We start from the raw sequence: 60,948 nt of genomic DNA, 5'->3' as shown, positions 1-60,948 counted from the left end.
AGGGGAACTATAACGGTTGCTAGGGAACACCATAAGACCACACAATCCAATTCTGCTTGAGGAGGAGGAGGAGGAAGAGGAGGAAGAGGAGGAGGAGGAGGAGAGACAGACAGCTCCTGCCAACACACAAAACTAATAGTGCAGTGGTATGAACTATATATAAATATATCGTGCTCCTTCATGTAAACACTGCCTGGCAGACTTCTCTTTACCTCGGCACTTTGACCTTTATGCTCGCGGAAACCGCCAACAGGAAAGTCATCGCGAGAGAGTGTTAATCTCATGCTCACCTTATCGGTCCGTCTTGACTGCAATTGTCAAAGACACCAAGTCTTCCCAACAGCCTGACTGGAGGCCTAAAAAATATTTTGTTGGACGGCAGATTTTCCCAGATAAAAATAAGCCTCCGTGTTCAAAACTTTCAGATCTTCAAATATGCGCGGCAAAGTTTTAAATCACGCAAAATGAATTAGAGCTACTTGGGGATCAAAACGCGAATTAAAAGCGGGCATTTTTGTCGCTACATTTTTTTTTTGGGGGGGGGGGGGGGAGAAATTTGATTCAAAGCCAGAAAATTATGATGAAAGGGCAGCTTGACTGACACTCTGCCAGCGAGCCTGAGGCGTAGATTGCAACGTTTTCAGGGTGAAAATATGTTTTGTTGTTCTTACCACAGTGGATTTTACAAAGCTCCCGCAGCTCATCGCGGCAATTTTTTTTTGTCTTTATGGAGTCAGTTCACTGGAATGACTCTCATCTTCTTATTAATTCCTAGTTACAGTTTTACGTACGCAGGTTTTGGGGTATCCGCCTCTGGAAAAAAAATATATATTTCACCCAATTTTGGCAGAATGGTTACGTTTTTCATCATAGGAGGACACTTGGGATTCTTTAGTGACATTTCTATTGTGCGGTTTGTGTTAATTGGAGATGAAGCAGCAGGATCTAAAAGCAGACATAAATAACTAAAAGCAATTAATATGACATACATTCCTGTTGCCTATATCACCTTTACTTCTAGTTCTATTAAATTAAAAGAGGCAAGAGGTCAAAAGAGAGCATTTTATATCAAGGTTTTGACAACCACATTTTATTATTTCATGACATTTTATCATCTGTTTTTTGCATGCCACTATGTAATGAAGAAGGGAGGAATCAGGGCAGTTTGGATTCTCACAAATGTACTGTGTTCAATTTGTAAAGTGTACAACAACAATTACCACGGCCGAGGAATTCAGGCTTGATTTAGTTTAAAAGTGAAAGCTTTATATCAAATAAAGGGCCACAAGTCACTGCTCTAGGTAGAACAGACATGCTTTGTACCAGAAAGATTACAATAATCACAGTGTAATACTTAAATAGAAGTATTGGAACAGATTTTAGAGTGGCCGTGTGTATTTCTTTTGTTATATTCTTAAATTAAACTCTAGCAAGAGCACTCTAAAGAATTCATAATTACTTCAAATATTATTTACATTTTTCCCAACAGAAGCGAAGACTTCTATCTTACAAAGTGCATGAGGTTTTCTTCTTTCTTGTGTACAGTGTTACAAAGAGTCCGTCATGTTTATGTTCTCACTGTGCAACCATGTATTAATTACAACTTAATGTATTCAAGTTTCTGAAAATGGAAACAAACACTACTCATTTCTTTACAAAATCACCACAGTTCATATCATGTTGGCATTTACTCTTCACATAGTTAGTATAGTATTGGACAACCAGTCTTTGTGCGTCCCAGATGGTTAGAAATCTTATATTTTCTGTCTATGATTACCCAAGTAAAGGCTTTTCCTTTCCTTTTTCAATTCTTCTTTAAGTATATTCTTCTTTATGTTCTTCTATATTCTTCTGTATTAGTCTGTCTCCATCATGGACACATCCTGTAGGAATGTGCTATATCATATAGTTCATGATAATATTGGAATAAAAAAAATTATGTTGTGATAACGGCAACATTCAGATTTGTTAAGCATACATTATACTGTCACGTAGCATAACAGTGCAGTATAGTTAAATGCGTGTTCCACATGTGATTTTAGGCAAATAAACCAAACAAACAATTTAGTTTTCTTATTTTGAATAACCCATCGGTAGGTGATGTGTTAGTTTTAACTGAATATTTGAAGGCACACTTCTTTTTTTTGACATAAAACTATAACAAGTGTCAAAATTAGATGTTTTTGAAATGATTAATGCAATCTTTGAGTATTTTGTCATACTGTCACAAATATTCTTATTGAAGAAACACCCGAAAATATTATGGTATTATTTTAGGTCCATATTGCCCACCCCAGACATCCTGTCCCATCAAATATGTTATTTCTCCCTATTATCAATAGTATTGTCTTAATATTGATGAATAATTATCTTTCAGTGTAAGTAAGACGATATTCAAACCACATAAACATAAACTAGATGCTTCAAAATGTGGCTAGTTTGCAACACTTACTCTATCAGGTTATTATTTTTGTTATTTTGTTTTGATGCTCTGTGTTTTCTTACCTTAAAAACTTTAGTGGTCACACTGCTGCTGGACTTAAAACTACAGCTTGGAGACAAAGGGGAGGCCCTGGTACATGTCGGCCTTCAGCTTGGCCCATTCGGCCAGTCTCTGGATGGTGCTCTTCTCCTGGCACAGCACGCTGGCCGCCTTCCTCAGCTTTGCCTCGTTGCACTCCAGATAGCGCTCCCCCTCACTCTTGAGGAAGTTCAGCTTGTCCGTGCGGCTCTCGTTCAACGGGATGTCCTCGCTCATGTAGGGGTTGAAGCGGAAGTAGGTGTCCGGGGGCAGCAAGGCGTCCAGCATGGTGTGCACCTCTGAAAGAAGGATTGTCTCTTAAAAGTGTGTCTGTTCTACGGTGCGTCACACTGCCTCTGACCACACGCCTCTAACCTACAGTTATTAAATGTGTGTGGGATGTCCAACACTTACATTTGGGGTCATCTTACCCTCGGTATCTGTGGCACTGCTGATGACGTGGGAGAGTTTGGTCTTGAGGCTGGTGAAGGTCGTGCTGTTTTTGCCCACCGTCTCGTGCCGCCCGGTGCCCAGAGACAACACACACTGCAGAGGCGTGTTCGGCCACAGACACTTACACTCGTGGATGGCCAAAGCTGTGGGGTTGTTGATGAGGAGTCCTCCATCCTAAAAAAGAAAAACAAGACACCTTCAGGCGTCGCTTCAGTCAATTACATTTACAACATTTTTAGACATGAGATGAATGCACAGAGAGGGGACTTTGCGTCCACTGCATGTGGCTGTGGTTTAAATATATCTGTTGTGACAGCCATTTGGGGACAAATGAGGTGACGTGGACAGGCTGTCCCAGAGTTACACAGCTTTGGGCCAGAGGAAGAGAAGCTCGTGGGCCGGCGGTGCGCCCCACTGGCAAACAGCCTTGTTTGTTCACAAGTAAACAAGCAGGAAAAGCTGTGTTTTTAGCAGACATGACCCATATAATGAGGCTGACAGCTGCATGACCCTGAATTCAGCTTGACCGATAAATCATACATTTCAGTATTCTCATCGTCACAAATTTAATTCAGAAGCTTATAATTAATGATTCGCTTTTTTAATTCGGCATGTGGCGTCCTTTCACCTAATAATCTTACCAGGTTCATGAAAGAGTTGCTGACCTAAATGATGCCGACAATGAGAGAAAGAGGACAGTCGGGCTCAATGGTTGCCTGGACCGATTTAGTGCTCGCGCTTTTTTCCTCTGTCTTTCCCCTTAAGTCAAGTTCTGGACCTCATCCAAGCACTGACGTGCTTCTGGCTGGGATTGATAAGAGATGCAGAGTGAGGCACACCATCTTGCACAGCAGAGCAGGGGTAAAGGTTATTTCCACACCTCGACAGGTGGTGGGTCAGCAGAAAAAGTAGCCAAGCAACCAATGCAGAAGTGTGAGTACTGAGGAGAACTCTGAAAGCATGAGAAAGGTACCAGATATGATATCTAAATCAAACATCTTTTGTATAACAGTTATTTCTTAACCAATTCTAGCTTATCAAAAATAATTAACATTTTGTTCTAAGGTGCTTATTTCATGTGTTAATATGGGTGACTGTTGCTCTCAATTAGTTATCTGTTCTGCCAAGGAATTATTATGAGGCAACTACATCCCTATCACATTTTTAGGGTGGTTATGAGGCCGTTAATCCAAAGATTTAACATATTACTATAGTGAACCAAGTGGCGTCACCGGGCTGATTGTGAACTGCCTTTTGAATCCTTGAGTTCTGACATGTTGCCCGTCGCCATTTTAGGTTTTTTTTGGAGCCAGAATTGATCATGTTTGGACGAGAGGGTGGCGCTGAGAAGGATCTGCCTGAGAAACCGAAGACACGATGTCTGCTCATCTGTACCAGTAACCTGACTGCACCCCAGGTATGCCAATCAAATGAGACACACCATGAAACATACCTGTCTTTGGGGCCTATTATCTAATTATGGAATTATTTTCAGAACACTGATCAGAAGTTAATTTAGCTTATTACGCCGTGATGATTTGTGGAAAAAAAAAGGTATCAGCTTTGTATTTCATGAGGTAGCGCTTTATTAAAAGGGAGTCTATTGGAGACTGAGGTGTTTTGGAGCCAGTGATATTGCACACCAGGAGACTATGCCCATTTGTATGTAGTCTATGAGTTGAACAGAATTTGCTCAATTCTTCGCATCAGATTGATTACACATATGCTTCTTAGCTCAACCTCTCACTTCAAGGTCTCACCTCTCTGAATGACATTCAGTTTGCCTCCAATCTCAACAAAATACTGATCTAATTCAGCATTGAACTGAAGGGTGACATCATAACACTTGCTTTCCACAAGGACAACCTGCAGCTGAGGGGGAAATATATATAAATTTGACCTCTGTCCTGAGTCTGTGAATATAACTCTCTCTGCAGTGTTCATGTGTGGGTATATATGTATTTTTGATTCCCTCAAATGACAGAATTCTCCTGAGAAATACCGCTGCTTGAGCCGAAAACTAGAGTAGAAGTGAGACCAGTGGGTGGCAACGGTAGCTCAAACTGTTGATGGAACACGATACAGCTGCAAGAGGAATGTGGAGAACACACACACACACACACACACACACACACACACACACACACACACACACACACACACACACACACACACACACACACACACACACACACACACACACACACACACAAAGTCTTTCCATCTCCATATTTCCATCCCTGCTGTCATCACAGAGTCCATGGGAAACAGAAACTTTCTGCAGAGGTGAGTGGGGACAAAACAAACCAAAGAATATTATACATGCAAAGGCAAAAAAGATTGTTGTTGTAGTTTTTCCCATATCATATCATCTTGTCTGGTTGACACATGTATGGCAAACACAGCTTTTGAGGACTAGAGGTTTCAGTTAGTTCCTGTGATAAAATAATGTCAGAAAAAGCTTTTCAAGCAAAAAAAAAAAACTAGAAGGTCGTTTGTTTTAATTCTAACTTCATAGAAGGATCAAGGCTTTGGTCAGTAAATATGCAAAGTGGAATTAGAGATTAGGATCAGTTACTGACCAAAACATGAGAGAAGGCTGTCTACCAGGGTTCTTGGGTTATTAGGTAGCAGGGGACAGAATGAGGCACGCGGCTAATTTAGCTTAAGTAGGTTATTAAAAATGAAGCGAAGCCTCGAGCATAATTGCCATCCATAAAGACCATCTAAAGATATCTGGCCTAATAACCAAACTTCATGAAATAACACGCTAATAAAACTCAAATTGGACATCCCCCAAAAGGCACATAAAAGTGGTATAAAAGACATGAAGGCTACTTAGCTTGTTGTAATCTATCAGATGTTTCAACACAGACTTACAAAACACTGAAAAGACGATTTTCATTCAGTGACCTCCAACTTAAACCCTATCAACGTTTCTTTTGACATAATAATTTATCCTCCTATTCTTGTGTGTCTCTGTGACTCAATAGAGAAAAGTGCTGGCATCCATTACCCAATACACTCTTAAACTGTGTGACAATGAGCGGTGTGAAACTCAACATACGGAGAAAAACTAAGATGCGTTCGATTACCACAGTGTCCAGCTAAGTATCAGACTCGATTTTCAGTCAGTAGTGGCAATATCGTCTTCTTCATATATACTCGTTTGAGATTTTCCACTGCATTTAAAAATGTTATGGGATGTACTAGTGCAATGAAAAAGCACTGGTATTAAAACTTGACTGAGACACTATTATATATTTTCATTCATTTTAGACCACCTGAAACATCCTTTTAGACAGCGGCGGTCGGACAGACAGGCCTTCTTATTGGATATTCTCTTTCATGACGACATGCCGAGTCATAAAAGGATAAAGCCTTTGATGTTTAGGGGCGCAGACCAGGTCTAAAGACTCCCTTTCTCACGACATCTCATTCTATTGACTTTCTCTCAATCGTGCAGACTTTTAACAGCGAGAAGAGAGGATGAGCCAATCAGGGGGATCGTCTCAAGGTTGTGGGTTTGGAAGAGTGACACAAATCTACACACAAATCCTCGATGTTTGCTCACACACTCTCTCACACACTCACACTCTCACACTCACTCACGCTCACGCACACTCACTCACACACACACACACACACACACGGCAAGGATCTCGTGGAAAATGTGGCGCTGTAGCAGAAGCATATTGATTGGTAAGATTTCAAATCAGGCTTTAGTCTGCATAATGTGAATGTTGTTATAATATTGACAACAGTTTTGAAATCCCTCAATGTTTAACAAAATGGCACGAGTCAACACAAGCTTAATTTTTAAGAGAAACATTCATGGGGAAAAATAATAATACTAACACTCCAATACGTCACGCGAAACCAGTTTCTATAGAATAAATTGCTACATCCTGATTTTTTTTTTGGGTCTTACATATTAATTAATATTAATTGTCACTTCCTATTTTCCTTTCTCAAAGCTTCTATATTGAAATTCAATAAAGTCATCTGAGCAGACCTAAACCTCCCAGTTATCTCTTCACTTCTGTGCCGTACCTGATGAAGGTCTTTTCCCAGAACAAATTCCTGAAAGTATCCCGGGGCGGCAGACGAGGCCCTGATAGCCTGCCACATCTTGTGTTTGCAGTCTCCAAGGTAGTGGGATCTCACTCCTGGCATGAGCCTGTAGTTCCTGAACACATAGGCCTTAAGCGGCAAACCTCTGTTCACAATGGTGCTCACTGCTGACACCTAGTGGACACACAGGAAATACACAACAGGTCTATATTTTCAAGCATTTCATCAAACGGATGTTTTTTTCCCAGAGTGGTTTGCTGTACAGAAGGCAAAGGGCAAAAAAAAGCACACCTGAAACGTTAAGATCTGAAAGTGTGTCACTTTGTATATGAACATGCTCAAAAGAGTTATGTCAATCATCTATCATAACATAGTAGAGTTAAACAGACACATGACTTACTTTAGGGCAGTGAGGGTCCCTGGCACTCTCAATCATTCGGCCCTCACCCATCCGCTCTCTGAAGACAACAAGCAAACAAAAACAGATAACAAATAAAGTAGACCACTCCTGCCTCTTTGAAACTGAGGATGGAAGTGAGGTGTGATTGAATACTATGGCTGTAAAAAAAAAGAATAAATAAAAGAGTCTCTCAGACTAACTTGAGGATGTTTTCCCAGATTTCGCTGTCGTAGAAAGCATGGCTCCAGCCCATCTTCACAGTTCCAACGATGACATTCTGACTGAACACATCCGAGCCGAGCTTTCTGTACATCTCCTCGCACTCTTCGAGGGGGATCTGAAAAATCCCCAGCATGAAGGCCAGGATGGCACCTGAGTGAGCAAGGGACAACTGACATTAAAACCGACACAAGATTGAGCCCATCTGACATTAAGTCTCTGGGATCAATGAGGATCAAGCTCAAAAACGAGTGAAAGTAAAACAACGACAGTCATACCCGTGCTGACTCCACAGATGTAGTCGAAGAGCTGATGGACCTGTTTCCCAGTCATTTCCTGCAGTTTGTGGAGAGTCTGCAGGGCCAGCAGTCCTCTGTAACAAAGTCAAAAACTTTACAGATGAAGCCAAACATAATACAGCTTCTTACATTTAGAGCACTAAATACAAAGTCAAACAATGGAGAAAGTACTGTGCGCTATAGTTTGTGTCAGCGCCACTCTTTTCTTTAGACACATTATTGCTGTTCAGCGGTTTCATTTCATATCGCTCAGCAGTGGAGATGTGTTTTGCAGATTAAATTTGTAATATAAAAATGGCACCTTGTCCCCCCTCCATCTATGGCCAGGACCCTAATTCCTCTGCCTTTGACTGGTTCAGTGTAACCAACCAAGGACAGAGCTTCTCTCACAGCAGCCTGAAGGGGAAGGTCTCTGGCCTGGCGCAGTCGTAGCAGGCAGGGAAGCAAACTTTCCTGAAGGTTACAAACACAATTCCCCACTTACAAGAACATTCAAAGACGGTACAACCCACCGGCTGACTTCAAAGCAAACCGCAGGGTATGTGGGAGAAAAAAGAAAAGGTGACAAACCTTGATGGCTACACCTCGTGTTTCGGGGAACTCCAACAGATGAAAGCTGAGCTCCTCCACTCGAGTCGTGAGGAGTTTGACATCGGTGACCCTCTGCAGGCCTTTCACCAGAACCCTGGTCCTGTTGTCCACACTCACTCTGGCTGTTATCTACACAACAAACACCGGCGATGTCAGGCGAACGTACACGACAGTCCAAATATGAGCGCATATATTCTATAAAATTACATGGAAATTAGTATTTCTGAACTGTTACTGTATTCCAAAGGTTACTTCTATATGTTGTGTGATGTATATAATTTCACTCAGATATAGTTTAAACTGCCAAAAAAAAAACATTTTAAATAGACGTAGACAAAAATGTTCAAGCTTTTTAAACCAGCAGTCCAAAATTATTCAGCAAATTTAATGAACACACAATCTTCTTCTTTTTTTCATTTCAGTTTTATGTCAGTTCACGTGTTTTTTTTCTCACATTAAACAAAGTGTTTGTTACAGCTCTAATTAACATCTCACCTTTTCCCGTTGAGTTATCAGCTGTTGCTTGGCTTTCTCCTCCTCACTCTCCTTCTTCTCCCCTGCCTTGTCCTGGGTAGTTTCCTCCACAGCGACTGCTGAAGCCTTGTCATTTTCGGCTGCTATTTTTTTGGAATCACTTCTAAATTTGGGGACCAGAGGCGCAATGTAGCTGCCAACAAACGCCTGAACACTGGGCCGAGGGTAGGCTAGATAGTGGGTGAAGCCTTTTTTAGGGGAGGTGGTAGGCACGGGGGTGGACTGAGCTGCACTTTCAGTTGCAGGGGTTTCAGAGGAGGGAGTCTCTACCACAGGACTGAGCTTCTCTGACTGAGAGGGAGGGACAGGAGAGGCGGTGGCTCCTTCAATACTCTTTGCCTCCGACACCGGGGACAAAACAGGAATGTGGTCGCCAGCTGTCCGAGGAACGGGGCGAAGAACAGCTTCAGAAACACCATCATCTCCTTCGCTGCGCTGCTGCGGCCCTTTCTCTCCATCCTCTCCCTGTGCGCTGGTGCCGAAGTAACTATTGATGTGGTGGGCTAGCGTTTTGGAGGTCTCGTCCATGTTGGTGGACAGAGCTGCTGGGTGGAACAGCTGCATGGTTTGTTTTGCCACAGCAGAGGAAGAGCTTGATGCAGACACATTTGCCACTGAAGCTAAACTAGATTTAGACTTCGTGGCAACAAAAGGCTTCTCTTCAACTTGCTGCTTTGCTGTGATTTGCTTACCTGCGACTTCCTCCGCTGTCTTCCTCTCACCTTCTTGTTCTTCTTGCTCTTCTTCTTGTTCTTCTTTCATTGTGGTCACAGGTGTTGAGGCAGCAGTTGTGTGGTTAGAGGTTAGGGTCTCAGCTTTGACCAGGGCTTTCTCTGCATGGGTGCTGTCAACTGTGGCGCTGCCAGGCTTGAGACGGGAGATCTTGGAGATGAGGTCCGTGCTGCTCACTGCCTTGGTGACACTGTTGAGTGTGCTCCTAAGCCGCGACATGCGTCTGCTGGTTCACTGGGAGCGGCAGCGAAGAAACTAACTGTATCAAGCAAAGCGATGTGGCTTTAAAATTTGCATAAAATAATGCAGCATTTTGGCGGGCCATGTGCCACGAGATACAGTGTTGAAATGTTGCTGCTCTTTCCTGAAAAAAATAAAAATAAATAATTATTGAATGGAAATGATCTCAAGAGCACGAATAACATAAAACAAGACACTTTATTTTTCTTTTCTTTTTTTTTTAACATCCTTGCAGGTAAAAAGTGGGCCAACAGAGGGCTCCATCCGACCTCCTCCCTATCCTGGTAACCCTGGCAACAGCTCAAGCAACAAAACAGATGCTGACAACAGCCTTCCCGAAAGACCCTGAATGTCCTTGTGAGCCGATCTGGGGGGGGCAATATGGAGCAAAACTCACACCATCTGAATTATCCGGCGGAGTGTGTCCGGCTCGTGAAAGTCCTGCTGGAGAGACGCCGTCCCCCGAAGGAGCAGCAGGACGACGACCGTCCCGACGCCGAGGCGCAGAGTGTCCGCTGGGCCGCGCGCAAAGACTTCACGGTGGCGGCGGGGGAAAGGCAGATTAACGCGTACATTCAAACGTGGGGGATCCGGTCCCGCTGGCTTTACAGTCTGGACTTCCTCTACTCCAACGACGAGGAGCACCGGGTCTTCCACCACTACCGGGCTCGGTTCAGCACCCCTTCGCCCGCGAGGCCGATCCAGGGCACGGCCAGCGTCTACTTCGTCGTGGACATTTCGAAAATCAAACCCCAAACTCTGCCGGTGGAAGTCCGTTTCGTGGTGGAGTCGAACAGGCTGGTGCACACACCCGGGAAGGTCAGGTTCACGGAGAAGTGGCTGGCGGACGTGATCGAGAGCAAGACTCTGCTCCGAAACGCGGTGGCTCTTTGAAACTGTTCATGTCGAGCCCACTTCACGCCACCATTAAAAAAAAAAAAGAAAAGAAAAGATAACTCCCTCTCAAGTCTATTTTCTGTGTCTTCTGTGCACGTTTTTAATGGATGACGTAAGCAAGATTTAAATCTAATTCAAAACGACCTAAGCTGTCTGTGTTAGATAACGCGCCTATTTAAAGGAAATTAAAACAAACAAAACACCGGCCAAACATTAGCACGCAGCTTAGCCGCTTTCATCGCTGCTCGCTTTGCTGCAAAGCAAAAGGCAGGTTATTGACTTTTACGCATGCTGACAAACACAAACAAATGGTCCTCTTCTTACCTTTCGAAAGACACCCGAGTTGTTGAAATGTTTCATTCAGTGTAGGGCTGGTGCAATGACTGCACGTACGGGTGCTAGTTAGAAAAAAAAATAAATAAACAGGAAGAGGACAGGAAGTGACGTCGGCGCTGCAGTACTTCATCTTTCTCACTAGATATCAGCAAAGCGGATCTTCGGGATGAGAAGAACAGCATCTTTATTGCGTAACTTCAATTTAAATAATGTATATTAAAAAAAAAAAAAAGTTTTAAATGCAGTGTGTATAATCCTAAACAGTTTAATTACTTCACGTTGAGATATGTTTGATAATGTGTTCTGCAGGTGGTGTGAGTTCACTATTTTCAGCATCATGGAGAGCGACGTTTAACCCACTTGCTTTTGTACACGGGTTTTGAGTAAACACAAAAGAAATACCACAGAATAAAACATATTACGGTTCAATTATCCCAGTGACAATTTTTGAATCTTCTCGGTGACCTTTTACGCTTCAAACAGAAACAGGTAATCAGCCGAATGGAATTTTTTTCAATGCTGTGGAGATGTCAGGTGCAGTTGTAATGAAAGCCATAGAAGTTCTATACATACCATGACAAATACCTAATGCAATGCTCTTTTAAATTTCGATCTCTCTGTTTTCCTTGGCTAACATGCAGACTTGTACACAGCTGTAGATTTTTTTTTTTTTTTTTTAAAGCACTCACATGCTGAGCTTATTGCAGTCATGGCAAAACACAAGCAAAACCCTCATCAAAAAGAGTTGTGATATAAGATCACTGTGTGGGATTCTAATAGTAGGCGAGTGCATGGGGAGCTATAGGCTGTTGCTTTTGTGTGACAATGGCTGCAGACTGAATGATAATAATTTGTCCACCAATTGACAAATCCAGGCAGATGCCCTAAAGGTTCATAAATATGGAGGTGTGATGGGAAAATAATGATCTCATCAGGCTTGTCAAATGTTTGTCTATCTGTTGCACAACATGTTCCCATCGTCTCAGAAAAGATGCACTCATTTATCCGTCGCACAACATGGATCTATAGTCTCAGTTACAACGTCTCTGTACCTTTATCTTGTGACCTACGACCTCACTCGGTACTATCTACAAAATCAGATATACAGAGGAAATGGGGGTGACTGTCAACTGTTTGTCACACTGTATATAAGCTGAACTACGGAGGAGAGACTTCGAGCAATGCTGGACACCTTTCTTTGAGTGTACATGTATGTATTTGCTCCTTCTTGCAAGAATAAATGTCCGATAGGTTTGATTTTGAATACAGCCTATGAGTCATTTTTCTAACAAGGTGCCTTTTCAAAAGGACCATGTTCACATAGTAATGAATTAAACGCACATCTGTGTGGAGCAATTCACCTGAAACTCATTTCTTGTAGGAGGCACATTGGTGGCTTTACCTACACATATATCTCTTAAAAGGTTAGAAGCTTTTTTTCCCCCCTCTGTAACAGTAGGGTGGTATTTTTTGACAATAGCATTTGTGTGAAAAGTAGAATGTACTCAGATCAGAGTGAGATGGAAATAAAAATGGTGTTATTGGGGCCAGTTCTTAAAGACTATCTTTGGCGCCGGAGAACAAGTTGCGGCAGGAGAAAGTGTTTCACGGAGTTCACTCAGCGCTTTCCAGTGACTCAACCGACAGTCTGGTTAACTCAACAGGTAAAAAGATTCTACTTCACCAAGGTTGATATTAATGGTTCAAATTCCACCTCGGCCTGTTGATGTTAGTGAAGTTGAAATGTTTGTAGAAATTGAAAAAGTTTTGCATACACTACACATTACAGGAAGATATTTAATATCACTGCAGATCTCCTTGAAAACATGTATATGTACTATCCACAGAATGTCTACGGCAATTTTGGTCGTACAATGCTGTCTAACTCCTGGTAAGATAGATGGTGCAGTGATTAGCACCGCTGCCTGTCAGCGAGAAGGTTTGGGGATTGATACCCCTTTGTCATGATTTAAAAAAAAGATTTACAATTTTTTTTGTTTTGTTGCTATAGTATGACTTTTTTTTTTTTCATAATTTGGATGACATGCTATATGCTTTTTATTTAAGGTCATGAGAAGGGGGGATTGAACTGGTGACCTTCTTGGTGAGAGGCAACAATGCTAACCACTGCACCACCAATCTCCCCAGGAGACGGTCTGCATTGTGACAAATCTTTGGCTCACTGCAACCTATAACTCCACCATCCACAAACATTTATTCCAATGCCACCAAAATTGCCGTAGACATTCTTTGGATAGTAGATATACATGTTTTCAAGGGGGTCTGCAGTGATATTAAATATCTTATATGTCTGTAGTGTGTAGTGTATGCAAAACTTTTTCAATTTCTCCAAACGTTTCAACTTCACTAAAAGTTGAATCACCATCAACAGGCCGTGGTGGAATCTGAACCATTAATATCAACCTTGGTGAAGTAGAATCTTTTACCTGTTGAGTTAACCAGACTGTCGGTTGAGTCACTGGAAAGCTCTGAGTGAACTCCGTGAAACACTTTCTCCGCCGCGACTTGTTCTTCAGCGCTGAAAATAGTCCAGCGGTCTACGAACGCCGCTTCAGAGCTGGAAACAACATCATGAGGACACGAGTTCGTGCCCTGCTCAAGGTAATCCACACAGTTCACGGAGAGTGAGTCGCCTTCAAGGGTTAGCCACACGGTTCATGGAGGGCGAGTCCCCCTAAGGTTAAGCCACTCAGGTTGTGGGTTTGGGTTGTAAATGCAGTCATACTAATACCAAACCAAAGGTCAATAACAATACAAAATAAAAAAAACTAATACAAAAATTCAAGGGTGTGTCTAAATAATCGTTGCTTGAGTTATCAGGTTTGGTTCACTCAGTGTGAAAAATCTATAATTATTAAAGAATTTTAGCCATCAAGCCATCTGTCAAGTTATTTTTTTCTCACTGCCTTACGGGCTTTGCTCATTTTGACTCAAACAGTCTCAGAGTATTAACATCTCTCCTTTTGATTTGCAGGTGGAATCTAAATGGAGCCTTTCTGAATTCTGAAGTTCATTCCTTCTATTTCTGATGGACCACACACTACAAAAGAATAGTGTTTTCTGGTTTTAAGCAATTAAGATTGTCTGTACTCACCCGGGGACAATATTCTACTGCCACTCACTCACTCACTCACTCACTCACTCACTCACTCACTCATACATTTCTGTCACTGCCTCCTCAGTGTAAATGCCAAACCTTTTATGATAAATCCAAGAGCAATTACTCTCAATCCCGTCCTTAGTGTGTTTTATTTTCACCATTGATTCGGTATATCTTGATTCAGTCATCAAGTCAACAACTTTTGTCAGACGTACAAGATGCAAAAGCTTTATAAACATTGGGCGTTAATCGCTATGAACAGATGCCGTTCCAGCTGTTTGGGGCTGGCACAGAAAGTATACTTTATTTACATATACTTTAAACATTATATTACACTGGTAAATAAATACAGAGAGCACTGAGTATATTGTGGTAAAATACAGACTTTAGAGAATTGCCAGAATATTTCTACAGTTTTAGGTCCACTATAAAATCCAATAAATCCACCTCTGATTCTGAACGCTTTAAGTAAAGCCAAAGTGTAATTTACCACAGAATGTAGATATTTTATCATTATTCAGAGAGCCATATGTTTAGGAAAGAAATACATTTCTATTTCACTATGTATTTTAGGTTATGGGTTTATAAGATTTACTAAATGACACCTGATTAGTGCGTTAAATTAGGTTGTTTTCATTTGGGTACATTCTGGTCGTTCTATATTTATGTATGTGCAATCTCATGAGGCATTATAATGGTATTCAGTCATCACAGTCATCCCCCCGCCCCAAGTCCCTTGCCACCGCTTGTCACAGCCACCGCAGTCACTTGCAACACCTTCAAATGGCGCGCCAGAGGAGGATTCAAAGATCTCTCTCCGCCAGCATTGTAATATTCCAACACCTAGATAATGCACAGAAACATTAATCGAATCCTAGAATATCGGGACCTAAAGGAAACACTAGAAAACAGCGTCTAAATGGATGCCAGCAACAACAGCTCTGCAACAGATGAAGATGGAGACGTGTACCGACGTCTAAGGCTCATCAGAGCTGGAGTTTTGGGATTGGTTTTTGTGCTTGCAACATGTGGTAATCTTTTCTTCTTGGGCATACTTTGGAAGAAGAGAAAAAGGAACACAAAGACTCAGCTGTTCCTCCTGCACCTGTGCTTGGCTGATCTGGTGGTCGCCTTTTTCCAAGTCTTACCGCAGTTTTCCATTGAAATTACGCACAGGTTCCGAGGCACAGACTTCTTGTGCCGGTCCGTAAAATACTTGCAGGTGGTCGGAATGTTTGCCTCCGCGTACATGATAGTAGCTATGACCATAGACCGGTACCACGCTGTGTGCATGCCGATGGTTTCTTTCTTGAAGGGGTCATTTAGGCGATATCTCTCCATAGGCGCAGCGTGGGTGATCTCTCTCGCCTTCAGCTCTCCACAGCTTTTCATCTTCTCTCTCCAGGCGGTCAAAGTGAACCAGTACGACTGCTGGGCAACATTTATTGAACCCTGGGGGAGTAGGATCTACATCAGCTGGATCACCCTGTCAGTGTTTGCCCTGCCTGCCGTAATTTTGCTGTACTGCCAAATAAGAATACGCACAACGATATACTTCAACATGAAGCGGAAAGCTCTGCAGTCTGGACACACAGGCACGAAGGGTGTATCTAACGCAATGCTTAAGACTGTAAAAATGACTTTTGTTATCATCATGGCATACACAGTGTGTTGGAGCCCATTTTTTGTTGTGCAGTTGTGGACCGCGTGGATCCCCAGCAGCGCACCTACTCAAGGTCGGTCTGTTTTGGGGAATCGAGGAATTTTCTGGGGCAATTCATTGTAGGGCAGGTTTTTGATATTCTATAAAACTGGTCATCAACTCAACCTCCATTTCTCTGTCTTTTAGGTCAAGTCTTTTTCATCATCATGCTGCTGGCCAGTCTCAACAGCTGTACCAATCCCTGGATATATCTCTACTATAGCTGAAAAAAAAGTGTCATTAAATCCAGGACGATGGAAACTTTCCCTTTTAGAGTGTGTGTTTGCATCTTTTCAGATGTTTTCTATCCTATTGAGAGGGAGAAGAGAAGGTTACAAGCTGATTTGTAAAACCACTAAAGAGGGCTAAAGTTTGTTGGGTTATTATGATAAACAGTCTCTCTGCATTAGTTTTACCACGGCTGACACATAAAACATGTGCAAAGGAAAAAACACACATTTCAAAAGCTCACAAGCTGAGAGACAGTATATTTATGCCAGCATACAATGCTTGCACAGAGTACAACATGGTCTTTCATACAGAGCTGGATGATAATTAGATGAAAGCTTTTCAAAATAAATCCCCATTAAAAACAATCAAGTGAAAAACCTGTGTTCTCAGTCTGGACACTGTACAGAGAAACAGAACATCTGGCTGTCCATCATCCACTTCTGACTTTGATGTACAAATTTCTTTCGGTTATGATGTTGGCAGCTGCATGCATGAGCTTTTTGCTGCTTGTAAGTAAACAATGAAAAATATTGGTCCTGGTATTCAACATAATAAATACATGATAATTTGCTGTTTGCCACACTAATGAGAGACAGGGGAAACGGCATTTGTTACAGATATGTAAAGCTCCTTTGAGCACAGCAAGATTTGGTTTTAATTTTTGCAAATGCATTTAAAAAACTGATTTATCTATCTAACCTTTTTCTCTTATGTTGCTATTCTTTGGTTCATTTCCATTTTACTGGCTATGAATTACTTTGTAACTTCATTGACGTTGCACATGATTGATAGTATTCCACTTTACTTTCAAATCAAGACTTTCACTCATTTGTTTTTTTTCGGAGAAATCTCGTTGCATTAGTTCCCGAATGCACAGTTGTGATGATGCGTTTTCCCTCCGAGACGCAACAAGATTACAACAATTTTATTTCAATAGTATTTTCGAGAATCCCTTCTTTTAATCCATGCCAGTGCAGCAAAGCCCAGACTCATTCTCAGATGTGGAAATACGTAATTCTGCAGCCTTTTCATCTAATGCAGCAGCCTGGAGTCATTTGAAATTACGCTCCACAAATCCTTGTCATATGTACAATCTAGCATTTTGTATTTAATTCAAAAAACCCATTTGGCTTCTCTCCCATACAGGTGATGTAGTAAACAGAGGTGTATCAAATTAAATATCACTGCAGATCCAAGAAACACCATGAATATACACTTCCTTTTTAGTTTAATCAAACATGCAAAACAATAAGCGATGCTCAATAAAACACCACAGCGGATATGTTTTCTCTTTTGTCACAAACACGAAGGTGCTGGTTTGGATGTTCCTCCTGGTGCCGACAGGTCGTTCAACCTTTTTTTTTTTTTTTTTTTTATCACAGGTGCGGGTTAATAATAAAAAAGGTTGGAGTACAGTGACAATCCACACTGTTCCGTTCTGTGACCAGACGGCCTTTGGCCAATTTTATTCTGGAAAGCTGCTTCAAATAAGATTAGGTATCTTGTGACTAAAATACTATGATAACTAATTCAGGACCCAAGGGTGGAGAGGTGGGAGAGAAATCCTGCAGCCAGTTCATGCTCATCTAATTGTGGGGCATAAAACAATTACCAACAAGCACCCTGGGATGAAAATGCTTAAAAACAATACAGTTACAAGACCATTAATTCTGCTGCAAAGAAAAGCCATCAGGGATTTATTTGAGCAGCGCGCAACATTTTGGACTCGCAGGAGGCTGTTGAGAATGACAGCGTGGCACTGACACTCAAGCACAGTGCAGAAATCAAATAAGATTCCCCCGAACTAAAGTCTGTGTCGTTAAAAATTTTGTAAAGCAGCTTCTCCAATCAAATTAATACTCGAGTTAAAAGGGGACAAATTTTGCCAGTTGTATATCAAATTATTAAACATGTTTCATTAATGAGTCGCGATACTCCAATAAAAAGTCATCATTTAGACTCATTTTGATGAACAACAGCAGCAGGGCGGGGCCCTTACACTTCCACTTGTTAGCCACAACGAGACATTTAAGTACCTTGAATGCTACTCAAAAGGTAAATAAAGAAAATATGAGGACCCAAATAACAGTGACATCATAACACATGACATCATATAGTGGACCAAATAACTCTAACAAAGGCAACTGCCGACAGAGTAGATAATAAAATATGACACGGTTAAAGTACTGCATAATAAAAACAGTAGAATAACCATTTACAAGTTAAGCATTGATCACACAATAGAGCAGAATATCTTGGATATACAGTACTGTGCACACGTTTTAAATAATAGCTTGTATTTACTGCACTTAGTTGGAATTTATTTAATAAACAAACAAAAGAAATGGAAGGGCACTTGAAGATATTATATTATTTTATGCAGATCTGCAACTGCAACCACAATATATGTTTGAATATATTTCCAAAAATATTAGAATAGTTTTGGAAATAACTACTTGATATCAAGAAACGCTTCTAAATGGCCTTTTGTCTATGAAACCACTGTTCTCCATAAAGACTGCTTGATATGTTAAATTTGAGCAAGTGCATGTGTATCCCAGAGGATTTAAAGATGGTGTTTAGTAGGCCTAATGCCCTGTAAGGCAATGTTATTTAAAGTGAAAAACAATTTGTGAATCAGCCACAAAAATGTCATAGTTTTTTTTTCCTGTGTCTGTGCTAAACCATTCCACTAAGTTACGTTGCAATTGGACAGTTATAGACATAACCTCTTCAGCGATGGCAATGAATGAATGAATAAATATTTAGTTTGGCCACCCTTTGAAACAACACCAGTTCACCAGGTACACTTGTGCAGTTTTTCAAGGTTCTTAGCACGAAGGTTGCTCCAAGCATCTTGGAGGACTTGTCGCAGTTCTTCTGTGGATTTCGGTCTTCATTGTCTCTTCATGTAATCCTGATTTGACCAGCACTCTATACGGGCAACACCATCTATTGCAGGAGTCATTTTTTTCTATTTGTCACTGAAGATAATTCTTTATGACTTTGTGTGGGTTCAGATGCAGCATGTAAAAGTGCACAGTACTGTATATCACTGATGCCTAGCAACAAGCCACTGAAAATGCCCCCACTGAACCTTTGAAATATCACAGAGGTCACACAGTGCCACCATGTGGACATAAAATGCTAATTACATATCCATCTGTCCTGTGGAAATATGAGTGTAATTTTGCATACCATAAAATCGGGCGCAATTTGTGCTGCTGTGCTTTATGTAAGGTACGTAAGGAGAATGTGCAACGTATCTGCTAAAGTGACACAATGGTAACAATTAAAATACATGCACAGCCACAGGGTGCAAAATCAGAGCAACACGGATGATATATAATCTTCTAATACCTTCTGCTTCTCTTTAAAAACCACACCATCCCTCTTCAGGAGGGCTATCTCGTTCTCCAGAGCTCGGATTTTAGCCACGGTGCTTTCCTCCCTGCGATCCAGTTCCAGGATCTTCGCATGCAAATTTAAAATCTTACTCCAAAGCTGGTCTTTGTCAGTGCCCGGTCTGCAGTACGAGTGCTCGTAAATAGAAATGTGCTCTCCATCACTGGGTCCCATGTCCTCCAAAAAACAGCCTTCGGGTTGGTCCTTAACCGTTTCCACGGGAACAAAGCTAAAAGCCTGGCCCAGGGCTGCTTGGAGGGCAGCCACGTCCACATTTGCCTCTCCGTTGGAGAAAGGACCAAGTGGCTCGCAGCACAGCACAGTCACGGTGGAGTCAGACTGCTCTTTAAGATGGGGTTCACAAGCAGCAGTCTGCATCCCAGAGAGATTTGAATGCCAAGAGAACCCAGTGTCCGACGCCAGAGGTAGTTCGAAGATCATCTCTGTGTGTTCCGCAACATCACTGTTTGTTGTTCTTGACTGGATCAATTTGCATGTTCTGCTCAAAATGAGTGGCCTCTTACCAAGAGGAAAGTCATAACCTTTGGGTTCAGTGTCGGTGTCTGATGTGCTGGGTTTGGCCGTTGGACTTCTTTTAACAGTGGCCACTTTTTTCTCACCATCCTGAGGTAAAAGGAGAAAGGTGCACATTAAAGTAGATCTTAAAACATTAACACAATTTTGCACAATTCTGGAACGGCAACAAAAAAAAAAAGGGTACAAAAGTAAATATTTTTTTTCATTTACAGAAAATGTCTAGATGAATAGCAAGACAATTTTGTTCCGATACATACATCTTCAAGGGAAGGAAAAACGGTAGGGATGGCTGTATTCTTCAGGTATCGGATGCCCCATCGAATGTCGAAGCAGTCCTCTGTAAAATGTTCGCTGCACAGATATTGATGTCGACTCGGGGTCCACTCCTCCCGCTTCATGTTGTCCACCCATCTCTGAAGCCTGGGCTTGTCTTGCAAGGGAAACCTTTACAGGAGAAGACAAAGAAGAACTGTTAAAAAAAATTAAAAAAAAATCAGAAACGCTTAAAACACTGTTGTACTATCATCGGTACATACTGATTTATTAATTTGCACCTCTAGTTCTTATTGCTCTTTTTGTTTTATGTATAACTATAACTGATCTATCTATCTATCTATCTATCTATCTATCTATCTATCTATCTATCTATCTATCTATCTATCTATCTATCTATCTATCTATCTATCGTTTCAGTCTCCTGTCTTCTTCCTGTCTTTAATAACAACCATCATCTTCGACTAATGATGTTAAAGATAGCAGAAAAAAAAAGTAGCACCTGCTTCTTAACATAAACAGTCACATAAAGCTGACAAAAAAAGAGGAAACATACGGGTAGAAGCTGATTCTCTTGTTGTCTTGTCTTGAGGCAGTCCCCCCGCGGTTTCTGCAAACTTTCACGGCGCAGTACCGCGGCATATCTGCAGTAAAACTACATAAAAAAAATTAAATTAAAAAAAAAATCGCCTGGTAGAGACACGTTTATGGTCACAGTTCTTTTTTTTGAAAACAGAAAACAGCTTGTACGCGAACACTTCCGGTTCGTAGCCCCTCGTACCGGAGATGACGTTTGTTTCATTTTTTTAATTTTTTTTTTTTAAAGATGGTTAACATCCCCATTCACAATCACGAATGGTTGCAAAACTGCGACGAGGCAATACAGAATGCCCTCCTAAACCATTCAACTCTTTTATACAAATAAAAAAAATAAAAAAACATTCAAATTATTACACACGTAACAAAACATTGACGTTTAGGTCTCTCGCCCTCAGCCAACAAGCTAAGGCAAAGCGAAGACGGAAGTAGGATCACATTTCCATTTCGCTCCATCTTTGTTCTTTTGGAAGCTCCACGTGCGCACGGTTTCCACCAATCACAGCAATCGGAGTCACCGCGTTAAGAAATGAACCAATCGCGTTGCGAGTCGTGTTATTACTGCTCAGGAATGCAGCTCGTCGACAACAGTTAGCTTTCGTTTCGCGTCAGCTGGAGGTTGTGGCGTCGGACGGAGGTATCCCCGGGCTGTTTGTCACCTCGTCTCCAGGTAAATCCCGCTTTTTCAGGGCGCATGGAGGTTATTTTATCGTGCTTGTTTTGTTTGTTTAACCACAACAGAACGATCTTTTCAAAGGCAGAGCCGGTTTCAGTTTCACCTTTATTCCAGTAAAACAAAAAAAACAGCGCGTTGTCATTTTTTTTTTTTTTTTGGGAGTCGCTCTCTGGGTTGAAACTAGCAGGGCGCGGGCACTACGTGACGTCTTGTAGTTGTTTACCTAAATCTCGAAACGAGTTGGTAAAGTCCTCTCCGTGTTTCTCGAGTGTGTAAAACGTCGTCCAAAAACAAACCAAAAAAAAAACAAACCCCGCGCTCTTTTCACAGCTGAAAAGGGTGAATAAACCGGCACGATGGCCGCGGCGCAGTCGGTGTTGGTGCTGGCGGTGCATGTCCTGCTCATCGCGGAGTTCATCCTCGCCAAGAGGGACTACTACGACATCCTGGGGGTGCCCCGGGACGCCCCCGAGCGGCAGATCAAGAAGGCCTTCCACAAGCTCGCCCTGAAGTACCATCCCGACCGAAACAAGGGTCCGGACGCTGAGGCCAAGTTCAGAGAAATAGCTGAGGGTAAGTGAGCCAATACGGGGAAATACTTCTGTTTACTTGCTCAATTCACCAAGTAGAAGAGCAGGCAGATGTGTTTTCCCCCCCTATAGATTATAGTCACAGCACGGGTATATTAAGGGAAGCCATTGATAAGATCACAGGTTTGTTTTTTGTTTTTTTAATGTTGGTCTTTAAAAAGAAGGATGTTTTAGCTCTTCCCTGACAGATGTGTCTCAGTTCTGCTGATTGATTGATTGATTGATTGATTGGTGTATATCATGGGAACAGCTGAATGCTATTAAGAACACATTTGCTGACACGCCTTCTTTTCCGCAGCGAAAAGTGCAGCAGAAAGCTGAAGCACACATTTATGTGAAGTGTATTTGTCTCTTCCAGCGTACGAGACGTTATCGGACGATAAGAGGAGGCGAGAGTACGACCAGTTTGGCCACCACTCGACATCAGGGCAGGGCCACAGGCCACGAGGAGGAGGAGGAGGAGGAGGCGACTATAACTTCAAGCAGCACTACCAGTCCTTCAACTTTGATGACATTTTCAAAGACTTTGACCACTTTGGTCAACAGCAGCGACATCAACACCACTTTCACTCCCACTCCCACAATCAAGCCCACCAAAAGAGACACTTCGACAGCCACTTCCAGGCTCACCGGGAGGCCGTGAACGGGCAGAGGAGGCGCTTTCAGCAGGGGGGCTTCGGCGGAGGACTCTTCGATGACATGTTCGAGGACTTGGAGAAGATGTTCTCCTTTAACGCGCACGGCTCCAGGACTGACGGACGATTTCAGGGCGCGGGCAAGCAGCACTGCAGGACAGTGACCCAGCGCAGGGGGAACATGGTGACCACCTTCACTGACTGCTCCTGATAAAACGGGGAGAACGTCGGTGGGCAGCAACTCGGGACACTGCTGGGTTTTCGGTTGTTGTTTTGAAATTGAATCCTAATTTATCACTTGGTGGAGCAGAGGATGTTTTCGTGTGGCTTTTGTAAGTTTCTGTATGTAATTTCCTCTACGAACAAATATCCAAGTTGGCCTGATAAACGGCTGCTTCCAAGCAATAACTCGTACACACTATTGCTCGATAACAGGTCGTTCAGATACCTCCCCATTATGTAGCTTTTCAGGTTCAGTATGTTTACTTGTGTTAAATTTTTTTTTTTTTTATGATGGTACGATCTGTAAGACTCAGGTATGGCCTAAGATTAAAAGATACATTTTTTTTTTTTCATTTGAAAGCTATGCGGTAGTAAGAAATATTAGACGGTGCACTTGTGACATCATTCATTCTTTGGCCATACTGTCATTGTGCTTTCTACAACATGAACCTTGTTCTCATTTTAATCCAGGTAATCTAGTTTCGCACAAAACTTGTTTCTTGAATTTTCATTATTTGGTTAAAGATTTAATTACGTGTGTAAAAAAAACAAAAAAACATGTAATACTCACAAATTCGGATTTATAGCACATGCATGAAATTTTGCAGCATGCGCGGATGCTTCACACTCTGGAGTGTGCGCGCAGATTGACCATTATCAACTGTTACCTCGTTTTAGTTTTCTTCCTACAGAGCTGCATCTACCTTCACTCGGTCAGGGTAGGAAATGAACATCAGTCCCGTGGCAAATACTGGTCAACGAAACCGCAGGCAACAGTTTGCGTAGTCACTCATCTGCTTTGATGGTTACAAAAAACAAACGCCGGGCTCCTCTGCCGGTGAAGCTGAATGGTCTGAAAAAGTTTCCAAAACTGATCATAACGTGCAATATTTATAACCTTTGCTCTTCATGTTGCCTATCTTCCATAGACAGTAGTGTGTATCATTGTCTGCACTTTGCGCACCTGCGTGTGTGTGTGTGTGTGTGTGTGCGTCAGCTGAGAGTGCTCTGACTGTTGAGTGGTTGCATAATATTTTGAGAATGAATAAAACGTTATAAGAGTAAATGTCTGTTTTGTATTGGATTAGGGGAATGGTGAGAAATTGATTGGTCTTAATTCTAAAAAAAAAAGATTTATCGTTTACAGTGTATTCTAATCTCAATACAAATAATTCCATTTAATTTGCTCCCGAAGCAATTTTTTTTTTTTTTTTAGCATAAAGTAAGTTACCAGCATGGTTCTTGTGTGCTAATTTGGTCAGGCTTCGTCTCGCGAACTTTTCGGTATCCAATATTTTAATGACTTCTCGCAGCGAGTTACTGTTCAAACCTTTTTTGTACAACAAAATGAATAATCTGAAGACGGGGTTAGTTGAGGATACAGTCAGAAACCGCCTGAGCGGGAATGGCAGGTGATGGAGATGAAACCAATTTAAAACAATCAAAAAGTTTGAAAATTGTCTATGATGAGCTTTCCCGTGACAAAGAGATCATCTTCTGGTGGGAAATTGAACATAAAAGAGAAGTTTCCTTGTTGTTTTTTTTAAACGTGATCAGGTGAATTAGAGAATAAATGTGACCTGATAAAAGTGTATTCAACAGAAGGCATTTCACGGAAGGGCAAACGCACTCACAAATAAATAAAAACGTGAACTTGCTCTGCTGCTCTAAATTTCAATGTAAAAATGAATTATAGTGCTAAAACTGTGCTTTAATCTGAACCTAATCAGGATATAGACATGAATGTGTTAAAAGTCACCACTGCCAGCAGTAGGCGGGCCCCTCTTCATTAGCACCGCCACCGCTACATCAATAATAAAAGTAGAAATGAAACAAGAGTTCAACCATATTGCTGCATCTATGTTTGGTATTTACTTTTATGAGCTGCAACCAATCATTGGCAACTCGGTTGTCAGAAGGAAAAGCGCATGGCGGAGGGGAGGAATCTGTTGGAATTAAAGCAATCTGGCTGATTGCCCATGAGCTCTAACCCAAAATTGATCAAAAATAAAAGAGACCCAGTGGTATACCGATCCTTTTAACCTCTCCAGCTGACAAGTTACATGACCACGTAGATTGGCAGGCTATTGGTTTGTTTGTATCCTTACTTTGTTGGAACAAGCCACAGAATCACAGCTTCATTGATGTGTACTGTGTGTACTTTTACACTTCAAATGAAACTGGAGGTTTTCAGTATTTCATATGATTGAACATTAACTACTTGAATCTCTTCCTGATTTTTTAACCCTGATTCATCATCGGTATTCTCTGTATCAGGTGAGCTTGACATAGCGCCACGCAGGGAAACCACAGATGCAGGAGTCCATTCTTATCAACGTGGTGCTTTATACAGGAGGCTTTATCAAAACCCCCTTCACACTTAATATCAAACTAATTAACCATTACTGTGGCCAATCGACTCCCATAATCCAAGATGGCCTGTGGTAACCGGTAACTCTTTCTGTCAACTCGTGCAACGACTCATCAGTTCTTAACCTGGACTTGACATGTCAGACCAGCGCATGTTTCTACACATCAATACCTTTTCAAAACTCTTGCATGAGGAGTCAGCTATTTGTTCATAGAAGCAGTGGTGCAAAGTAACAAAAGTGAATTTATTCACTTAATATTTATAATTTTGAAGTACTATACTGAAGTGTATAGTTGAGGTCATGTTTTAGATGTCTACGAGTTGTTAACAGCTCCTCCAAACAGTGACATTTCCCTCTATTCTCTGGTTTCATTCATCTAATATCTCCGCAAACTTTTTTTTAAAAGACTGGAGAAAAAGTCAAAAAACTGAAAAGAGGTTTGATCAGAACTTTGTCTTTTAATCTTTTCCCTCCCTATAATCAACTGGCAATTCCTATGATTTATCTGCTGTCCGTGGATATAAAACAGTTCAAACTAGCTCCACTTGCAGCAGCTACAACAGTAGCATGCTGTCTACAAACGGATGTGTCATTGTTAATAATCGAATAATGTCATATAATAACATATCAGTTAGAGGGAACAGTACTTTTACTTTAACTACGTTTTGCTGTTTAACTTTTAATGGTGTATTTTTACATTGCTGTATCGATACTTAAACTTAGTAAAGGACTTGAAAACGTCCTCCACCACTGTTTACTGTTGGACATCAAAGCTAACTGTACACAGTAAGTAGAGGAAGAACAACATAAAAGGCAACTGTTGTTTTACTTTTTTGATAACAAAAAAAAACATGGACATATTTATGTCCTAAAAATGAGCAAAACTGGAGTGAGGTAAAGTGAGATGAAATCAATTCCAACTACACAACATTATTTAACACTTGCTGTGACTAATGGCAGCTGGCATCAATTGCAAGCGGCTGTCGGTCAATGGAAATCAAGTAATGTTGGGATAATAATATCGAGCAAAGGTGTTTTAATCATGACATATCCAGGTTTAAAACTGAAATAAATACGGAGCATGGTAATCTCTTCAGGCTTGTGTAAATAAAAAAAGCAGGAGAACGAGTCCTCAGATGCTGCTCGGAATGGATGAAGGCATTATTTTACAATCAGCCGACATTTCGTGCCATATTGTCCAAATTATGTGCGTGATCACACCATGTTGTGCTGACCGGGGTCCTGCCCCCGCCAGTGCCTCTCTTATGTCACTAATCAAACCCACACACGCACACATTTTTCTTTCTGCCCAGTGACCCCGCCTATTTCACTGACTGTTACACCAGAAGCTGCCGGCCCCTCCGGCCGGTGGGCGGGGGAGAGGAGTGCAGATCTGCATGCGAAACAGACGCTTGTTGACTGATCCCGCCAGGCCGAGAAAATCAACAGAAGATCAACAAGATGATACCTGCAGTTACACTCAACAGTGGAGCTAAGATGCCCATCGTGGGTCTGGGAACATGGAGGGTAAGGTTGAATATTTGTATGCTTACAGCAGATCTGTTTTGGACTGCCTCTCACCTAATGTTTCAGTTCTCATTACCCCTCAGTGTTTCGTTGGTTTTCACTTAATCTGTATTGTAGTTTCTTTTTTGCACGTAATAAATGTCCACTAAATTGGACACGTTATTTAAGAAGTGCAATTATTGTACAAGTGGATTATTACACTGACTTAGCTCAACGTGAACCGCTCCAAGGCAGTCATTATTTATATTTCACTGCACGTCACCCTCCGATCAGAGTGCAAGTCAAGAGGTGTACTTTCCATTCAGGAGGATTGGCACATATTTTACTGGCTGTATTGACTCATACACGTTTGCTGTGCGCCCCCTCTGCAGGCAGACGATGGGAAGGTCACAGAGGCTGTGAAGGTGGCTATAAGTTCTGGCTACAGGCACATCGATGGTGCTTATGTGTACCAGAATGAAAAAGAAGTTGGGGTGGGAATTCGCGCAATGATTGACCAAGGAGTGGTAAAGCGGGAGGATCTATTCATTGTCAGTAAGGTAAATCAATGAACTCACAAATGTCTGTTAGGACAGAGAATTACAAACATAGACATGTCGAGGAGTTCATTTTTTACTTTCCTCAATTTGACTCAGATTGGTTCCAAGGCAGCTGCTACCTTTGGAGATACTGGTTCTTTTGTTTTTTGTATTCTTTGTCAGTGAGCTAACAAGGCAGTCTTGTCTGCGAAAGCACATGAAACATGTTAGTCGTGCTATTCTTCCAGTTTGCATCCACATTCCTTCATTGTTTATCATGCAAATTACTTTTTTTTTTTTTTTTTTTTTTACATTGGGGGAAATATGTGGCTTGTTTGACTGCGGAGATATTGTGCCAACAGCATGTAGAGCTCTACGACATCCACATAAACACTACACCCTGAAATCACACAGACATTACCTTTGGTAAAAGCCCAGGTTTGCTTTCCCCTAGTTATGGTGCACCTTCCACCTTCCATCTCTGGTGAGGGGAGCATGTGAGAAGACTCTCAGTGATCTGAAACTGGATTTCCTGGATCTTTACCTCATGCATTTCCCCATGGGGATCGAGGTCTGTACGCATCTGTGCTGCACACTCCTGTAGAAAACCATCACCCTGTGTCAAAAACTAAAGAAAAGAAGGTGGTCAAGCTGAACATTTGGCCATTTTTTTTTTTACTTGTCTAAGCAAACTGTACTTGTCCTACAATCCCTACCTATACCTATATGATGATTTAATAAGCATTATTATCAGATACAAATGATTCTGTCCTCCTTCATACTCTGAATTTGACATGCCTGTTTTTGCTACTACAGCCAGGGGATAACATATTTCCTACAGACGAGCACGGCCAGGTGATTCCCGATGGCAGCGACTTCTTGGACACTTGGGAGGTAATTCAAAGGACTCATTGCGCTCACTGACACTCTGATAAACCGACTGACTTGCTAGCATGTAAATCAAATGAAATATTGTGCTAGATTACAAAATTGTGCAAAACAAGGAGCTTTATGAACACCAATGTGTACTTTGTCTAAAAGGCTATGGAAAAGCTGGTGGACGCCGGGTTGGTCAAAGCTATCGGCGTCTCCAACTTCAACAAAGACCAGATGGAAGCCTTACTCAACAAGCCCGGCCTCAAGTACAAGCCTGCCAACAACCAGGTGGACAACAAGACTTTCAGTAAATGGAGCATAATGTACTGTTAAAAAAAAAAAAAAGCACAATAAGAACATTAAATGTACATCATTTGGGCGTTTCTTTAGATCGAGTGCCACCCGTACCTGACCCAAGAGAAGCTCATCAACTACTGCCACTCAAAGGGCATCTCGGTGACAGCTTACGGCCCGCTGGGCTCTCCCGACAGGCCCTGGTGAGAGGACGGACAGCACAAACCATTACACACAGGACTCGCAAAAAAAAAAAAGTGTTGGTTGTGTTTACTTGTCAAGAATATTACCCGTCACTCAGTCTTCTTGGCTTTTATTTTGAAAAGGGCTTCGTCTGACGAACCCTCTCTGCTGGAGGAACCTCAGATTCAGACCATCGCCACAAAGTACAACAAGACTCCGGCACAGGTAGAAGGAAAGCAAACATCTACAACTTTTTTTTAGCTGTTGTTTTTCTTGATATAAAGCGATGAATGAATTTGGATTTATGTTACGCAAAGCTAAGTTTACAAAATGACAAAGAACTTTTTATTTTCATAGCTAAGGAAGCATAATCTGTATATACTGTTTGCAATTTAAAGATTTTACAAAAGAGGCCTCATAGATTGCAGCAGCACGAGTGTACCACAGGAATTGGGGAACAAACAGATGTTGTATTGTAGTAACGGCCCTTGGTCAGCGGGTGCACGCTCGCATAACAGGAAACCTCCCCAAAACATGTGCTATTATTTTGTCTGAAACTATGCAATGCTGCATTTCAGAAGTTAAATGACAAAGGTCAAAGAAAACAGAGTCAAGCAGTCACATGGTGGATTACAAGGCTTGTTAAAAAAACAAAACAACCTCTAGTCATGTGAAATTAAACAGTGCGGTATTGTGTGGTGAGGCAGTGATGTTCAGGATTGACATACTGCTTTGGACTAATGAACCCGTTCCCCACAAGGTTCTCATCAGGTTCCACGTCCAGAGGAATGTGATTGTCACTGCCAAGTCGGCAACACCCCATCGTATCAAGGAAAATTTCCAGGTATTAAAAAGTCTGTTGAACTAATCTAATATATTCAGATCTCAGTTCAGATGCGTGAATAGCCAACACACTTTCATGACATCTGTTTTGTTAGTTGTATTTAGGATCTAGCATTTGGCAAATATATATATATATATATATTTTTTTTTATCTTCCATTACAGCACTAGCAGAATTTGTTTACTAATGATACTTGCTGGGTTTCAATTAGGCTGCTTCTGGAGTTTGTCTCTGGCTATTAATTGTTCTTTCTCATTCAGCTGTTTGACTTTGAGCTGAGTGAAGAAGACATGAAGACCATCCTGAGCTTGAACAAGAACATGAGAGGATTCTCAATGTCATGGTGAGTAAAGATGAAGGGACACAAAGGGAAAAACCCAAGATATAAAGAAATTAGATCATCTTCATCAGATAAACAGTCTTAACCTCAAGCAATGCCTGTTCATCTTTCTTTCTTTTTTTTTTTTTTTTAACCAGGGCCTCAAAACACAAAGACTTCCCCCTGAATACAGAATACTAACTCGCCAGACATGCTGCATTGTTTCTAGTTTGCATCAACGGTGGAGCTTTTTTTATTCAACGTCTTAGTGTTATTAAACTAGTAACTGACTGCAGAATTAAAAAACTTTAAGCCACTCTCTGTTGTGGAACTTTCATATGTCCTGTTTGGAGAGAGAACGGTAGAATTTCACTGAAAATGTGAAAAACAAGGTGGCTCAAGCTTGCAAAGTTGTATTTGACTAAATAATCAGTGCAAATATGATTGGGAATATGACCCCGTTATCCTCATAAACACGAGCACATTAAGTACAGAATTTACCAACCAAAGATACATATAACATTTGTCTTTTAAAAATACCCAGAAACAAGAAAATTAAGAAAGTTGGGGAGGGTTATTTAGTTACTTGCTGGTCCTGTACTTCATGTTTCTGATGAGAAACACTTTTAATGTACATAATTTGCCATAAAAGAAAAACAGAATCATATAGTTTGTGACAATAGAACAGTTGGGTGTATGTGAACTGATATTTGACCTGCCACAGTATCGATATTTTTGTTCAACTTTACCTTCTCAGACTTTTTGACATCTTTCTGCCGACTCAAAGCCGAGATCGTTCAGTTTTTGCGGAATTAATTTATTGCCATACCGGACATAAACAACCCCTCTTTGCCATAGTTGCTTTATACACGTCACAACACAGAATCCGTTATATAATAAATATCTATAATAATTTTTACTTTCAAACACTCTACAGTGTGGTAATCAATCCTGACATGCATGTCCCTAACAAGAATTTATTTTAAATGAGGGGATACAAATCGAACCACATTTAAGAGAGGCTGTGTGTGTGATGTAGGCGACATCATTTCTGTTTTATACTTTCTCCCACAGGATTTTCCTTTAATGCTTTATATTTAAAAAAAAACACAACTAATATGAGAAGTGAAAGTAACAATTTTGTAACATGGTTAAGACACATGACTTCAAAGTGCCACATGTGACTCATCCTCTGGCAAGTCTACCCAACATCTTTAAGTGCTTCACTGAGGTAAGTGCATATAACTTTGCAATTAAAATGTATATCAAGGCACTGCTGCCTTAGTCCAATTTATATAAATAAACCTGTTCAGGGTTACTGTAGTTAAATAAGGAGTGTTGTAAAGGAGCATTCAACAATTTAAGAATCTCAAATGGGGTGTAAATAAATCTGAGGATGGGCAAAACTTTACGGGGAACAAAAAGCCCTTTTTCCTCTTGAGAAATGTCACATGAAAATGTAAATTTGATGCAAAACCCCATTAACGGTCTAAACTCATCTAAAAAGGTGAATAAAAGGTAGAGAAGCAAAGCACACTCGAGCACCCACTGGCAACAAATCGGCACCGGTATTCTCAGAATTCGGCGTTGAAGGGATAGTCCTTGTGCTTTGTGCTCCTACAGGGAGGGAAAAAAGAAACAGAAATTGTAACAAAAGTTTGCCTGACCTACAAAATCATAAATGTTCCAACAAAAACAATGAGAGTCTCACCACTGCATTGGGCAGACTCTCCAGTTCTTGTTGAATCCTAAAATGGTTTTAACTTCCTCCTCGTTCAATTCAAAGTCAAACACCTGCAAACATTGAAACAGTAGTTTTAACGGCCAACCAAAAAGGCACCACAAGTGAAGCGGACTGACAGCTAATCCAACAACAACAACAACAAAAATAAAACAAGCTGATCAGCTAATTACCTCGAAATTCTCCTGAATGCGATGCGGTGTGATCGACTTGGGGATCACAATCACGTTTCTCTGGACGCCGAAGCGGATCAAGACCTGGCGGGGGAGGAGGTCCGGTATTAACATGTGAATGTGATCAGGGGTCATGAGTGGAATAACGGCAAGGGGCAAGCGAATGGCAACCGCAATCATACGTTCCTCTCTTGCGTCTATGTTAACACCCTCAACTACGAGTCAAAATAAATGATCCGTATCGATCTTCAAAAACAAGCATTGAATTCTGTGTGCGCACAGCAACTCTCGAAAACATTCTTTCAGTTCAGTTTCATTTATTATCTCGCTCGAGCGACTGCTGTACCTGAGCAGGACTCTTCTTGTGATTCTCGGCGATGGCTATAATCCTGGGATCCTCCAGAAGTGTGGGGTCGTCTGGTTTGGCCCTGCAAATAAAAAAAAACACATTATCCAGCATCACAGTTATCTGCTGTCAAGTTATTGTTGTCAAATTAGTGGACAAAATAATTACTAGTAGTTCAGAAAAGGGGGCCAACTTTAAAACAATTTGTTTTAACATGTACAGAGGTCAGCAACTAAAAAAAATAAAAAAATAGCTATCATCAGATGTACACGTGATCTTTTTAAAGCCAAGAATAGAGGTTTGATGACAAAGAATAAAATTAATCTGGTTATTACACGGGGTTACTCCCGTGACAATTTATGCCACAAAGACCAAAATAAACACTAATAAAGAGGAACAACAACAACAAAAAAGTAACAAGCTGAAAACAACCAAAGTGATATGACCGGCAGAACAGAACTTAAAAGACTTCAATGGCAACCAAACCAAATCTGGCCCGGTCTGTAACGTTAATGTGACTGCCGTGTCTACTGACCACGGTCTGTCGGGGGAACCCAGGGGGCTGTAAGCTGTCACAGAGATGCCTTTAGAGTGGCAGTAGTTAATCAGCTTCTCCTGGGTCAGGTATGGGTGGCACTCCACCTGGTGGAACAAATAAATAATTGTTGGGAAACATCAGAAAATGTAAGAAATGCAACAAAAAAAAAAAGCAAAAGCAAAATGCAAAAAGCACACTTTGAGATATGCATTATAGTCATTTAAAAGGTCAAAGATTCTTTGTATAATGAGGTTGCATACATACAAAGCTTCACTTTCACTAAATTTAGCATTTGATGTCTTGTTTGAGGACATATCTGAAAAGTGTCTACTACAGTTAAAACACTATTCTAGCCTGTGCTTAGAATAGAGTTATTTGTATGTTTCCATTAACCCTAAGGAGCCTACTGTACTTATTTGGCATCATTTATTATTATTTTTTTTTTTTACATCTGTTCTGTATTCTACGTGTATGATAAAGGAAGAAGAATAGTGCTTTAATCTAATATAAAACAGAACCAGACCAAGCAGGACAGTGATGGTGCACAGTGCTTCTGAAAAAGAACAAAACCGTGAGGTCACCTGAGCCAATTGTTCTTGCCTGAAGGGGAAACTGCTCTGGTCCATTAGGAATTAACAATACATTTATTTCTCAGACCCCTGATAGGAAGAGACAGATAATGACATTACGGCCTCTTGCCCTTTAAGAAGCACAAACTGAAAGCGTATTGGTTTCCCTGCTGCCCTCCGCTTGACTCAAACATGTCACATGTGAACCGACTACATATTTGAGCTACACAATAGATCGCTCTAATATGTTACCAGGAGAAAAGTCGCATGTTCCACAAATGCGTATTGAGCAGTGACGTCACGACAAGATGATTATTTTTTGTCGACCAGCGTACCTGGTTGTTGGCAGGCTTGTATTTGAGGCCTGGCTTGTTGAGAATGGCTTCAATCTGCTCCCTGTTGAAGTTGGAGACACCGATAGCTTTGACCAGGCCGGCGTCGACCAGCTCTTCCAAACCCTGAGAAAGCAAACCAAAAGAAACACATTTAGATTGCAGGTGGCTACGTTTAGGTTTGGAGGACGTTTCTTGTTGTTCACGTCTTCGTACCAAGTCCAATTGTGCCTCCCAGGGAAGTCATAACTCAAGTTCATTTTTCATTCAACAACATAGGTGATCTCTGGTCTACTACCATCATCGTTCAAGCTTCATTCTCTATGAACCCAGCTTATAAAGGCCACTCACTATAGAGGAATTGAGTGCACTTTACATTTTCCTGCAGGCCTCTGAACAACTGGCTTCTCCACATGACTCTCAAACTTCTTGAGGGCTTTGGTGGTTTCATGGTTCGTCATTGTTATGCAACCGAAATCCTCTGCCATCATCAGGTTCTCCTCCACACATCCTGACAGGATCAAAACAAGGGTTCTTGACCAGTTTGACTCGAACATTGTCTGAATAGCTTACCTCCCATGTCTCCAGGAAGTGAGTGCCGTCATTGATCGTCTCTCCATCGCTGTCCAGGGGAAAAAGTTCAGTGCCAGCCTGTCACACGTCAAAACGGATTAATGGCCTCCAGACTTGCGCTACATTTACACCGCAAATTTGAGCTCTCGCTCCTGCATGAAAACTTCATTACAAAAACTGCAGTGCAGCTGGCGCAGTTCTGTTTTGCCACACAGACACAACAACGGTGTTGTCACCTTGAAGCCCATGGGCCAGTGTATTAGATAGAGGTCAAGGTAGTCCAGTTTAAGATCACCGAGCGTCTTCTCACAGGCTTGCCTCACCGTGGCCTTCTCGTGAAAAGTGCACCACAGCTATGAAAGGGAAGAGCACAGAGGTCAGCGAGCACGATCAGTATTCCAGTATTGAAGACGGACGTTGGAAACGGACGGCATCGATTTGAATGTCTTTTTGCGGAAGGAGGAGGAAGAACATGCATGTGCGCCTTATGAGCCCATAACTCACCTTGCTGACAATGAAAAGGTCCTCTCTCTTGATCCACGGCATCTTTGAGCGCGGCCATCACACCCTCGCCCACCTCCGCCTCATTCTGGTAGACAAATGCCCCGTCGATGTGCCTGTAACCCGCTGCAATGGCCGCTTTCACCGCTTCTGCGACCTTACCGGGAGGAGACTAACAGACACGGATGGTTGGCCGATAACAAACTTGCATACTTGTGCAGCAACTCCGAGTCCTCCAGACAAACGGTGGCCACACCATTTTTGGTGTTTATACCAACTGTGAATTGTTAAAAATCGATTACTTGGCATCATCTTGCTTTTGTGCCACTGTCCTTAAAATCAAAGAGGGGTTTCAGTTTAGTTTCAGAGAAGCGAGATCTGAAATCGTGTCCATTGGTCAATGTTAGGTTAGTTTGTCTTAAATAGAGCAAGTCATGTTATATTCTCACTGTTGAGGTAACGTGTCCTCTGGGTCCTTACTACCGAGTTGTTAGGAGGGGGTCACGTAACCCTGGGCCTGGGCCCGAACCCAACCCGGACTGCTGCGTGTCTTTAAGCACGACTAGTCATTAAAACATCACATGCACGTGGTAAAGACTAGAAAACGGCAAGCCAGTCTGATAATAAAAGAGTTTAAGTGCACAAAACCTGAATGCCTCTATTGTAAACAAACGGAGGAAAACGGTGTGACCAAGCTGAGTGACGTCTGATGGAAATCAAAGCAAACTATCGTTTCCTGTAACGAAGCAGCGCAGAAGAAAGACTTTGTGGGATTGCAAGTGAATGGAGGAGAGGCGTGCTCTGCGCAGAGTTCAACCCAAAGCTTCGCACATGACGATCGTGTTTCCAGAAAGGGTTATTTGCCAAAGGTTCGTACCAAGTCCTGACAGGTTGCGGGTCGTACAGGCACAAACATGTAAAGCAACAAGTTCTTCCAACGTAACAAAAAAAAAGAAAAAAAAAAGAAAAGGAAATTGTAACAATTATATGTTGAAATGTCAGGAGATATTTTTGGATGGGAGGTTCGTTTTGACGTCTCCAGTCATGCTTTTTTTTTTTTTTTAGTCGACCCGTCCAGCTGGCTGAACTTTTTTTTTTTTTTACGCGAGAAAAACAACAACAACAACAACAACAAGGTAATAAAACGTACCTTCCACGTCCCCAGTCCCACGACGGGCATTTGGGCGCCGGTGTTGAGTTTCACCGATGTTGCCATTTCTCCAGAGGATCAGCGGAGCCTGGATGTGTCTAAAGCAATCAAATGACAACAGCAAATGCAGGGCTGCGGGGACATGGGATTTTTTTTTTTTTTTCCTTTTTAAGCACCACGATTCCCTGAAGACCCGCCCTCCTGCCCTACTCGTCCTGTGATTGGTGCTTCGACGAGCCACCGTCTTCTTCTGCATTTAAATTGCTGTTGGCAAAGAGCATTATGGTGCATTACTGCCGCCATCTGGAGATGAGTGTGAATTGGGAATATAACAACACATTGAACAAACCTAATAATTAAATAACATCAAATTGGAAATGTTACGTTTACCTAAGATTTTACGGTATCTTTTACATCTTGTAAAGAAGAAAATCAAATGATAACTATACTTCTTCAAGGTGCAGTATCAGTTCCCTTCGCTAAGTATTTTGGACAGCAAAGCATAATATGTTCTAGGAGTTCTTCTCGAAATTACACCTTCCTCCGTTATGCTTTCCTATATTCATATAACAATTTTGCTGTAGCTAATTCCTCCAGTTAGTCTGATGAAAGCTTATTGCAGGGGTGGTAAAAGTTAATTATTTTGATATCAGCATCTTTTTGTCCAAACATTATACAGCCTCCTCCAATGTCCTCCACTCTATCCTGCATATACCATCAAAGCCTTCAATTACAAATGTCAGGTTTCTTGAAAAACACATTAATTTCTGGTTTATTTTTGAGACCTTAAATTGTTTAAATGCTTGACCATTTGTTATTCAACTCATTGCGCTCAAGTGAAGACTAATAATTCGGCCCTTTCTCCAGTGACCCCCGATTTCCCATCGGTCCCAAGCCTTCTGTTGACGTTGCTGCCATCGCCAGTTGATCAATTGTGCTTTTTAATTCATTTTGGGAGAATGGAGGCTGCAGCCTGCCGCACTCCTGCGTCAGTCTGTTTATTTTAGGCAACAGCAGTTATAAAAAGCAGGAAGCAGCATCACTATATCGCATCGTGTTCTATTTGTTAATGTTTTATGTATAAAATCTGAATCCATAAAACTAACAGATGAAATGTAAAGGATAGAGGCATAAAAATCACAACATTCCCCCTGTAAACTGTTTATGAGGAAAAATAAAGTACCATATGCTTGGAACTTACAATAAATGCACTGAACTTGTATCGACTGCTGACATCAAGGAGGCTGACGGTGGATTTAATCATCTGTAACGACCAATGAAAAGAAAAATAACAATGTCAGTTGTATATTTACTCACTTTTTGATATAAAGAGTGCTTTTTGAGAACTTTTACAAACCTTGTCAAAATAAATGTAATACAGCAGAACAAATGAACTAGAAACTGAATAAATTAAAAACCTTTATTGCACAAAATTTCACCAAATTTACTTTAAATGTCTCGCAGTCTATGCGCACTGTGGCATTTATATCGATTGGTGACCCTTAAGCCACTTGCATGGACTCAAATAATTTAGACTGACCTAACCTGAGAACCACCAAATTAAAGGCCGCCTTTTTTAAGGGCCCGAGCACCGATGAAGCCCTATCAAGGTATTATCCAAATGGCTCGCTAGCGCCCCCTAAGTTGTACTTTAACAAACTCATCCTACAGATTTTGTTGGACCAGCTTCAAATTTAGTCTGTGCACTCTTAACATGTTTGGAATTAAAAGTAATCAAAATAACTTGTTTTCGTCGATTGGTGTGCCCGTTGCGTGGCGGCCAAAAAGTTATAGTTTTGGTTATAGTATGACTTGTTTTTTCATAATTTGCACAAAATTATGAAAATCATGATTTTTTTATTTTTTTAAAGTAATGACAAAAGGGGGGCCCAAACCTACTTGCTGAGAGACAACAGTGCTAACCTCTGCACCACCGGTTTTCTTTGCCTCGCTGCAACTTATAACTCCACCGTCCACAAACATTTATTCAAATGCGACCAAAATTGCCGTAGACATTCTTTGGATAGTAGATATACGTGTTTTCAAGGGGGTCTGCAGTGATATTAAATATCTTATATGTCTGTAGTGTGTAGTGTATGCAAAACTTTTTCAATTTCTCCAAACGTTTCAACTTCACTAAAAGTTGAATCACCATCAACAGGCTGTGGTGGAATCTGAACCATTAATATCAACCTTGGTGAAGTAGAATCTTTTTACCTGTTGAGTTAACCAGACTGTCGGTTGAGTCACTGGAAAGCTCCGAGTGAACTCCGTGAAACACTTTCTCCGCCGCGACTTGTTCTTCAGCGCCGAAGATAGTCCAGCGGTCTACGAACGCCGCTTCAGAGCTGGAAACGACATCATGAAGACGCAGGTTCGAGGTAATCTGCATAGTTCACCCTTTAAGGGTAAGCCACACGGTTCATGAAAAGCAAGTCCCCCTAAGGGTTAGCCACACGGTTTTGGGTTTACGTTGTAAATGCAGTCATACTAAAACCAAACCTTAGGTCTACAACAATACAAAAATAAAAAACCTAATATAAAATAAAAATCAATAACAAAAAATATAGGGTATGTTTAAATCTTCTTGGATTTCTGTCCAAACTACCACAAATTTTATCCCCCAAAATCCCATTAATACATTTGATGCTACAGTATGACTTTGCTTTTCATATTTTGGACAACATGCATGACATGTATGACAGTGGTGCAGTGATTAAAGCAGTTGCCTCACAGTAAGAAGTAACGGGTTGATCCCCACTTGAGGCATGCATGTCAGCTCAGAAAAAGGTTATACTCCAAAAAGTGATAAAAAAAAAAAAAAAAAGACAGCATGTGACCCATGTCACTTTTGTATGTAGTATAGCCAGGACGATGCTGCTAAGTCTGATGTTTCACCGTGACACAGAAAGTTGATGTTTAAGTTCATACGATGCTCCAAAAAAAGCAATTTTTTTTAAGAAGAATAAGGAACGAGATTTAGAAAAAAAATTAAAACTGCAAACGGGAATATAGGAGGGCCCGTATATCACTGCTTGCAGTTTTAATTTATTTTTATTTTGGTGGTTCTATCATTGAACCACTAGAGGGCAGCATTACACTTCAAAACATGTGAATGAGTGTCCTCTCGTTCCTCAACTGAGGCTGAAAAGTAGCACAATCATATAATTTCATACATTAGCTTATATGATCAGTAATTACACTAATTGAAACGATTGATCATTTCATTTAAGCCGCCCAAGACACACACGTTTTATTCATTTGCATTTATCAATAGAAAAATTGCTCTTAAAACGTGCCACGACTTAATTGTCTAGCATATGTAGTGCAGGAGATGGTTTGTTCATAGGATGTTTTTTTTGTTGTTGTAATTAGTCTTTATTAAATTAAACACAACTTCCTTGTGGCATAATTCAAAAAAAGGGTTGTGCACCGTTGTGAATGTGCACATACCGACCAGCCTTAAACCCCCACAAGAAACAGCTGAAAGAGGGAACAAATACAAGGTGACTTATTTTGGCAAAATCAGATAAAACCTCACAGACCTTTAACTGAGCCATTCAACATTCTCAGCAGAAGATAAGAGAGGGAGAAGATAGCCACATATATATATATAAATAAAAAAACATACAAAGGGAAAAGTTATGGGAGCCAGCAGCCACCGTGCAGCTCACAATGGCTCTCGCTAAAGTTTGTGTCTCTTCTGATCTTCTCCCAGCTGGACGCCTGCTTTTAGGCCCTCTCTCTCCTCTGATCTAACTTCAGACACCGGAGGGCCTTTTGCCAGCATGCACACTGTCAAAGTAACCCAGGAATCAAACACCGTCGCATACTGTCAGGATCAAAAGACCCACAGGTAAACCAGACGAAGACACAGCCACATACAATCGCCACGTAAAAGTGGGGTTTGATTTCAGAGGCTCTTATTTTGTGTCTGTGAACAGATATCGTTTCACTGTACCAAGTGCATCGATGGGAATGAAAGAAAAGAGAGAAACGGACAGACATCTGAAGATACAACAGAGACCCAGAGTAAAACCAAGTGCCTCTCAAGGAAACTTTTAGACAAAGAGCGTGGACTTAGGCGAGGTACGTTTTTGAGGACTGTGCGTCTCAAAGAATCTGAGAAAGGGGATACATTTTCGTAGACAAGCTGAAAGGACAGAGAGATGCTGGCGGTGTGACAAATAAATACATACAGTAGATCACAATGGACCGCCGTCTCCTTTTCCATTATGTGTGGCCATAACGAATGCTCTGTGCAGCTGGCGGTGTGCGAGCTTTCATTGGCTGGGCATCAGATCAGACACTCCGCCGGCACAGACCTGACCTGTCCCGGGGAGATCAAACACCTCATTTCATTTCATGGCATTTGCTCCGCTCTCCCTGCCTTTTTCTCCCCACCTCTTGTCTCTCCCATTGGCCTTGGGTTTGCTGTCTTTTTCTCTCTTTCTGCCAGAGCACCGTAGGTCATAATCTCCACCCATAAATCTAATGTTGAGTGTCAGCTCTTGCTAAATTCACTCACACACTTGCATTCCGCACATTCTGGCTATTGAACAATAACAAGATCAGGGAGAGAAATCCCTACGTCATGAATGAGTAAATCATGGGCATTTGTCAAGTGCGTTACATGTTCTTAGGCGCATGGGAGATTATTCTGACTGATCTAAACCCTGCAGACATCATGGAAAATGAAAATGAGAATAATCCCACTGATATCTCAATTAGGTAGATAGTCGCAAAAAAATGTTTTACACTAAAACTATTAATCAATTACTCAATTAGTTGATTCAAGGATGACAAAAAAAAACAACGGACAGGTTGCTTTCATAAATTCAAAACAAATAATTGATAATTAAAACAATCATGAGTTGACAAATGTTCCAAATAACAATGTCAGAGTCCACTTTATGAGAACAACTTTCATAGATTCACTCCATAGTTAATTTTGGTAAATATTTTTCTTACAATGAAATGTAAAAATAAATCCAATGTTTTTCTGCAACTAAAGCAGTTAAAGCAGCTTTAATGGAACATTAGTGCTCAAGTTCCATCCTGGCATATTGTGTTAACGCATCTAACTTCAGACAACAGAGAACTTGTGCCACTGCTGCTGGTGTGTGAATTGGTCACATAGCGGTAAAATTGTGTTAAGGCCCTGCTTAAGCGAGAAAGAGAAGCTTTTGCCTCGACCAGAATAGTTCAGACAATTTGTCCAGCTAACGTTACGGAATGTATGTGTGAAAGGGCCTCTTATACTACAGTAACTTAACACGACAGCATGTTTGGCGCTTTTGCTAACTTCCTAGATACTCATTAAATCGCATTTCTGTGGTACAGTACAGTATTTGCTTTCTTCACTTGTCTCGTCTCAGAAATATTTCGAGCTAGTTCTTGTAAATGAAAGGAGGGCTCTTGTATGCTCTTTACATTTTTCGTGCAACCGGTAGAAGTCTTGTTTTGTTTTTTGTCGACATGTGACGGACAAAATGAAAGTATACAGGCACGACCGTAGAGAACTTAAAGGGATAGCTTGCATTTTTTGAAGGGGGGCATGTATGAGGTATTACCTGCGGTAGACGCGGGTGGGCACGTTTCCAGTTAGCAGAAGAAGGCACCTGTTTAGCCACCTAAAAAAAATAAAGAATCAATATTATTTAACGTGGTATGCTATATTCAGAATATTTTCACTGCTTTGCCTGGCTGTCAGACAGCCCTTTAACAAAGGGGAACTGAAACCTGTTATATCGACAAATTTTCTCTTCAAAGCCACAAAAATCCTTTGACAAAAACAGTAATTAAACAGCAAATATACACAAAAACACAAACAAACTAATGGATTGAAGCAGCGGTGGACCAGTAGCTCCCCTGTTCACCGAGGTAAAATTTCTGTTTTTGTCAAATGAATCTGGTTTCTTTGACTAAAGTCATATACATTTGTTAAAGAATTGAGACTTTGCAGGAAGTTTAAAACTCTTACAGGTAGTTGCCTCAAACGTTCTGACAATTTGTGGTTATGACTTCAAGGGGTGGCAGGCTAGTTGGTAGTATGTCAATACTTGGTCAATCCACCACTTTCCTCTTCAAAATATATCAAGTATTGAATTAAAGGTAAGTACATCCCATAAATTAGCTGATATGCGTCACTTTAAATATGTTGGTGTTTATTTTTGGCTTTATTCGAGACACAAACAGCAGCCTCCTGGATTTAAAGTCCTGTGTTTAAACCACCTTCCTGCATATATTGTATAACTCTTTAATACAACGTCACTCAACTTCCCCTCTTTGCTGACATCATATATACTTTAGCCACAAGAGTAAGTGCAGCTTGTTCAGTCTGAATCATAATTTTGGAAGTGATGACAACTGATACCATTTAATGGGCTGAATCAGGTGCACAAAGGTCAAGATTTATTCACTAATAGGTGGATTATGTATTTCACAAATAGGCAATGTGACATCAGAGGTTGTTATTGTTCATTTGCAAGTTTGAATAAATCCATGCTGCAATTAAACTTTGTATGTTCCAAAATTATTTGGTATTTTAGACTACAATAACTTGTGATTTTGAGTGTAAATGTGTCTTTTAGCTAAGTAGATCTCCCTGATTTGGTGTGGATCCAAAACACACACACACACTAATATGTATTTTCACACTTACATAAAGTATATGCCGTGGCCTTGTCTGTGAGCTGGGGTGTCTCCTCCCTGGGCCCTCAGACATGGTTTGGTTTTTGGCTTGATTAACCACTTAGTTCAGTCTCTCAGACACAAGATTGCAGGGAAAAAGCAAGTAATGAAGTGCTTTTGAATTTGCATTCCTGAGAGCTTTCGCAGACGCCTTGATTTCAGTCGGCCTTTGCTGTTTGTTCTTCGTCGAGAGATGTCTGCTATTTTAACGGTAACACGTAACAAGTGTTCATCCAGCCTCCTCCATATTGCTCCCTCATCAACCTAACTGCCGTGAATAAACACAATCAACATGCATCTGAAGGGGAATGTGGAGGCTTTTTCTCTCAAATCGTCCCTGATGGGTTGTTCATCATTGTCATTATGCAGATTACAGTGTGACCGTGAATGCAATATTGGAGCCCTTTCCCTCTGGAATGAAATGTCACCGTTCCATAAAGCTGACCAAAAACACTTGTGTGTTTTGTTCTTGCGATTCGAGCAGCGCTGATCAGTTATGGAAAAACTGTCTCAAGAATATGAAATTAACTGCATTCAGTCTGCACTTGAAAGTCAAGCCTTTATTTTTAGTATCGACCTTGACAACAATATTAAAGTACATCTGCAGGCTGCATTATCAGCTGGAGTTAGTGTTGTAATTTACCAGGTAAGTACCACAGTTTTGTTGAGAATTTCCAGAAAAACCCCCCAAAGTAAGCAAAGTTATATACACCAGACAATACTGTAAGAATGCAAGCTATTGTGTTAACTTTTTACCTTTTTTTTTTTATTTTTTAAAGTATTTGATTTGGTAAGTGTGGTTATGTCACACGATGACTTGCTAGAATCTGTCCCAGATAGGGGGCGGTTGATGTAAACGCTTCCCTTTGCACCCCGCTCCTGAGTACTAGAAAAGAGGAAACACAATTTGGTTTAAATTTGGGGACCTTTCACTAGGTCATGCTTCTGAAGATGATTAATACATCAGAAGGAGGAAGATCTACAAGCACATTTATTTGGATACGCTGAAGCTGGACTTTGAAATAGAAAAGCAGACATACAAAGAAGACCTGCCTTCCATAGATTCCAAACAACAGGTAATGGAGAATTCGAGAATAATTTTTTGCCTACAAAAACTGGAATGAAAATCAATATTATCCTGTAATTTAAGGCATGCTGTAATTATACTTGATCTGTGCTGTATAAAACTTGCTGACATTTGTGATGATGGGGAAGGAATCTTACCTCGATTGTCCACTAACAATATACTATAACAGGAAGTTTGTTACTGGCAGGTAGGAATTTTTTGGGATGCAAACAACACATTTGTGGCTCTTAAATATACAGATATACAGTGAACCCTCGTTTTTCGCGGGGGTTACGTTCCAAATAGAAACCGTGATAGGCGAAATCCGTGAAGTAGTAACCTTTATTTTACAATTGAAATAGATAGAACTGGACATTAAATATATCTACGTTACCTATAGTCGTAATGTGATTTCAATGCACGATGCAAATCCGTGAAGCAGCGAGACTGTGAAAGGTGAACCGCGTTATAGCGAGGGTTCACTGTATTGCTGATATATATGTAGATATAGTACTTAAGTGCATATGCAATTTGTATAGATATGAACTAACCCTATAAGCAAAGTATTTGTAGACATTTTTAAGATATAAGTAACGGGATTTCCAGAATAACTAGTGATGTCAGAATAAGTCTGGGTGGTTTCAAGACAACTTTGATGCTCAAGTTTTTGTTATGTAAACTCAAAGGGACACATAGTTTTGTATAAGATGGTAAATTTCAAAGATAACAGTAAATGTTTACGAACATAACATGTTCCTAGTTATGTTTAAGTAACAGAATTAGGATATATTTTCTAGCTACTGTATAGACCCATACATAAGAAACGAATGCTTTTAATAGTTTTTTTTTATTTTTAAAAACATGATTTCTTAAAAATAATGTTCACAATTAATGTAACTAAATTAAATTGCTGCAGGCATTTTTATGAAATGTATTTAGATGTCAATACACCCGCTACTTTCTGTGCTCATATCATTTTCCAAAATTGCCTTTTGAAAAAGATACATTCCATGCTGCATTAAATCTCATCCTTTGTTTCCGGGCATAACTCATGTTGTGTGTTTGTCTGACTGTAGCTTTGAGATATCAGAATGACACAGCGAGAAAAGTTCCTCATGGGCAACTTCCTCACTTTTAGTCATCTGATATTATTTACAATAGCGCAAAAAAACCTCAGTGCACTTCTCTAATCTTGCATCACGGGAGTGTTGTTTTCAGAGCTGTGTGTGTGCGGCGTTGGCATTGGCATTGGAGGAGGTGTGTGTGTGTGTGTGGGGAGGGGGGGGCGGGGGGGGGGGACAGAATGAGCCATATGGCAAAGAGAGGGAACGTGTGTAAAGGCCTCAGGGGACAATGAGTCACGACCAAGATGACTAGGTAGAATTTTGAACAACATATCTGCCAGGAATCCCTGAAAGCAAAAACACAAGATAAAACAGTGCATCTGGTTACATTTGAGACTTTAAAGGTATATTATTAAAGGTTCAAGTACAGAGACATGTGTTTGTCTTTTTAATCTAAAAATATGAGCTCAGGTTTAAGAATGTGTGTCAGCGGTGTGCAGCCGTGCAGTGTGCAGTAGCAGAGATGCGTGCAGTGCCGCCTTGCTGGTGTTTGTTCAAAGGATGGGGTGCAAATTCGGAGTAGTGTGTAGCATAACGGAAGTGCCAGTGCTCCTTTGACATCAAGGTTGTGCGCCCCCTGCACTCCATGAGTTGCATATTTGATAAATCCCTCTTGTTTGAGTCACGACTTGTCAGCAATGTCATTTGGAAAATTTCCCAAATACCTGAGGCCTTTTTTTTTCTTTTTTTTCCTATTTATAGTTTGCAGGGCAAACTAAATTGCAGTTTCAAGAAGGAAATGAAACGACGGAGAGTGTCATATCTAAGATCAAGCGAGTGTATACAACACCATCTTGTGGAGAATATGGAAATTACAACTTGTATATTTCCACTTTCACAGAAGTGCAGATGTTTGTGTCCTTTAATTGTTAGGATTTCCGATAAATATAATGCTCTGCTTTTAAAACCAACAGGAATCACCAACAATGAGAACTAAACTTATTTTTTGTTGACATTTTGAGCTCCTTAGTATAAGGGTTTAGTTACATGCTGTCAATAACAGATGTATGTAATACGTGTTGGGCCGGAGGGAGTAATGTGCTGGAAGAATGTAAACATTGTCTGCTCTGAGGACTGACTTCAAAGTGAGCCTGTGGTAACCTCCTCTCAGCGGTGGCGCACACCCCTGACCGATGAAAAGCCAAAGTGAATGTTCATCCACGGTCTGCAGCTTCTTCCTGAAACCACTCTTTGATGTCACAAAACGGATCTGATTGACTTGTGAAGTAGACTCATATAGAATCTCTGTGTTTGCCTCGTCTACACGGGGACTGTGTTTGGTAAAGTGCAAGCATGTGCATGTGCAATATTGAAAACATAAAAAGAAAGCATGACAAAAACACTTTTCGTCACGCGAGCAATTTTAGCACATTTATGTGTCGGTTGAGAGTGAAAGACTCCTGGCAGGGACACTTACATTTAATATAAATGTATTAGCATGCAAAGGTATTACTATATGCGATAATAATAGCTGAATTAATACAGATATAATTTCCCGTATCAAGTCCAGGCAATACTTTGTTGAGAAAAGAATATTGGCTTATTCATTATTTGACGTTTTTTTCATGCTCACTTATCAATATCTTGTATTTGTCAAACTTGAATCTACATGATGTTAAAAAGCAGTTGGGTAATATATTGATATTATATTGATATCACGATATCAGACGAGATATCATCTCAAATGTTGAATGTTCACCAACTCAGTGACACAAGGATGACTTGACCAAGTTGACATTTCTTTTGTTCAGATTTAGCCGCTGTTTAACTATAAATGTGTTTGGCTTCCTAATGTGACAGAAATCCCCTCCAGTTTCATATTTAGTAAGAAAATTAAAAATGTTTTTTTAACCCACTGGATTAGACTGTATGAATGAGTATGATTATTATATATCAATATAGGAGGTGTTGAAATTTTTGTCTTAGTCTCCCAGTTGATTTGGCACGGTGTCCTTTGGTTTTGACATGGCTATCACTTAAACCAGTTTGTTTATCACTTAGCGTGTCGAATATATAGAGCTTCTTTATGCTACATTGTTCCATCTTAAAATGCCCCAGAAATGCCTGTCTTCCTCATTTTGTTTTATATGAGATTAGTTGATTTAATATGATTATTGCCTGACAGGGACAATCAGATGGAAAGTTAGTGAGTTTTATGATTTCAAAAAATTTTGAAAAAAGTTCAGCATCCAGTGCAGCTTTTTATGGAATTTAAAAAGAGTTTATCGAAAGTGACATTGTGAAATATACATTTTGAATGCATCTGTGAATTAAATAGGACATTAAGTGATTAGAATTAGACCAAATAGGTGAAGCACACAGGTTTGAAACACAACTCTAAATAGTGACCTCAGCTCTTCAGACAGACTTAATACACTGTGTAATAATGACCTTGCGTGAGGGGTGTGTATTAAGAAGACTTTGGTGTAATCGGTGACAGAGGCTGGATCTGCTGCATGTCTGAGCTCTTCATCATTATCTCGGCTCAATGATTCATGTCTTGGGTTCAGGGAACAAAACTCTCGCGGAGGCCTTGTTCCTGACGCAATGGGACGCCAGAAGGGACAATAAGGGAGAATTAGCGGAGGAAAAAAAGCAAATAAATAGGTTCCTAAATACATGACAGCCCAGCAACAAAGCCCACGGTGGATAAGAGGGAGAGCGGGAGAAGTAGAGAGAGAGAGAGAGAGAGAGAGAGAGAGGCCTTGATGAAAATAAGCAGTGGAGCTCAAAGGGAGGCGAGGGTTGAGCGGATTGGAGGTGATGATGAGTGAAGAGCTGTACAAAGTAGTACATCTATGGGAAAGGTTTTAATGAGGAAGACGTCCGTGTGTGTGTGTGTGTTTTCTCATCTGTAGCACAGATACTCCGAAAATCCTCCGCAATGATACTGAACACTTCCTGTCTCCACGTGGGTGGGTGAGGATTTGTGTGAGGGTGTAACATGGACGGACAGACAGATAAATAGGTGGCGGGAGAGGGTGAAGAGGAAGAAAGCTTCAGGGAACTTCTTTTCGTGGTTATTGGAAGTGGTAATAACTGAAAGGTGGTTAATTATTAAAAACGATATTAACAGCATTTTTCAAAGTATTGCCATTGCCATTAATTGGTGCAAACATCCAAATAAATAAGTTATTTGAGCAATTATTAAAACAATTTTTATTTTAATCATAATAAAAAAGGGTGCCATTAGATAGTACTTTAAGTTTAATCTATTCTTTTGTATAAACATAAAGTGGCTGATGTCTTCTTTTGACAAATCACCTGTCAGGGAGGTTAACTTGCTCTAAGAGCTGCTATAAGGAACACAGTGAAGTGTGACACATTTTTATGAGGCAACAGGAGAGGGATGTTTGTTTATATGTGTGTGGACCTTGCAAGCTGTCAAAAGACACACACTCTAATTATTGTATCATACTGTATGTAGCCCATCTACATACAGAATTGTCACTGATGACAAATACACAGGTGAGCTGACACAGAAGTGACAGAAGTCAGGCCCACTGGCTTGTTGTTTTCCAGCTGCTCCGGGGCTTTGTATATCTTCACAGCAGCAGGAGGCCTTTAGTTCTGCTGTTAGCTCTCAGCTGGAATAAAAGCAAGTGAAACAGTCTCAAACAGGGAGAACGCTTGTTGAACAACCCGAGGATCATCATAATCTCATGAGATTAGGACATCACAGCCACGCTGTTTATGGCGTTACGTGGCCATCCAGCAGGTAATCAATAATGAGCCACGTTAACTCAGGTACGCCAATTAAGGAGATAATGAGAAGACCTGGTACTGTCAGGAACAGCTTCTTGGTAAGTTAAACAAGGTGGAGAACTTCATCCACAAGTTAGCTTACATACATACTGCATATAGTATTATGTTTTTAAATGTGACTTTCTTTGCCATTTTGATTGGCCAATTCTTTACTTAGGAGTCCCAGATGAAGTTAAATAAGATAAATCACAACAACCTATGTTCACTTGAAGGGAGACTATGAAATTGCAACACTGGTCCGTAGTTTTGTGGAAACAGAGAAGTAAGGACAAACAAAACAAGGCAGACATTCACAAACACACTACAAAAAAATATTCCAAATATTGCAATGATCTACAGACTGACTGTTACCCTAAAGGTTATGCTTTCAACTTTCATGACATACATCCCCCAAATTAGAGTAAAAACAGAGTATCAGTCCTTTCTCTAATGGATTCCTTTTCCTTGGTTTTGTATGTGGAATATTGAGGTAACAGGTGAATATGTGGCAGTAGATTAACATAAACTAAATGCTTTACACGGGTAAATGATGAACGACGAGTTTATGGCTAAACGTATAGCTGCAATACAAATCTCTGTTCACTGTTCATACCAAAGCTCACACAGATCTGAAACCCAGGGCGGGATACGTTCTCACAAGTTGACCACAAGCCATATGACATTGTAAATCGTATTATTTCATTCAAATCTTTTATATGAAGATGCATTAAGTACACTTACAAAATCTTGCAGCATTATTCAGTTTAACTTTCAGCCATTTGACCTAGAGACACATTACATGGGTTAGTCATGGATTAGGTGCAACTGGGTGACAAAAGCTTGGTTGAATGGCATTCCCATACCTATAAAACACTCGGTTAATTGTTATTTAAGTAAGATGCCTTGCTCATTGGCTGACAGAGAAGCCCACAAACCACAGACAAAGACTCAAGCTAAACCCACACAAACAAGCCAGTTGTTCCTGAGCACCATTTTTGTAGGAATGCAGCTAGGTGGACAAAACCCTTTCTCTGCTTTTACAAAAACCTGTTTTCTCATGCCGGGCCTGCGTCATCCACGCAGATTTGACACAGTGCCGAGAACGGCCCGGCAAATTGTGCAGCGGAGGTATGCCGCGATGTTGGCGACAGAATAAAGGCAATTAAACACCGTTTGTGCCATGGCTTGGACAGCCATATGCCTTGCCAATTAACCTCCCACGTAAGGAAAGAAACGGGAAAAGAAGAGAGACACCCCGAGATTATAATCACACACATTCTTCCACTTTCTCACCCTCCCCTCTCTTTGTGTTCAGTCAGTTCCGCTTTGTAACAAACGCACGGGTCTCCTATTTTGCATGTATTCTCCATTACTACTCCAGTGGCAGTGACAGCTAATTTGCACTCAAATATGGTAATTAGATATGAAGCGCTTACTTACTTTCATAGTTGCACCCCTGCTTGGCTCCCCTTGGGACCATCGACTATCGACGACGTCTCCCCATCTAACCCACTTTTGGGCTTCTCTCCCTAGTGTGCTCCTGCTCAGACCATCACTTTTATTTTAGCATTCAAAGATATAAAAAAACAAAACATTAAGTGGTTCATTTTGATTTCTATCATGCCACTAGAGATTCTCCACACTAGACCTTTTCTTGCATCGTTTGTAGGCAAAAAACCCCCCTAAAGAACTGAAAGAAAGTCAGAATTTCTCCAGTCAATAAAAAACATCAGTGCCATTTTTCATTTCCCTTTCCCCTTATTTCTTAAACCCCATTTCCTATTTTAAGTGACAAAATTGTTGAAAAAGGAACATTTGTGTCTGATTTCTGGCACCAATAATTGGCTGATTTTGCAACAGTTAAACTATATTTTTTGATGAAATACTAATGATCTTACCCAATATCCCTTTGGAACATCCAACTAAATTAATAACGTTACCAGTTCATATAAAAGGATGGTTGACGGTAATGTTTTTCCAATCAAATTGGCTTTCTATTACCGCAGCCTCTGAGATGCTTTGATCTGGGGTCTGCTGATTATTGTTATTTCAGTCATATCAGTAATCACGTTTGCTTTTTAATTCACCTCATAATAGAAATAAAGAAACGTTATGGAATTAAACTCTCCACAAATCAAATGAGGATCCATTTATTCATGTCACTAATAAACTCAAGCAAGACATGATGATCCTGAGCTGAATAGATGAGGGAATCCCAGCAGACAATTTCCAAATTTCTCAAATCGGATGGCAGACGGCAACGCTCCCGGGCAAGAACGTTACTGCACTTCTTTGTTGCAGAGGTCAGTTGAAAAATGAAATTAAAAAATAAAAAATAAATTCTGCAATAAATTCCTCCAGAGAGCATTAGTAAGTGGTGTGGACGTGACGGCTATTCCACCATGTGACTGATATTGTGGCTGAAGATTTACAAAGTGGTCCTTTAATGTTTTCAAAAGCAACTGCTCAGCTTTTATGATTAGCTGCATGTCAAACCATGGCAACCACAGTAATCAGCTCAAGCCAACAGCTGTGGAAAGAAGCCGGTGGAACACCCTTTATACTCATGAATATAAACGCATGTAAAGGATGCACAAACACTCACGCAGCCTTCACCCACCTCTGAAACCTCTCCCTTCTGCCCTCTTGTTTCCCTCTTCTTCACAAGATATTCTCGGACAAATCCAACTGTAAATCCTGATTTAATAAGGGTAATATAACAATTTCATTACATACTTGGTTAAGTTACTAATTGTTATTTCCATTTTTGTCGTTGTTATTTTTGCTTAGATCCAGTTTTAGGTTGTCGGAAATGTTCCAGTCGTACGCCGGTCCAGACAACCAGTGGGTGATCAGTCAGAGAGATGAAGGACAGGATTTATATAATTCCGGACCACATCCACGTAGCTGGCCTCAGCTCTGGCCCCCGCATCCCGGCGGCGCTACCCATCACTCTCGCCCCCCGTGTCCCTACGGTGAAGCCCACACCAGCGCACAACCGCCTGTTTGGTGGCGATCCAAAAACACATGGGAGGTAGGTAGCCACGACAGAATATCATGTGTAACATGACACTGTGTAAACAGAGCCGACATTCGAAACGCTGAGACACAGCGGTAATATGACACAAGTACTAAAGCCAGCATGCTAACATGCTTGCTGCATTCTACCTAACAACGCCAACGAGTACAGAGTTGATTATTTTCCTCACCCTGGTGTAGTGTGTTAGCATGCCAGTATTTGGGAGCAATATATTCTTCTTTCGCGACAATAACTATGTCAGATTAAGCGATCAAAGTGCCATACGTGCGTGAGATCCTGTGTTGTTGGGGAGGAGTCAAGAAGCTGTCAATCATGGCTGCAGAGGCGTTATGTGTGACGCATTCTGTCATCCTGTTGGTTGAGGAACCCCCGACACGCCCTCTCAAGATAGTTGACGAGTGCATCGGCCGCTATCCGTAACCCTCAAAAATGGGTAATCCAGCGGTCATACCTTCTTCAGCCATGACTCGCCAGCTGTTTGGGGTGTTATCCTTATTTATAAAACTAATCTGCATCTCCCTACACAAAACAAGTTTTCATCTGTTTTATAGCCACATGTTTTTTTTACATTCATAGAAATGCTTGTCTGATATTCCAGGAAATTCAATTTATAATGATGTAATCTCAATGAAACCGTCATCAGGACATATCCCCAGATCAGCAAATTTCGATGTAGTTCCTGTTTCATTGTTTTTGTTGTGTATTATTCTCCCTTTGTTGCTTTCAGTATCTTCACATTACAATAATGGTGAGAAAAAAAACCTGTGATAACAGTATAAACAATTACCCCCTCTAGTTAAAAAGACCCACTATCATTCTGAGCTTTTCTTACCCAAAAACATCCCCTAATAGCCCATATATCACCGCAGGTCGCAGGTATATAATTACTGAACTGTCAGGTAAAAGAAACGTTACGGAGCTCTATCCAAAGTGTCAGCTGTCATAAATATGAAACGCAGCCAGGTTGTAAACACAGGGGGACTCCTCTGGTGAACCTCCTCCTGCCAGCTGCATGTAAATATCAATGACACATTGTTGTCTATTCATCACAGCTATCCAGTGGCCTTTTAAAAAAAAAAAAAAAAAAAAAAAAAAAAAAAAAAGGTCAACAAAACAGGGCTATTACGGTGAGGTTACTGCAGGAAAAAAAAATGCCAATATGCTGGCAAAATATTTTATTGATATCAATCTACTCAAATGCTGTTTTTAGAGGGTAAACACGTGTGTGCTTACAGTGTAACCATCTGCCACTACCAGCCTGTTTGTGACTATATTGCTGTTGTTCAGACACGGCGGGATCCTTTTGAATGACCTCTGTGTTTCAGGGGTCATTTCTTTGGAATTCTGTCTCTGGAGATTGTAGCACCATTGTCCAAGGCAACTAAAAAAAAACTCACACACAATGTGCTGACAGATCACTGAGCCATAACTGGTCTCTGCAATTACTGTATGCCACTGGACGTATGCATACTGTGTATTCATGTGCTGCTGCTGTATATGTGTTGCACAAAGATTGCAGGCCTCATCTGGGATCAGAAAAATTACATCTATTTTCTTGCTTTGCTTTGATGCAAAAATAAGGCTGAATTTTTCGATGTTTGGGATACGGTGGGGTGTATTGTGAAAGGAGCCAAATGATTCCCAGATTGGCTCTCTCTCGGCTTTAGGGAGGGAATATCCGGAAGGGATATATGAATCAGACTTTTAGAGGAGGAGGAACAGAAAACATCCCTACATTAGATGGATGACTGGTAGACTTCAAAGCATTGTTGCACTATGTTTTTCACTTCGGTAGGAGGCCTTTCATGTGCTAAAGTTGCTCTGGTGTGTGATGTGTGTGTTTGTGTGCATGTGCAAATGCTTGTGGGAGTTGATATCTGCCTCAAGGTACAAGCTACAAGCTACCCCCTTCACTACCTGAAGAAGAGTGGTTAGGTAGATGCAGGTGGAGGTGGCGGTGAGAGGAATGGGTAGATTCCTGAGAATGTATATTTACAATGGTTGAATCATAAAAAACGGTAGCTCTTTATTCTGTTTTTTTTTAGTTTTTTTTTTAGTAAACATTGATTGAGATAAACAATATTATTGCTCTACAGCCTTTAAATTGCAGTGTGGTATTGCACCAGAAGCTTTTCTCAAAATCAAATCTGATGTGCTCTGAAACTACTCTCAAGTACAACATTGCTAGTGAATTTTACTACACACATCACAAGTCAAGCTTTGTTTGTCTAATATCCATAGTAGAGCCTGTGAGTCACGGTGGAAACACACACATCATTTCAGAGTGCTGTTGGGTGGGAATGAAACCACGGAAAAATAATCCACTGATGCAGCTGGCCGAGCCCGTTCTCATTCCTGGGACATCAAATACTTATGTTTTGTCAAAGTTATTGTGGTCAGAGAGATGTGCAAAAGGTGCCCTCTGGTGTCTACAACATACGTACAAGGTACTATGCACCATGACAAGTCGGGTCGAAGAAGGTCAGGAAACGAAAGTACAAAGACTGTTCAAGTCCAAGTAAGGAGGAGGTCAAAGTTTGTTGGATGGGCCAAACCCCGGACTATCACCCAGGAAACATGGTACACCTGTGTATTTAAGCTTGAGACGAAGCAAAAGCCAATGTGATAGACGTAACTTACACAAAAATACTTATTTTAACCCAAACCATGATCGTTACCTTACCAAGTAGTTTTGCTTGGTTGGCCTCAACCTAACCAAACAGGGAACATGTCACATTTAACCCAAACCATCACCTTTCCGAACCGTAACTGCATGGTTTTGGGGGCCTAAACGTAAGGTACTTGCGTCGATATGAAACTCGAATGGTTTTTGATAAAAATTGCATTATTTGAGACCTTGGGAATGAGACTGGGTTGACTGAACAGCTCGTTTGAGCCGTGGCAAAGACAACTGCAATGGTTTATTTTAAAGTGTTTTAAAGCAAATAGGTGGACAACTTCAAATATTCTAGGAGCAAACAGTGGCGGAGAAGAGAGCCAAAGGGAAAGAGCAAAGACAAGATTGGTGTGAAGGAAGAGACGAGAAGAAATAGGAGGAATGTGTGAGACAGTGAGAGACAGTGGGTGAGAGCAGAAAAAGGGAAAAAGAAAAAGCTATCAGGGCAACAGGGACACTAGCAGGCCGAAGCATGAGAGAGCAGCGGTGATTGGTGTGGACCACCCATCTGGACTGGCTGAGCGCCGGGGCTGGCTGGACTGGCTTCATGCATGAGTGAAGGAACAGAGAGACAGAAGTGCTGCGTAATAATTCAGACAGATGAAACAATGTATTGGAAATACAGATATATGTCAATGCAAAACACATATGCTATCATCAGCCACGGCACACAATTAATGTGTACAGTGTAGTAGTTTGGCAAGATTCAGCGCAACCTTCACATGTTTATATTCCTGAACATAAAAATGCGTTGGCATGTCAACCTTTTTTCAACTCAGTGACCCCCGAAAGCAGAGTCCTTTATACTGATATTTTTTTTACAACAGATTTTAAAAAGGTAGGCATAATAAAAAGTTATGCTTATAATTACAATATATATACAGTTTATAAAGTAACCATGGACTTCTCATTTATCAGCATAGTGTTAAAATGATGTACTTTTTACAATTTGATCTGTGTAAAAAAATACTAATTATGAACTACCAACTAACACATTCTTTGGGCTTTTTTTTTTTTAACAGACAAGCTACAGTTACCCCAGTTTTTGACCTTTTGCCCATGTTCAGCTAGCAGTCAGATTTACACAGTATATTGTAAATGAAATTAGCTAATCAAATGATGCCTGGGATTTAAATTATTTTTTCGACGTGACCTGAGACAATTATCCCCAAAGGGACAACAGTCTCAGTGTTTCTCTTCACTTTTGACATATGCATGGCGACAGGTGATGTTTTTTAGCTTTAAGTTGCTGGCACAGCCCTGTAACTAACATAAGTAAAGTAAAGTAAAGTAAAGAAACATTTTTTTTAATAAAAAAAAAAAAAAAAAATCCATTCACCAATCATCTAAATTAACAATTCATTATACTTATGGCAGTCAGAGAAAATATTGCTCTATTTTCAAGTGCAAATTAACCTGCTGAACTCAGGTAACTATAAAGATTTAGCAATTACAGGAGATTTTAATGAGAAAAATAAAATCGGTCAAAATACCATATATGGAAATGTGATGCTATCATTATTTTAATATTGATTAACATGAACAGTTTCTTAGTAATTCCATATTTTGCCTAATGGACACAGCATAAATGAATATACCATCCCATTAAATTTAGACCCCATTTCATCTACCTTTTCATATTTTTGAGGATTGAAACACCATCTTTTTTTGTAATAAGTGGGTGATGAAATTGCTATCTTTCTGATACATTTTTTACGGGGGTCTTTACCCTGACCTCTGTCTGATATGAAAGGCCTATCTAAGACACTAATAGGATTAGAGAAAATGGCCCTCTAAGTGCCTGACATTCAATTCTTTAGTGTTTCACACTGGGCAAAACACCAACCTAACAACACACACAGACACACACATCACCACCTGTCTGGCTCCCCCCCCCCAACCTCCTCCTACACCAATTGTTCTTACAACAGCCGAGATCAAGTCATTAAGACTGTCCCGATAATTGACACACAGAACAAAAACACAGGCCGCTTCTGGTTAAAACATATCATAATCCCTCAAGGTGGAGGCGGTGGGTGGGGAGGTTTCAAGGCCACCAAGAAAGCTATTCACATCATCCAGAAACATGGACAGACCTCCGGGAAAGACATTATGAGATGTTGGTAGACTTGTATGACACCCCTGGGAAGAATGGTGATTAGAAATGAAGAGGATCAACTACACTCTACAGCCTTTGTTACGATCCGGTAATACGAGGGCAATCAAAAAGTTCAGAGACGGCTCCTGTTGCACACGAACAGAGTGCATCACCGTGATGTGCACAGAGCAGAGGGAGGCTATAACCCTTCAAGAGCAAATATTCCAAGTTATATTGCACGATCAAAAACAGCAGCTACTTGACACAGATTTTTGCCGTTTCACCATGGACCTGAAACTTAAGCAAAGAATGCACATCAAATTTTGCGTAAAACTCAAGAAATCAGCAACAGACACCCTTGATATGTTTTAGAAAGCTTATGAAGCAATGTGCCAGCGAGGTGTTTTAATGTTGCATTCATGTATTAAGAGGGGCAGAACGTCTCTGTCCAAGAGCGAAGACGGCACGTGAGGTCAAGAGCACAACCGTGAGCAACACATTTGTGGGCAGTAGAAAGAAGATGTTGGGAGTCAAATCTGGAAATTAGAGGTGGTGGCATTGTGTTTGTGATTGTGTTGATGTTGGTGCCATCGCGCCAGAGTTCAGGTCGTTTGCACTGAATGTTTTCCGTCAGACACCTCACAACCACACAGTTGAGCTTGGTGTTGACAATCTGACCGTGGTTGACAAATTCATGGTGCACAACCATGTGAATTTCCCCCCCACAAAAAAATATCGGTCTCAGACAGATAATTCGGATCCTCTTGATGCACGAATGTCGCTCAAAACTCCTCGCCCACCTGTAGCAGAAATTTTAAACGTTAAACTTTTTGCTTGGGTGATTCACACAGTGCTGTAGTCTGTCTGAACACAGCCTCAGCCTCCTTCTTTATCTGCATCTTCTCCCTCCTGATTGGTATAAATATGATCAATGGGAGCTAACTGTTTTAAAACAAAAAAAGTTCATAGTGTACTGCCTGTCTGGAGCCTTAGAATTGCCTCAAATGACTACTTTTCCAAATTAAGATTAAAAACCTGATAGTCCATTTCTCATTAGTGCTTGGCCTGCTTTTTAATATCAACTCTATTCTTTTACGATCCTTGTGTCCTTCCTTAAGTTACCGTCTATTGTTCTCTATCTATTCTTCTTATATTTGATTGTAGATGTACTGTGCTTGTGAAGTTACTGTAATTCTTAAAATATTCTACAGTATGTCACTTGATATGATTTGGGTGATCAAATTCATTGTTTTTTAATGTGTTTGGGAACTTATTTCTTAAGCAGCTACCATCTACAGTCGGTATGCATTATCATATCCATTTGCATACCTGCTTTATACAAAGATAAAAGGCAAACATTCTATTCCAAAACGTCTCTTTATGGCTCACAGTTGTATGGGATACGTGTTGAAGTGATTAGGGTTGTTGTGGATAAGCTCAAGCAGTAAAGTAATCAGTGACATGGTGAAAGGCCATTGTTCCCAGTGTATTAGGAGACAATGACGGTTAGGAATTATTTTACGAGCACGAGCCCCATCAAGCCTTCTATCCCTTGTCCCACTCTTATCTCTCCCCATTTACGCCTTTGAGTGGGTTTGTGTCCTGTGGCGTATTCACACCATTTCAGCGAAGTGGGAAAACTCCCATTCTTCCAACTTCCGAATGTTGTATTCACACTAAATAAATTAGGATGTTATTGTTGCGCAGTCTGAATGGTATAACTGAATGTGAATGCGGCATTATACTTATATAGCCATACAGTGAATTTGAAGAATGAGTGAAAAATACATTCATATAACAACACATATATCCTGGGGTGGCTGTGTTTCAGATGGGACAGCGGGTTGCCCACTAATCGGAAGGTTGGCGGTTCCTCCTGTCCACATGACTAAGTGTCCTTGGGCAAGACACTGAACCCCAAGTTGCTCCCAATGGCGTACCACTGGTGTGTGAATGTAAAAGCGCTTTGAGACCGCTAAGGTGATAAAGCGCTATACAAGAGCAGACCATTTACCATCCCGATGAGTTCTCTTATTCAAGAGGAAATATTCTTTATCCAAGCTAGGGCTAGATATTTAGATGTATCATATAAAATTAGTAATACAATTTCAAGAATATCTTTCTCGTAATTACTGTACATACAGCAAAATAGTAAATATGCAAAATAATATCAGTCATGATCTTCACTTCAATATAACTTTATAAGCCAAAAAACAAAAGCTTTAACAATTTAATTTGCTAGCTACCAATCAAAATTTGTAACAAAATAAAATAACATGACTGTAACATCATGATATGAATTTCACATAAAGTTGGTAAATAATGTGGTTGATTAAAGCTTCATCTATCTCTACATATTTTTCACAGAAAGTAATGACTGTGGGTGCTCATTTGTTTTTAGTGCCTCTCTCAACAGCACACATTCTAGCTGATATATCTGCAGCCTTCCCTCTATCACCACTGGGCCACACTTCCTCCGGTACTGATCACCACCACAGCTGAAACCCATGCACCTAATAAGCCACTCATCCAACCATTCAACTCTGGGCATTTCTGGGGCCCCCACATACTCCATAACCTTTATAAGATTAATGCAATGGATTGAGCAGGTGTCTGCCAAAATTCCATTCCTATTTAAACCTCCAGGCCCATACCAGCAGCCTAATCCTATTAGGCCCAATTGAGTGAAGTCGACAGTCTTTTTCAGTTAAACCAAGTTCATGCACTAATAGGATTCAAAAGGGGGCCAAAAAAAAAAGAAGGTACAATGTGTAGAGAGTAGTAGTGTTAGTGTGTGGCTGGGGAAGTGGACAGTGCGTATCAGGGAGCGAGGAAGCAGGGACTGGACTGTGTGTTGGGCGAGTCGAGGCTTTCTGCTGACTTTGGGGATATGTGTTTAAGGAAGAGGGAGGGAGTGGGCTGGAGGTCTCCCTGGAGGCTAGATAAGCTCAGAGGGGGGGAACAAGCACAACATGACTGGTATTTGGGAGCTCCTGGTGTGTTTGTGTGTGTTTATGATCCATGTGTAAGAAACTGTGTGATGCATGCAGTGTGTATCCTTGGGTACTCAGTGTCGAAAGATCGTTTTTGGGGTAAAGCATTACATTTATCTGTATGTGTGTGGACGATATGTATGAAGATAGTCAAGTAACTCTGTTGCTGTAATACAGCAATGTTTCGCAAAGTGGAAGAAAAAAATGAGAAAAACGATAAGGTCTAAAATGCATTAATATCCCTGATCGATTCTCATCGGTAGTCTGCAACTGATGCCCCATGCCACCCCTCCTACATCCTAATACTGCTGAAAAATGTCCTTTGTACTTGGCCTCAATATATCTGTTGTGGGACCTTGGTCACATGATCCTTCGTCACGTGACATTTACGTGCGTGTAGGTTTCACGCTAACAAAATGTGTACATGTAATGCCTAGACAGCCCAAAGCGTGGCTATCTCACGTTTTGCTGGCATGGACGGGCTTGTCTATTTCACGCTTTGCTGGGATACTGGGTTGAAATGTCAGCACATGCCATGGACTAAAAACCATTACACTTGATACAAGAGTAACATGATTATTTTTAAATGAAATTATCATTGTAAAGTAAAAGATTCAGATAAACCTGAGAAAGACAATAGCCTATCAAACTTCCTTTCACACAAAAAGGGCTAAATTAGCACTTTCAGTCTCAATTACTTTTCAGATACTTCCACCAAAAACTTCCTGGTGAGGGAGCAACCTCAAGATAAAATCTACACTGAAGTGTCCTCAAGCCAAATAGACAGTAGGAAACGTAGCATAGGCCTTAAAATCAAAAAATCAAAAAAAATCTAAAAGCTTGTCAACGCATGAAGTGCATTCTGTTGTTGACTTGTAGGTATTACATTATATGAAAAAGGCCCTTTGGGGCTTCCACCTCTGTGCCCCTTTGTCTGCTCCTAAAAGATGAGATGAGGAACTGAGATAGGAGAAGCTCCACATACTCACACACACTAAATTAAGAAGGTCAGAACAGGACACAGTGTTTGGCCAGTGGTGTCAGTGGCAGAGACATGGCCTGAGGAGCCGTCCTTTCAGGGATGACCATAGCCAAAGATGCTACATGGGACTCCCTTTGAAGAAAACACATCCAAAAGGACTTGAGAGACAAAAGGTTAGCACAGGCTTTCAGTCATCTTACATGGCCTTATTTCTTCGGGCAACAAAGGATCTGAGGAGATTTGACATTTAACTGGAAGTGATGAAGCATACATAATCTAGGTTTTCAAAGTAATAGCACACAGTTAACAGGTTAATAATTGTTTTATTATTGCATCATACTGATTTCTCAAAGCGGTGTCAATTTTGGCACCTCACTTTATTTTAATTTAA

General features: G+C 40.8%; 6 protein-coding genes across 7 annotated transcripts; 3 read left to right on the top strand and 3 right to left on the bottom strand.

The window, feature by feature from the left end:
* Nucleotides 1–1,061: 1,061 nt before the first annotated feature.
* pnpla8 (patatin-like phospholipase domain containing 8) lies at nucleotides 1,062–10,176 on the bottom strand. The gene is made up of 9 exons (XM_069709196.1): nucleotides 9,053–10,176; nucleotides 8,537–8,686; nucleotides 8,268–8,419; nucleotides 7,946–8,040; nucleotides 7,649–7,820; nucleotides 7,449–7,506; nucleotides 7,028–7,222; nucleotides 2,953–3,148; nucleotides 1,062–2,820 (listed from the first exon to the last, which is right to left on the bottom strand). Exons 1-9 carry the CDS (start codon nucleotides 10,040–10,042, stop codon nucleotides 2,546–2,548), a joined length of 2,283 nt encoding a protein of 760 aa, XP_069565297.1. The 5' UTR covers nucleotides 10,043–10,176; the 3' UTR covers nucleotides 1,062–2,545.
* Nucleotides 10,177–15,336: 5,160 nt separating this feature from the next.
* On the top strand, nucleotides 15,337–16,346 carry avpr2l (arginine vasopressin receptor 2, like). Its single transcript, XM_069709267.1, has 2 exons — nucleotides 15,337–16,153; nucleotides 16,267–16,346. The coding sequence occupies exons 1-2, from the start codon at nucleotides 15,337–15,339 to the stop codon at nucleotides 16,344–16,346; spliced, it is 897 nt and encodes a 298-aa protein (XP_069565368.1).
* A 726-nt stretch (nucleotides 16,347–17,072) lies between these two features.
* LOC138627128 (THAP domain-containing protein 5-like) lies at nucleotides 17,073–21,269 on the bottom strand. 2 transcript variants are annotated; one of them, XM_069709263.1, is made up of 3 exons: nucleotides 21,122–21,269; nucleotides 20,550–20,736; nucleotides 17,073–20,379 (listed from the first exon to the last, which is right to left on the bottom strand). In XM_069709263.1, the coding sequence occupies exons 1-3, from the start codon at nucleotides 21,205–21,207 to the stop codon at nucleotides 19,675–19,677; spliced, it is 978 nt and encodes a 325-aa protein (XP_069565364.1). In that variant the 5' UTR covers nucleotides 21,208–21,269; the 3' UTR covers nucleotides 17,073–19,674. The 2 variants fall into 2 exon arrangements, with proteins under 2 accessions (XP_069565364.1, XP_069565365.1); XM_069709264.1 differs by lacking the exon at nucleotides 21,122–21,269 and adding an exon at nucleotides 21,068–21,079.
* Nucleotides 21,270–21,758: 489 nt separating this feature from the next.
* Nucleotides 21,759–24,351, top strand: LOC138627122 (dnaJ homolog subfamily B member 9-like). Its single transcript, XM_069709255.1, has 3 exons — nucleotides 21,759–21,832; nucleotides 22,169–22,411; nucleotides 22,787–24,351. Exons 2-3 carry the CDS (start codon nucleotides 22,195–22,197, stop codon nucleotides 23,272–23,274), a joined length of 705 nt encoding a protein of 234 aa, XP_069565356.1. The 5' UTR covers nucleotides 21,759–21,832; nucleotides 22,169–22,194; the 3' UTR covers nucleotides 23,275–24,351.
* A 2,659-nt stretch (nucleotides 24,352–27,010) lies between these two features.
* LOC138627131 (aldo-keto reductase family 1 member B1-like) lies at nucleotides 27,011–30,534 on the top strand. The gene is made up of 10 exons (XM_069709266.1): nucleotides 27,011–27,184; nucleotides 27,556–27,723; nucleotides 28,157–28,273; nucleotides 28,519–28,596; nucleotides 28,744–28,866; nucleotides 28,969–29,075; nucleotides 29,199–29,280; nucleotides 29,816–29,899; nucleotides 30,159–30,241; nucleotides 30,376–30,534. The coding sequence occupies exons 1-10, from the start codon at nucleotides 27,119–27,121 to the stop codon at nucleotides 30,416–30,418; spliced, it is 951 nt and encodes a 316-aa protein (XP_069565367.1). The 5' UTR covers nucleotides 27,011–27,118; the 3' UTR covers nucleotides 30,419–30,534.
* An 80-nt stretch (nucleotides 30,535–30,614) lies between these two features.
* On the bottom strand, nucleotides 30,615–36,297 carry LOC138627130 (aldo-keto reductase family 1 member B1-like). Its single transcript, XM_069709265.1, is given in 11 exon segments — nucleotides 30,615–31,834; nucleotides 31,929–32,011; nucleotides 32,132–32,215; nucleotides 32,478–32,559; nucleotides 33,013–33,119; nucleotides 33,920–34,042; nucleotides 34,490–34,567; nucleotides 34,726–34,842; nucleotides 34,994–35,027; nucleotides 35,029–35,162; nucleotides 36,141–36,297. Coding segments are annotated over 11 exon segments (951 nt in total). The 5' UTR covers nucleotides 36,207–36,297; the 3' UTR covers nucleotides 30,615–31,791.
* Between the last annotated feature and the right edge of the window lie 24,651 nt (nucleotides 36,298–60,948).

Source organism: Brachyistius frenatus, unplaced genomic scaffold, assembly GCF_029030835.1.
Source record: "Brachyistius frenatus isolate BFR_SWC_R1_liver_20210118 unplaced genomic scaffold, ASM2903083v1 Contig_81, whole genome shotgun sequence".
Lineage (NCBI taxonomy): Eukaryota > Metazoa > Chordata > Actinopteri > Embiotocidae > Brachyistius > Brachyistius frenatus.
Note: the sequence above shows the minus strand (reverse complement) of the source record. Positions and strands in the feature narration are given on the sequence as shown.

Bases quoted from the DNA above. Each gene is read 5' to 3' on its own strand.
- LOC138627131 (XM_069709266.1), top strand. From the start codon at position 27,119: ATGATACCTGCAGTTACACTCAACAGTGGAGCTAAGATGCCCATCGTG. The intron at 28,867-28,968 runs GTGGACAACAAG...GCGTTTCTTTAG, and splicing joins ACAAGCCTGCCAACAACCAG to ATCGAGTGCCACCCGTACCT. The intron at 29,900-30,158 runs GTATTAAAAAGT...TTTCTCATTCAG, and splicing joins GTATCAAGGAAAATTTCCAG to CTGTTTGACTTTGAGCTGAG.
- LOC138627122 (XM_069709255.1), top strand. From the start codon at position 22,195: ATGGCCGCGGCGCAGTCGGTGTTGGTGCTGGCGGTGCATGTCCTGCTC. The intron at 22,412-22,786 runs GTAAGTGAGCCA...TGTCTCTTCCAG, and splicing joins GTTCAGAGAAATAGCTGAGG to CGTACGAGACGTTATCGGAC.
- pnpla8 (XM_069709196.1), bottom strand. From the start codon at position 10,042: ATGTCGCGGCTTAGGAGCACACTCAACAGTGTCACCAAGGCAGTGAGC. The intron at 8,687-9,052 runs GTGAGATGTTAA...TTTGTTGTGTAG, and splicing joins TGATAACTCAACGGGAAAAG to ATAACAGCCAGAGTGAGTGT. The intron at 3,149-7,027 runs GTACGGCACAGA...TTTCTTTTTTAG, and splicing joins TGGGAAAAGACCTTCATCAG to GATGGAGGACTCCTCATCAA.
- avpr2l (XM_069709267.1), top strand. From the start codon at position 15,337: ATGGATGCCAGCAACAACAGCTCTGCAACAGATGAAGATGGAGACGTG. The intron at 16,154-16,266 runs GTCGGTCTGTTT...TCTGTCTTTTAG, and splicing joins CAGCAGCGCACCTACTCAAG to GTCAAGTCTTTTTCATCATC.
- LOC138627128 (XM_069709263.1), bottom strand. From the start codon at position 21,207: ATGCCGCGGTACTGCGCCGTGAAAGTTTGCAGAAACCGCGGGGGGACT. The intron at 20,737-21,121 runs GTATGTTTCCTC...TCTCCTGTAAAG, and splicing joins AAGAGAATCAGCTTCTACCC to GTTTCCCTTGCAAGACAAGC. The intron at 20,380-20,549 runs GTATGTATCGGA...CTTTTACCTCAG, and splicing joins TTTTTCCTTCCCTTGAAGAT to GATGGTGAGAAAAAAGTGGC.